Below are 72,089 nucleotides of genomic sequence, written 5' to 3'. Positions count from 1 at the left end.
CGTCCTTTTCTATTTTTTTGGACCAAATTACCCTCATCATCATCATTCTCCTCTTCACCTTCACCACCACCACCACCACCACAAACACAAACACAAACACCACTCCCTCACCCTTCCGGTAACCCCCACCCCCTCACCCTTCACCCTCCACTCCTCAGCGCCTCCCCTCACCGCCTCACCTCACCCCCCACCCCTCACTGCCTCCCCCTCACCCCATCCCCCCCTCACCTCATCCCCCACCCCTCACTGCCTCCCCCTCACCCCCTCACCTCACCCCCCACCCTCACCGTACCCCCTCACTCCCCTCACCGAAACTCCCCCCTCCCACCCCTCACCCCACTCCCTCACCGTAACCCCCCTCCCACCCCTCACCCCCTCACCCCTCACCCCACTCGGTCATCATCATCATCATCATCATCATCATCATCATCATCAACAGATTTCATCAACAACAACAAATTTCATCAAAAATTCAGAAATTCAAATTTCAGCCATAACAAATTTCATCAACAATAACAAATTTCATCAAAAATCTAGTTTACATAAGAAGAAGAAAAAGAATAAGAAGAAGCAGAAAAGCAGGGACGGCGGCGGGTTGGACGCAGGGGCGGCGGCGAACTGGACGCAGGGGAGGCAGGGGCCTGGACGCGAGGCGGCGGGGGGCTGGACGCAGGGGCGCGGGGGGCTGGACGCGGGGTGACGGCGGGCTGGACGCAGGGGCGGCGGCGGCGGGCTGGACGCGGGGCTGCGGCGGGTTGGGGGTGATGGAGTGATGGAGTGAGGGTGGGTGTAGGAGGAAGGAAATTTGGGGGGGGGGAGGGGAGGGGAGGGGAGGGGGACGAAGAAATGGGTGTGGGGGGGGGGAGGGAGAGAGACGAAGAAATGGGTGTTGGGGAAGGGGGTGGGGTTTTTTTTTTAATATTATTTTTAATTTTTATTAATAGTTAAAGGTAATTTGGTCCAAAAAAATAGAAAAGGACGATTTTAAACCGTTTTGTAACATTCAGGATGATTTTAATTAAAAAAAAAGGCTAGGGACGAAATCGATTTTGACCCCAGACCTTGGGGACGAAAAAAGTACTTATCCCTAAACTTAATTAAAACCCCTAAACGCGCCCTTTCGCATTCATCCTTTTCCCCTTGCTAAAACTGTCTCACCAGTCACCACAACTCGTTTTCTACCTATTTCCCTACCTCCAAACTTCTACATACAGAAACGGTGGTTACGTTCGCTTACTTTCGAATGGGCGTGACAAACATCTAGACTTCAGCAGTGGCAAGTCCAAATGTAGTAGTATCATCTGTGATGCATGGTTCCATTTTCCCAAACAGACACTGAGCGAAGATCGTTAGGACTATCCCTGTTGGATCTAGTAATTAGAGCGGTTCTCCCAGCACATGACTATTTGGCTACATTTTCATTCGGTAATTCAATAGAGAGGAATTAGGGTTTGTATCTGTTTGTCTTTTGTTAGAATCGATTCGATTAGGAATTCCTTCTAAGGGTAGGATTGGTTGGTGTCTAACTTAGAGGAATGTGTAAGTAATCTTCTTTATATATAAAAGGAGAGCAGTAGATAGTTCTTTACTCGACAAGTGTTTAACCTGTCTGAACGACACATGGCACACTAAAGAGTAAGGGTATCAAAGTAAATATATATCTAGAATGACAAAATTTGGATATTTAGCGTCAACTTTTTTCATAAGTTACTGCATTTCAAAATTCAAAAACTCATATCTCTCTCCATCGTTCTCTTTGCCTGCCGGTACGAAAGCTCAGCACCGTCACCGGAATAAACGCAAAAACTTTGCTCGCAATGCAAACAGAGGAACCACCGTTAGAGACTTTTCATCTGTTTTCGAAAACCGAGGCTCGATCCCTTCGCAGTTACTTATAGGGGTGTTCGTGGATCGGATCGGATATGGCCGAAAATTCGATCCGATCCGCACAATTTCCATCAGATCGGATCGGATATGATATCTGCACTTTTTAGTGCCGGATCCGATCCGCACATTTTGCGGATCGGATCGGATCGGATTTCGGATATATCCGCATAATTAAACCTTTTTTTTTAATCATATTTCTATGTAAAAAAATTCGATAAAAATATTTTTTTCATACTTTTAAACTTATTTATTCCTAAAATATTTTTAATCAAACTCTCTCTAAATGACAAAAATAAAATAATACAATATATGAATAATAATTACTAACTAAAACATACAAACAAGTAAATATAATACCAAACATATATATTTATTTACTTTTTAATTATTATAGTGCGGATTTGCAGATCCGCGGATCGGATACGCGGATGTAGAGCAGATATCCGCGATTCGATCCGATCAATTTGCGGATCGGATCGTATCCGCAATTTTTGGATCGGATGCGGATATTTACCGCGGATCTGCGGATACGATCCGATCCATGGACACCCCTAATTACTTAGCAAAGATGGTTGTCGTGGCTTATGGCCGTCACCGGGGAAACAATCAGCGATTGGGCTCATCACCGTCGAGCAGCAGAGATGAAGAATAACAATCCAGAAGTGATGATGGTTGTTGATGCAGCCACGAGGAAAAAGAACAGCGGTAACGGCGAGTGGTGTTCCTGCCAACAGTGAAGAAGGAGTAGCTAGAAGCAAGTTGATGACACGGTGAAGAGAATAAGAGCTCTGAGATCCTACCATCGACGGTGTTGCGGAGGTAATTTTTTTAAATAGAAATTTATTTTATATTTTCTTAACCCGATGTGATTTCACAGATCTGACTTTTACTATCGTTAGCTTTGTATAATGTCTTTTAATTTTTTTTTAATTGATGCGCTCTTTCTAATGATAGAAGCTAAGAGCAACTCCAATGGTAATCCTCCTGAGTTCCTTCTCTGACATAATGGCACTTTTGCCCGTTGTATACATATATATTATATAACTGTGGCATATTATATATAAATGAATTAAAAGATACGTTACATACTTACATATAAATAAATTAAAATATACATTACATACATATTATATGTATGTTAATTAATTTTGTAAATTAGTTTAATTATATTTTTTTATATTAAATAATTTTATAAATTAGTTTAATTAATTAATAATTATAATAATTAATTAGACAGCAGTATAGACAGTTAAAAGAGAATTTGACTGAACACATATGACAATTTCACAATGTTTGTCGTCAACTATAAAGCTTAGTTATGTTTTTTTTTGTATTAAGTAATTTTACAAATTAATGTAATCTCAAATTATATATTGTGCATTATTGTTATATATAATTTTTTAATAATAATATTTTTAATAGTAAATTATTTTTGAATTTATAAATTTAAATAATATATTATTGAAAAAAATAATAGCTACATTAATTTTAATTATTTATTAATTTTAATTATTTTAATTAATTAATTAAGTGAGACCACAATAGGGACTAAAGTTAGTTCCTCCTATTGGAGAAAAGAGGTGTTTTGAGTTCCTATTTACTGTTTATAACGCAAAAACTGACGTAGAATTATTTTTTATGACAGGTGGGCCATAAATAAAAATTGGGATGAGTTCTCTACTGAAGATGGTCTAAGGAGAGCTAATAAGGAAAATTGGAATCCAGCAGAGTAGATGTAAATGTTGAATGGTTTTAATTTGCTTTGATTTGGTGACTCAATGTTGCTGCATACTCTTTTATTTATCTGACAGAATGAATTCATGGAGGGTTTTGTTTTCTTCTACTAAATGGAACTGAAATTTTGAGTAATTAATCATTAAATTCTGCTGCATGTGCAGCTTGCAACTGAACACTGTGCCAATCCGAAGACATGCTTCTTTCATGTTCTCTTCAAGGTTTGGTTTATCTGATTATGATCTCTTTTCATATCCTCCTATGAGGTTATGAGCCATATTTATTTCCTAAATTCTTCAATAGTATATTTTGTTAAAAAATATTTCGACAGCTATGTTTGTATTTTTTAAGATACCTAAACAGGGTACTTATTGTTGTTATAAATTTTCAACAGGCGTGCATAAAAGGGTTTCATTTAAATGAATATTGGCCAAACTATTGGAATGCTTCTGAAATTTGTGAACCATAGCAGTGCATACAGTAACGATTTGTACATTGTCTCATATAAAATGTGTAATTCTCTTCTTCTTAAGGTAAGTCATTCTAATTTAAGTGGACTTTGAAGGGTTCCTTTGTTGGATGGCAAACATTAATATTTAACTAAGTTTATATGTATTATTGTCTAACTAATTTTGTTCTTTCTCTGGCCATTGTAGATGCATTCTTCAATAGATGTTTCATAAATTGATGCTGATGGCAAACCGGCAAAGTAAGTAAACATTATTATTAAGTTTATTGGAACCTGTATATATTATGTAGTTCTTATTTTTTTTAAATTTAGATGGTTAGTGATTTTATTAATTCACACCTTATCATATGAGAACAGCAAATCTGTAGAAGCTTAGCATGGTGAGTTATCAAATCTTATGCCTTATTAATTTGTCTCTTTTCATTTGTTGTTTTTAGTGTTATTTTTACCCTTAAGAAATTTGTGCTGTATATGTTTAAATTTTTTTGGATTCCTAATTTTATTTATTTAATATATATCAATTTCTAAATTATTTTATTTTATCACTCTTGAAAAACAAAATACGGGGCAGGTGGTAATTTTTTTTTTTAATTTTTCTTGCTTATTATGGAAAAAATGTGAATAAAATAATAGCATTTACAATGCTTGGCAAGATATTTAGCAATCAATAAATTTGGTTATAACATGCTATTTTAAATGCTATTCTACTACATCAATTGTGTTTTTTTTTATTTGTTTGAGTTTATATGACCCAACAGGCTCAAATTGACAAGTTTATGGTACAACAGCTTGATCAAACTATTAATGAGAAGGGTTGGTGCAAGTAGAGTGTATCACTACTTGATTCCTTTGGCTTTCTAAGTTAAAATGGCTGCATTTTTATTTGTGTTTGTACTCCATGCATTTTATGTTAGATGACAGGAGGAACGGGCTGCGCTCGCAGATTGATGCAAGATTGATTGCGGCTGCAGCAAGGGGCAAGGACTTGGAAAGTTTCATTTATTGTTGAGATTTGTCTTTTTAACTATTATCAATGCTTAATGTGTTTAGATAATAATATTCAAGGTATAAGTACTCACATTCAATTTGGAGCTAAGGCATGTGACAAAAAAAAAATATTTTCATGTCTTTTTAACATATGGTTCTATTTGTTGTTTAGAAAGATTGTGACATTTGGAGCAAATGATAAAGGAATTGAAAGAATGAAATAAGAATGGGTTAGATATTGAGACATGAGGTTCATGTTCAATTGCCAATGATCTTTGAATCAAGGGTTAAGGGTGCCTTTGGTTTAAATATATGTCAAAGTTTAAAATAAAAATACTTTTGTCTTTGTGAGTTTACTTTTGTTGGTTTTGTTTGATTGATAAGCAAGAAATAGGACTTTTAATCAAATAAAAAAATGGTTATTTTTTGTGTGCTATGGTTGACTACGTATATTTGTTATACCATTATTTGAAAGTAATAGTGATAATACAGAACTAGGTCTATATATATATATATATGTGGTTTTGCTGTTTAGTGATTTTGTATCTGTTTTAAAATTAGAGTGTCGATTTAATATGTTTTTAATTATGGGTCAAGTTTGAGAAATATCTGTAAGTGTACACTTAGTTTTAGGAATGCTATAGGATCAAATTTTATATGTTTATTTTTTTAATGAGATTAAACATCAATATTATAAAAAAAAATGAATTAATCAATCTATTTATATACTAAATAAATTAACTCCTCATAAATATGTATTAATTTTTTTATAAACAAAAAATATATAAATACAATAAAATAGATTACGTACACAATCCGCGCAACGAGCAGGATTCACACTAGTATATATGTATATGTTTTGTCTAATGCCGCTAAGCACTAACTCATGCGCCTCTCTTTTTGTCTCTCTCCCCCTTCTCTCTGGTTATGTTCTCACAATCAAATATAGAAGGAACGAAGATTCTTTAAAACCTTCTAAAAAGGTATAAACCAGGAGTTTTACAAATCTGAGTCGTCTCTAAAGGAAGGATCGCATAGATTAATTATGAAAATTAAAGATTTTTGAGAGTGAATGCACAAATTAAGAATAAATAACAAATAAATCACTGACTTTTTATTTCTAAAATAAATAAGTCTCTGACTAATGAAATATATAAAAATGTCTCTTATTTTTTAAAATGTGAGACATTTAAATCCTTTTTGAGAATCGATTTGTCTTTATATATTTTAGACAAAAGAATTTAAATGTCTCGTATTTTAAAAGGTAAAGAACAACTTTATATTTTTAATTGAGAAATTCTCCACATACAAGCATTTTTCCATACAAGTCATACAAGTCATTTATTTCTTCTTCTTTTTCTTTCTCCATGCCTCCTCTTTTTCTTCTCCTTCTTCTTCTTTTTCCGTGCCTCTTCCTCTTCGTTTTTGAAGTGTTTCATCTTCATCGTCGTGTTTCTCCTCGTTCTTCTTTTGATTTTGCAACATTATATATTTTTTTCTTCTTTATTTGATTTTTTCCTCCCAAAAAGAATTATGAGAATATGAAATAAAAAAATGAAGAAGAAGAAGAAGCAGCAGAAGATGAGGAAGAGAAAGAGGAAGAGTTCTGAATTATGCATAAGGTGTACTTCAACGAATTTTGGGTGTATTTTTTAAATTCTTTGGGTGTATTTTTGTAATCCTTTGGGTGTATTTCTGTAATCCTTTGGGTGTATTTCTATAATCGTTTGGGTGAATTCCTGTAACTGTTTGGGTGTATTTCTGTAACCGTTTGGGTGTATTTCTATAATCGTTTGGGTGTATTTCTAAAGTTTCGTTATCTTCAAAACGATTTCAAAGCTTGATTTCAGAAACCATGAAAATTAAAAAAAAAACGAAGCAAGAATACCAGTGTGATAAACGCAGATAAAACAACGAATGAAAAGGCAAAGAGAGAACGCACAAAGGAGATCAAATTTGGCAAGAAACTCGTTTTCATGGAGGAAGAAGAAGAAGAGTAGGAGAAGAAGAAGGAGAAGAAGAAGGAAGAGGAGGAGGAGAAGGAGGAACGCGAAGCACGCCATGGAAATCGTATATGGGTCAACGTGCTTTTTGTTAAGTTTCTCCCAACTTGTATGACTTATAAACCAAATGACTTGTATCTGTAGCACTCCTCTTTTCAATTAGTCAAAGACTTATATCTTTTTAAATAAAAAATTAAAAAAATTTTTGTCCTTTTTTATTAAGTAAATTTGGCAATGAAATTAAAGATGCACAACTATGACAATTAGACAACAAAGTAAAGGAAATTAACTAGGCTTGACTTAGGTATACTCCCTAGGATCATCTCCATTGTTTCTTTACCTAAGCGTAAAGTGAATTGTCCCCAATAAGTCAATCATGGTATGCTGGTAGCAACTATTAGAACTCTTTAATTAAATTTACAAAGTAAAATGATCTACAAGTTGATTGGGGTCATGCGAATATAGTTCACTCAACCCAGTCAAACATATATACAATTATAGTGAAGATGTCCTAGTAGTTTAACCTACATTGACAAGAATTGAACTATTTTTGATATATTTGAGGGCTGTTGTTAAGTTTGAATATTGAGAAAATTGATGAAATTTGGTGGTTGAAAGATTAAATTAAAAGTTATGAAAAATCGGTAATCGAAAAACTCGAAAATAGATTAAAACACAAGTAATATTTTGAAAGAAAAAGGCTAAGGATTTTGGTTTTGGTATAAGAGAAAGATTAGTATTTAAACTTTATTTTTGAAGGGTAACATTGTATTTATAAATAAAGATTGAGGTACAATTTGTAATTATATAAGTTTTGGGTATTTTGGATAATAAATAAAATATGAAGGTAAAAATAGGTATTTTATAAAAGTTCGGGTTACTTTTATAAATACTAAGATAAGTGAAGTTTCAAATATAATTTTGTAAAAATATTGAGTTAAAAATAAAATATCTAAAAATTTGAAGTTTAAAACATAGATAACAAGAGTTTAAGAATAAAAAGATTTACGAAGCTAAGTTTTTAAGAACAGATATAAATATTATTTATTTACCATTTCAAATATCTTATTTATATTATTGTTATTATTATTTTATTAAGAATATTATCTAGTAAAGATATTATTAATATTATTATAAGTTAGAGAAGGGCAAATTGAGTGATCTTAAAAGTTTTAAAGAACATAGATGGTGCACGAAATTGTGATCTCTGGTAATGGCTCCAAAAACTTGGTGCTCTAATCTCAATTCATAATTTGTCACAACTTCGATACAACTAACCAGCAAGTGCACTGGGTCGTCCAAGTAATAAACCTTACGTGAGTAAGGGTCGATCCTACGGAGATTGTTGGTATGAAGCAAGCTATGGTCACCTTGTAAATCTCAGTCAGGCGGATATAAAATAGTTATGGAGTTTTCGAATAGATAGAAAATAAGGATGGAAACACTTATGTAATTCATTGGTGAGAATTTCAGATAAGCGCATAGAGATGCTTTCGTTCCTCTGAACCTCTGCTTTCCTGCTGTCTTCATCCAATCAGTCCTACTCCTTTTCATGGCTGGCTTTATGTAAGGGCATCACCGTTGTCAATGGCTACATCCCATCCTCTTGTGAAAATGGTCCAAATGCTCTGTCACAGCACGGCTAATCATCTGAGGTTCTCAATCATGCTGGAATAGGATTCACCCTCCTTTTGCGTCTGTCACTACGCCCAGCACTCGCGAGTTTGAAGCTCGTCACAGTCATTCAATCCCAGAGTCCTACTCGGAATACCACAGACAAGGTTTAGACTTTCCGGACTCTCATGAATGCCGCCATCAATCTAGCTTATACCACGAAGATTCTGATTAAGAGATCCAAGAGATAATCATTCAATCGAAGGTAGAACGGAAGTGGTTGTCAGGCACGCATTCATAGGGAATGATGATGATTGTCACGTTCATCACATTCAGGTTGAAGTGCGAATGAATATCTTAGAAGCGGAATAAGTTGAGTTGAATAGAAAAACAGTAGTACGTTGCATTAATCTTTGAGGAACAGCAGAGCTCCACACCTTAATCTATGGAGTGTAGAAACTCTACCGTTAAAAATACATAAGTGAAAGGTCCAGGCATGGCCGAATGACCAGCCCCCTAAAACGTGATCACAGGATCAGAATACAATCCAGGATATCAAATACAATAGTAAAAAGTCCTATTTATAATAAACTAGCTACTAGGGTTTACAGAAGTAAGTAATTGATGCATAAATCCACTTCCGGGGCCCACTTGGTGTGTGCTTGGGCTGAGCTTGAAGTCTACACGTGGAGAGGTCATTCTTGGAGTTGAACGCCAACTTTTGTGCCATTTTGGGCGTTGAACTCCACTTTGCAACTTGTTTCTGGCGCTGGACGCCAGAATTGGGCAGAGAGCTGGCGTTGAACGCCAATTTACGTCGTCTAAACTTGGGCAAAGTATGGACTATTATATATTGCTGGAAAGCCCTGGATGTCTACTTTCCAACGCAATTAGAAGCGCGCCATTTTTAGTTCTGTAGCTCCAAAAAATCCATTTTGAGTGCAGGGAGGTCAGAATCCAACAGCATCAGCAGTCCTTCTTCAACCTCTGAATCTGATTTTTGCTCAAGTCCCTCAATTTCAGCCAGAAAATACCTGAAATCACAGAAAAACACACAAACTCATAGTAAAGTCCAGAAATGTAAATTTAACATAAAAACTAATGAAAACATCCCTAAAAGTAACTAGATTCTACTAAAAACATATTAAAAACAATGCCAAAAAGCGTATAAATTATCCGCTCATCAATAGACTTAATCAAAGTACTTTACAATTGTTTTTCATAAGACACTTGGGGAAAGGCAAGTGAATAATGCAAAGATAATTTATATTATGAAATGATAGGAAAGAAAAGAAGAGAGAAAGAAAAGAAGTAAGAAAATAAAAGAGAAAGATGAGAAAGAAAAGAAAAGAAAAAGGAACAAAAAGCGAAGGATGTATTAAGTAAAAAGGATCTCTGCCACAGAAGAGTAAAGAGCAGTGATTGAAAAGATTATAATGAACGTCTGTATAGTAGAGTAGATAGAAAAGAAGGTATTAATTAAAGGGATCTCTGCCGCAGTAAAGTAGAGAGCAAAGATTAAAGAGAAATTGAGTGCTATTTGGGCCTTAGTGCCAAGTGTCTAATAGGGACAACGATGCGTAACGCTCACTGGAGACCGAAAGGAAAGTTCTCCCATGAGGACGGGGATGCATAACGCTCATGGAGGCGATGTTGGTTAAGATAGGGACGGCGATACGAAACATTTATCTCAGAACTAGTGTTGGAAATTGGGCAACAAACCGACACATGAGCACATCACATGGCCTGTATATGACTAAACATGCATCATACTTGTTTGTGCATATCTCTATATTGTGAAACCGAGAATGTGTCTGTGTGTTTTTTGGTTAATCGATTTTAGAGTGAATTACTTGTCATGCTTTGTTAAAATTTGTCTGTGTTCTGTGGTGTGTTGCTATTGACTAAGGAATAAAATAAAATGAACTTAACTTCTAACCCTGACCCTACTAAGAACTCCCCAATTCTTACCCCTTATTTTCACTTCTTTCAACTTCAGATGTGAAAGTTTAGTGCGGAGCTACAGAAACATAAAAGATTATTTTCACGAGTTGAGTTGTTAGCATTTATTTTCTCCCCGTCTTTATTATTTTAGTTTTTAGAGGGGTAGGACTTGTAATTGAAATTCTTTGAATATGTCTATGTATAAAGCTGTGACTATATATATATATATATCACAACTAAAAAATGGATTAATACAGACAGATTTAGTCTTTATTACAGACGGATTTTTGGTTATCGACGAAATTACCGACGAATTTTATCCCTCTGTAAAAGCCTCGTCGGAAATTATTTACCGACAGATTTTTTCGTCGGAAAATTACCTACGGATTTCTACCAGTTACCGACGGATTTTTCGTCGGTAATTACAGACAGATTTTCTGACAGATTTTCTGTCGGTAATTACAGACAAATTTTTTGATGAATTTTCCGTCTATAAATTATAAACAGATTTTTTGACAAATTTTCTGTCAGTAATTACAGACAGATTTTTCGACGAATTTTTCGTCTGTAATTTGAACCTTGGAAAATCATCTCATATTCTGAATACAGACAAAAAATCCGTCTGTAAATCTATCAGTAAGGAAAAATAGAATTTTTTTTTAAATTTTTTATTACAAAATAAATGCTTTAGATTTGTTTTCTAAATTTACTCCATCAAACACTATAAATTGAAAAAAAGAAAGCCAAAAATGACATAGATAAAACATAATATTCATTACATGATACCTATAAAATTGGATGTTATTTTTCAACACCATTGTCTCAATAAAAAGATACCCCAAAATTTCTTATAAACTACAACAGAAAAGGGAAGGACTTTCAGCCTAAATTTTAAAACTATTTCCTCATGCTCTCTTTAAAGTTTAAACCCTCCAATCTAATCTGAGTTACATGATTCTTCACTCCATGGTAGACTCTTGTGTGGCTGAAACTTGAAAGTATTTGTCCATCTACTTCTTTGATTTGTTTACATTGGACTGAGCATATGCAGTTCCCTGGTGTCAAAAAATAGAACATGGACAGATTTCAGAAGCCTAACAATGTTTTATAGGATTAAGAAAAAGTGAAGGAGGATAACAAAAATACAACTTTAAAACAGAACTGCAAGAGAGAGAGAGAGAGAGAGAGAGATGCTTGCATGCTCTTGAAGCACATTTAATTTGTTCTACAGGAACACTCACAGCCACTGATTTCTAATTTTTTATGTAACTTCTAGAAAATGTTATAAATGAAAAAAAAAAAGTGGCTATAAATTTTCCTAGAGCATGCATTAAAAATGCTGCAGGAGACATGGAATCCGATATTGTTGTATACGGCATTCATATACAATTATAGGCATGATGATCAAATGAACATCTAATTTGAACTCAAACCCTCTTCTGTAGATAATCGAGGTTAGTAACCATCGCAACCAACATTTGACCATTTCAAAATTTAAATATATTTTCAGCTCTAGATTCATCAGAAACATGAGAAGGTATAATACAAGATTTCAGCATAGAAGTTTCAGGAATTAGTATTCTATCAATAGAAAAGAGAAAATATGTGAATACATACATAGTGAAGGAACTTACTGATTAAACATTGTCAATCTCATTTTCAACTCTCCATTGTAAACAATCGATTATCTGTAAAACTTTAAGTCGTCAGCAAAGTATACACATTGAAAGAACACAACTCAAAGTAATTCTAAGAACAACCAAACAACCGAACCAGCTAAAGACCTTAAGCATAAAAAGATCTAACTAACCATTTTATGGGCTTTGGCAACATTCCAGTCCCTTGCTTTGAGAAATTTGGCTAGTGTTTCAGTTGGATATCCCTGATGCATGTTCTAAAATATAAAGTAAAATATTTTAGGGGAAAAAAAGAGGGATTTATTAAAATAAGAGTAAAAAACAAGAAAAGGCACTTATTGGTTTAATATCACTAAAATTTAGGATGATGATTCTTGAAGAGTGTTGAACAAACATTGAAAAGAACAATTATTCATTAAAAAGTACATTACTTGAATTCAAATCTTGAATTCTTAATCCCTTCAAATGTATATTATAACCACCAATAAAAACACTCCTTAGCAAATGCGAGGCAACAAAAGTGATCCAGGTCAATTTAACCAAAAAAAAAAACTGATGCTTATCAAATCATTTGATTCTCTTAATTTGAAATTTCAAACAAACAAACAAAAAGAAAAGCTTTTTTCTTTCGTCTCCTTTACCAAATCAAGTTGCAGATCATGAATCATAAGTTAAATTGTTTCTTTTTCCCTTAAATCTTTTCTCAATATACAAGATCAAACATATAAGAATCTAAGCAAATTAACTAAAAGAAAAAAAAAGGCAAACCTGGAATGTAATCTTCTGCTGCTTATTCACTGGAATGAGACAAAAAAAAGAAGGAATCTTTATCAATTAGAGATCATGGAAGTAAAACAAGAATACGAGATGAGACTGATTTATTTATTTATTTTGAAGGTTGTGAAGAACACACCATTTTCTATCATGGATTGCAACTGCTTGATTGCATCCTGGTTGCAAATACCCATCTTCAACTGAAACAAGGACAAATCTGCAACTGGGTTCTTGAAAAAGTGTGACCTTTAACACTAGCACAGGAAGATTCCACCCATTAAAGAAAGAGAAACTAAATTTGATTGATTCAGGTTCCCCAATGGGTTAGAGAAGAAGGTGAGGGTTGCTAATGCTTCTCCACCATGAAAAGATTCAAACTTTGTTTTGTTCAAGTCATGTGAAAGCATGGAAGGGAAAGGGTGGTGGTGTTGTTTTTGGCCTATGTAGCAAAGAACAAACAAACAAAAGTCCAACGATAAATCAGGACCAAGGGAAACTCTGAAGCTACTGTGACTGGGATTAGCAATCCATTTAATATTGGATTACTTTTGAAAAAGTAGAGAGATTGTTAATACCTTAGATAGGTGTTGTATTTGACCATGAATCCATAGCCCCATGAGCAGAATTACTATTACATCTTGCACTATTTTTCGAAAAAACACATATGGTATCAACTTCAGGAGCAGCAGGGAAGGTCGTCGCATCACCAAAATCTTGGACATTATCAGCAACGATGCCAATATCATTTGACATTTGATTCTTCAGTGGTAGTGTCCACAGCTTCATCTGAATCTGAATAAGACTGGCACCTAGCAACTAGCAAAGAAGAAAAGAACTAACTTCAATCATGGTCATGCACAGAATGCATAAAAACAAACATGCATACAAGTTATTTGTCAGACTGAGTGAGATCCAATTCGTAGGGAATGAGAGCAAATAAACCAAAAGATTAATTAGGGTAACCAAAATGCCATCGCAGAAGCTTCACCAAAGCTTCCTTGCCGCACAGAGCCTTCATCTTGTTCGCATTGCCGCTTTTTGTGTCCCTCAACGGCAATGCTGCTTTTCTCTGCATTTCAATTTTTTTAAAGTTACTCATCTGCATCAGAAGAAAAAAAAAAAACAATCAAAGAAAAACCCTCAAACTTGCTCAAAACTATTATCAAATCAAACTATTAAGTATTAGAACCTGCTTTATATCTTCATCATAATCGCTGACGTTGAAATTGATATCTGCATCAATGCTACGGAACTTGATCGCAGCTCGATCATATGCCCTGAAAATTAAATCAAACTTACACACTAAAATTCAAATCCATGAAATATTTTTCATTAGCCAAAAAGAAAAAAAAAAGAACCGATAACAAAATTACCTAGCTGCAGCATGTGCTGTCAAATCCACCTATTAAAATATATAAATAAATAAATTCATAAACAAACAGAAAAGCAATATACATCATTTAAAAAGAGAAAAAAGTTTGAATTCAACTACAATCATCGCTGCGTTTTCTCACCCAAGTACACTTGTTTGCTACAATCCCTGCACAGAGCACCAACAATTGCAGCATCTATAGCACCTTGATTCTCAGTCCTATATGGAAGACCAAGTTAACATGGACACTAGTCTTCAATCGCTGAGAGTGGGGTCACATGGTGCATCTTCCAATTCAAGGTGGACAGAATCAGAAGCTCCATTCTCGGAATAGTCTTTGACTCAAACACATATTTTGCATCTTCAACCTGATGATGATTCATGATCAAATAATCACATTATTAGAAACATCATGATGAGTTTTCTGATATAAAGGAGAAAAAATACGTACTTGAAGGTCCAAGAGAATAGGCACTTGAGTTTTTTCAACTTTAGCAGCCAAAGAGATGCAAGTGACAGAGGCAAGTTGAGTCATCCATGGCTTCTCCCTTTGAAAATGGAAGCTCAAGAGGAACCTATCCAGATAAGTATAAATAGAAAAAAGGATTAGGAAATTCATCAATAAAATATTATAAACTAGAACCATGCACACAAATAAATAGTCCGCCATAATAAAACAAGATCACTGATAAATAACACTTTCCAGCAAAAGAATCAAAGTGCACTTTTGTAAAATAAATACCTATCTTCTTGTAATAGCTTAATTCTTTGTCCCATTTCAGCAGCACTCAATTGTTCCTCCGAAACGACTTTTGCAGCTTCTCCATGCTTGCTAAGGGCAATACCTGCTCAAACAAAGCAGACAACACATTGGAAGGCTATCATGATTATTGCTCAGAGTTTTATATCTTTAATTTGATTTTTGAGATAGCTATCATGAGTCGTAGTTTGTAGTTTTTCGCACTTCAAGTTCAAAGAAACTCTAGCATAGAATGGCATGTTAAAATACACAAATCTATTCATGCGAGAAATGATTCATGACAAACAAAAACACACAAAGATAAACCCATTCATCCAGCAATGGAAAATGTACCTCAAATATAACAGAAATTATGATGATCTGGCGCGAAGTTCTCCGCCATGACCGGTTTCTCCAATTGACCCTGGCCATAACCGCAGCTTCCTTTTTGGAAATATACTGCAGCCTCTTCTCGAAATCATCGCTACATCTTCTGAATATCCCGTTCCACTACATCTTCTGAATATCCCATTCCAAATTCGAGAAATTAACCCCTGCTTCTTACCCTTCTTCTTCTTCTTATTCTTTTCCTCCTCTCCATCACCAACAACAGCAGTGGCACCAACACTTTCCTCTTTCTTCTTCTCACCTTTTCCAACTACCTTATTCTCCTCACCCATTCTTTTTCGCTCTTTCTTCTTCCCTAAAACCTCAAACAAAATAGAAGAAACAACCAATTAGGGTTTTGTTGACTGAATTTCGCTGTTAGCTATGATACGGCACCGTATTGCTTGCGAGTAAGTGAAAGGTCAGCAATTCATTAGGGAAAAGAAGCGACTAAGAATGTGAAGGAAAGTGTGAGTGAGACAAAGAAAGTGGGATTAACGAACTTGGATCTGAGAAGGTTCGAGAATCTTGGGTTGAGGGTTTTGCAGTGTGGTTGGTGGATCTATCTTAGGTGGAGATCGAGGGGAGGGAACATACAGGAATATACAAGTTGCAGGAATATACAAAATTCATACGTTAGAATTTAGAAACTCGGTTCTCTGCAAAAGCAACAGGGAAGGGATAGGGTTAGGGCTAGGGATAATGAAATCCAAATAGAATCACAATGGAAGGGGTTAGGGATATGGATGAGAAAGAGGCGGAGGCCTACCTAAACTAACGGCGATGAGAAGAGATGATGACAAACTTCCGGTGAGGAGAGAAAAAGTAGTGACGAGAGCGGCGGCGGAAGGAGCTCGTAAGACAAGAACACGGCGGAGAGAGCTCATACGACGATGGCAACGAAGGGAGCAAACGCGATGAGGGCTATAGAGGGAGCTCGTGCGACGCGAGCCACGGCGGCGGGGACAACGGAGGACGTCACATCTTCAACGGAGAGAAAAGGTAGGGAGTAATTCAAGGAAAAAGTGAAAAAGTGAAATGAACCATAACTCTTTATTCTAATATTTCTGGCGGAAAATTTTAAATTACAGACGAATTTTTTATTTGTAATAATTTAATAAAATGCAACATTTTTGTCCATTTAATTACAGACAGGTTTTTTGTCTGTAACTATTTTCTACAAAAAAAAATTCCGGTAGAATTATCGATGGATTTTTTTTGTCTGTAATTTATGCTAATTCATTTTTTTTATTTTCCAACAAAAAATCCTTCTGAAATTCTGTTTATATTTTCATGGGATAAAATCCGTCGAAAATATTCGTCTGTAATAACTAGTTTTCTTCCTGTTTTCTTAATTAAAGTTTTGATTTGTATTCGCAAAGGCTCGATATTAATTAAGGATAATAAAAGATAAAAAGGTTTAGAGATAAGTAATGCCTGAACTTTTAGTACGATGATGAAGTGCTAAAAGTTAGGGTGTTACAGACATTAACCCCAGCCTTCTCCCAAAACTGGGGTTAATGTCTCATCCTATCGCAAACCTATTTGTGAACATGAGGCCTATGCCTAATGTATTATTGTTGGCCGAAAAGTGTGATGCACCTGGGTGAGTTTCATGTTATAAAAGACACAAATATTCAAAATAAGTCCTAATACGAAGATTTAGGAAGATAATTAAGAAAGAGAATGGAAGATATGTGAAAAAGTGTATGATTCTAGAAAAAATGTAAGATACACAAACAATGACACTTAGGTAAATTAGATAACTAAGAGAACTAATTATGTAATTAATAAAGTTTAAGGCTAGAAACATGAATATAGAAGTCCTAGGGGTAAAAGTAAAATTTTATAAAATAAATAAGTTAAAGTTGTAATTTAAAAAAATAGTTGAGTCCAAACATATACCTTAGTAAAAGTTAGGGGTAAAAAGATGAACCTATGATAATAATTAAAAAATCTAAAGGAAAGGTAACACATTTGGTTAAAAGGATAAATCGGCATTAACAAAAGATTTAGGGGTAATATGGTAAATAAGAGTGTAACTTGGTAACTTGAGTAATAATTAACACTAGGATAATTAATTATGACACCTAGGGTTAATATGGTCTTTTTAAGAAAAAGTAAGGTTTAAAATGGTTAATTAGTAAGCTTTAGAGGTAAAATGGTCTTTTATAAAAATATAAAGATAAAATAGTATAGTATCACTTCTAAGGATAAATAAAAGCATAAAAGACATATAAAACTGAAGGAAAGGAAGGGTAACATGGTATCAAAGGTCGAAAGACTAAGAGTAAGAGAATCTCTTGAGCTACGAAATGATACCATAGCAGTGTACTGAGTGAACAAGGACAAGAGAGTCCCTTTAGTAAGTCATTACATTGTGCCCCAAAGAGAAACAAAATCCCCCAAGGTGCGAGAAGGCCACATGGTAGAGCGGAGTTCTAGACCGCCTAGTCAGTGACTGTGTGATGTGGGGACGCCCATAGATTTAGAACCATTTTCCAAACGAAAAAACATCTGACATGGTGATTGGATCTTTGTATCTGACATAGCAATCATAAACCTATATTTGACATGGCGATCAAATACATATGTATATCTGTGTGATAATACGCACAGCTAAAAACCCATATTCGAGATTTGTGTCCGGGTAATGTCAGGAGCGGGTAGGCAACTGACACATGAGTTCAAGGCTTGCGATAGGATGAGACATGTATCATACTTGATTGGCCATTTTCTTGTAATTAAATTATATGCTTGTGAATGCTACCTGTGTTCTGTTATTTGATCTACTGCTTGTATGTGTGATTACCCTAAAATGTAGACTTAGCACTCAAATCCCATGAAAATATAGGCTTAGCACGAAAACCTCTCTGTTCTTTGTTATTGCCTTGCTGGGAACCATTAGTTCTCACTCCCTTGTTCTCCCACTCTACAAATGGTATCAGAAGTCATATTCTTTAAGGTTCCTGCGTCGAACTACTACTGGGATCTCATATGGGGCAGGACAATCATATGTGGCGATATCCAGACCCACATGTATGTCTTTCCTGAGCGACCCTTCTTTAATCTATCAGTACCTTATTTAGTCTATGACAACCTTATTGTATGAAACTCAGCCTTCGGGCATACCTATGTGAATATATCTATTTGTGCTTTCCGCTTTTATTATGAATATGTTATGTGCTTACTATTGAAAATAACAATATAACTTTATTAATTCACAATTATAATGCACGTTACAGGCTCATATTAATATAAATAATATATAGTCTAGAGTCTCTAGGTTTAACTAGATGGTAACACTTGACGATTGGCATTAGACATGACATACTAGCCGGTTCAATCGGTTTACCAATTAATTGCCGGTTTGACTAGTTTGCGCCAAATTTTTGCTTCAATTGAACCGATTAAAAGATTGGTTTTCGATTAACCCAATTGAACCAATCAGTTTGGTTTGATTTTTGAAACCATAATTTTTATATATGACAAACTATTTGTAGAACTTTAAAAAGTTAAGAGTAAGGACAATTTGAAAGTTTTACTCATAAATTAGAAATGTTTGCAAATTTAACTATTAATTTTATTTACAGAGAAGACTTTAGAAAAATAAAATCCTAATATTAATAAATGATTATTCCACTTTGAAGAAGTGTAAAACGATAATTACTCGTTATGCTCAAGTTAAAGTATGATTTTGGTTGTGACTTGTAAACATTTTAGGATAATAATTTACTTTGTGTATTTTTCTTAAAATATTAAAAAATATAAATACTTTTTTTATAAGTTTTTCCTGTGTAGGAGGGCACAAATACACACAGGTTGTATGCATAATATAAACTAAAATTTGATCTTTAGATTTTTGTATTTTAATTTTTTTTGGATATTATTAAAGAAAATTTCAAAAAAAAATTTATTTATTTTAAATCTAGTCTATCTAACTTTTTTGAAGATATATTGTTGAGTTTGAAAAACTAATATTCAATTAAAATGATGAACAAACATTATTAAAAAATTATTAAATGTTTATATGATTGTGTTATGGTTTAGTGTGCACGAAAGCAAATTAAGTTTCATGTTAGCCCAATCAAGTAAGTCCATTTTGATCAATAAACAAATTTAGCCTTATACTAAAATGATCCAAAAACTAGTGGCTGAATAAAGAAAACAAAAGGCCCAAAGAAAAGGATCCTAGCCTATTCAGTGAAGTAGCCTAAACCTTACTTCAAGTCACTTAAACTCCAATTAATTTTTTTGAAACTTCCATCGAAAGTCAAAAATTTTTTCTTCTCTCTTCTCTCTCATTCAACTTGGTCACGTCATTCAAAGAAGAAGAAAAAAGAAAATCAAAACTTCAGAAATCAGATAATGAAAAAAGACAAAAAAAAATTTTTTTCCAAATCAAAACAAGAAGAAAAGACTACAAAGTAGCTAGTCTCTCTCGACCAAAAGCACATTAAGAAGATTCTTCCCTCATCTGAGCAACGCCGAGGAACCAAGTAGAAAGTCACAAGGTCACAAGTATGGAATAAGCAACAATGGAGAATGTGAAGTCAACTTGGTTCAGAAGCTCATCAACGCTCAAAATCAAAACTTGGAGCCAAAGTCAAGCTCAACGATCAAGATTGAAGAAGTTTGAAGAGAAATGATGAGAGAGAATAAGTGAATTGCATGCAATAGATTCAGATTTCTCTCTCTTCTCTAATGAAACCGTTGCTAGTCTCTGATTTTGGAGAAGGAGACAATGTTAGGGTTGAACGAGATTCAACCTTGGAAGCTTCACTCTTCTATATTAAGGGTGAACGACCAAGGGTTGAAGGTAAGGAGAGTAAGTAAAAAAGCACAGAATTCACTCTCATAGCTATCCAAGCTGTTAGAGTTCTTCTCCTTCATGTAGTTCATTTAGTATTTTCTTTTTCTCAATTTAATCTATCTGAGTCTCATTGTAAAAGACAAACATGGTGATGTTTGTAAGAAAAAACCAATGAGAGGTAAAAGACAATGAGTTAAACTAGGAGAAAAAGCCAGAAGATGTCCCAGGTTTTCTTTGTACATCTTTCTGTTTTGTTTCATGATCCTGTGGGAATTCTTTTGCAAGTTGGGTTAGTACTGTGCTGTTGAAAGCTAGATTGAGGTCTAGTCAAATTCAGACTGGGTTAGAATCTATATTTGTCCCAAATAGGATTGGGTAGATTCTAGAAAAATTTGGTGAATGTAATCTTGTTGAAAGATAGTGAAATTCCGTCACTGTTGTGATGGAGACTGGATGTAGGCTACATTACACTAAGTAGCTGAACCAGGATACATCTGGGTATTACTCTTTCTTCTCTACTTCACTTCTGTTTCTGTTACTCAGGAGACAAAATGAAAATGTCTCTCAACTCGATATGAGAGAAAAGTAAAAAACTTGGTCAAATATTTACAGCAACATCAAATAAACCTCAATTAACACACAAATGAACCGAAATTAGTTCAGTTTTGAATAAGTAGTAAAAAAGACTCAATCATCAACAAAAAAAATATTCAAATCATTTATGGATCCAAATGAACCTCAATTAAACCTAGAAATGAACCGAAATTACTTAACGAATAACAAATTTGGTCAATATTTATGAGCAGCATCAGATGAACCTCAATTAACATACAAATGAACCGAAATTAGTTCAGTTTTGAACAAACGGTCAAAATGATTCAATTATCAACAAAAACACATTGAATTCATTTTTGGATCCAAATGAACCTCAATTAAAAGGAAGAAAAGAAAAAATGCAGCAACAACCGCATCAATAAAAGAACGGCGATTGTGAAAAAACATGCGAAGAAGAAGAAGAAAGAATGCGAAAATGAAGAAGGAAGAATGCAAAAAAGAAGAATGAATAACGCGAAGAAGAAGAAGGAACACGAAGACAAAAAAAGATATGTAACGTTAGTGAAGCGCGTGCGTAATGAAAGTGGTTTTTATTGAGTTTGAGCCAACTTAACTGGACTTGTTACCAAAAAGACTTGGATGTATAACTGGACTGATATATTAAACAATTGAATATTCATATCTTGATTTGAAATATTTAAAAAAGATTTTTATCGTTAACAAATTTAAAAAACACATTTATTAGCAATTTGATTATTTGAGATTTTTTTTTGTTTACTATTAATTTTTATTTATTTAAAGAGTAAATTACCAATTATGCCCCTGAATTTGTAAAACGCTGACATAAATACCCCTAATATTTGTTAACGACAATCATACCCTTGAGAAATTTAAAAACGGAACAAATCTACCCAACTGTGAGGAGAACCCTTCTCCGTTAAACGGAGCTTGGTGATGTGGCAAACGGAAGTCCAACGTGGCATCCGTATTAGGCTCTCAATCCCGTTTTGTCCATGTATCCCCAATTCAACAAACCCTAATTGCCCAATTCAGATGAAATGACGAAATTAACCTTAAGTGAAACACCATATTTAACAAAGACTATGTTGGACGCGCGAAACTGAAGAGTTTGTGGGTGGTCGTCTCTGTTTCTCTTCGTCTGTTGTCGCTTTATATTCGTTTTTTGGATTTGGCAACGTCACATGCAGTATCACGTTTGGCGTTGATACGAAGTGAAGAAGTCGCTGTCGATCAACCAAGGTTTTGGTAAGCATTTTATATTTGCATTGTTGTTATTATCAGTCGTTTGGGGTTTGCAATGGAGGTATGATGATGGTGTTTTCATGTGTTGTGTTAGCTGATTATGACTTTTTTGATGATTTTTGTCAGATGGCTACGCACATCACATTTGTTTATCACCATCGGGGTTGGTTAGAGAAGGATGCAGATGGTGTGCTGAAGTATAATGGTGGTTTAGTGAGTATCATCGAGAGGGTGCATGTTGATACTTGTAATCTATTCCTTGTTGAAGGCTTGTTTCTAGATTTATGTTATACTAGGTTTAATGAAGTTTATTGGTTGGAGCCAGGGATGGATTTAGCTAACGGGTTACGGGTGCTTAGAAGGGATGCCGATGTGGTTAAGATGTGTGATGCTGCACTGAGGAATGAAAACAGGGTCCACTTGTATTTTGAGCATCCAGTTGATGCAGATCCAGAGTATGTTGATGAGGCTGAGGTTTTGGCTAACGAAGATGTTGACATGCCTCCTTTAGAAGACCAGCAAAATCATGACCAGGAACCCCAACAAAATGAAGAGGAGAAAGGATCTGAACATACAGAAGTAGAGGGAGCTCCTTTATTAAATAAAGCAAATGAACAAGACGATCCCCCACAGCATGAGGAGCAACAACAAGAAGAGGATGAACCAACGTTGAACAACGGGGGGTATGATGAAGCATTACCAGAGGAGGCTGGTACTGAAAACCTTTCTAATCAAACTGAGGCTGTAACAATTGAAAATGAGGCCCCAAATTTAGGAGACAATCAGCAGACACATGTTGAAGACCATGAGAGGCTATCTAATCCTGAAGAAGTTGATGGCAGGGGAAGAAAACGCAGGAAGAAACATGCGAGGCTCCCACCATCTGGTAGAGATCAACCTGCACCACAAAACAATAGTGATGCACATGCTGGTTAGTATATGAATTGTAGATCCTAGTAGTAATGTTGTTTTTTTTTGGATTGTAAATGTATTTGCCATAAACTGTCCGCTAATTAATAACCTTAAACTATGAATGCGTAATGTTGTTGAATTAGATGAAGATGCCTCTTGTGGGGTTCAAGGTCGGAGGATTCATCGAAGACCCCGTCCATCCGGCCAGAGGATTCTGCCACCTAGGGAAGAGAATCAGGCCCCAAGGGTGGTTGTTCCTAACCCAAATGATCATGATGAAGAGCCTACTCAATATCAGTATCATTCTGAAGAACTACACACCCCACCAGGTTCTGATTCAGAGGATGAAAATCCAGTATTCCCTCAGCATAATCCTGATACAAGTTTGGCAAAATTAGACTGGAGTTAGGGATGGAGTTTGGCACGATGCAGCAGTTTAAGGATGCAGTAAGGAAGTATAGTATTCAGATGGGCAGAGAAGCATTTTTTCTCAAGGTTGAACCACATAGGTGCAGGGTCATCTGTTACAATGAAACTTGTCCATGGGAAGTTTACTGTGCAAGGAGAAACCAGCCACCTAGTTACCAAATAAAAACATTGGTCGATGAGCATACATGTCCTAGGAGTAATAAAAGTAGGTCAGTCACTTGTAAATAGGTGGCCGAGGAGTTGATTAGCAAGATTAGGGTATGTCCTAACTTGTCCCATAGAGAGGCTCGAGATATATTCAAAGTTGAGTTTGATATCTGTGTCGGAGAGAGGATGATGTTTAGGGCAATGGAGAAGGCTAAGGATGTCATCGAGGGCACAGAAAAGGAACAATATTTGAAGTTAAGGACTTACTTGACTGAGCTGCGTAAGGCCAATCCAGGATCCACTTACCGTATGAGCACAACCCCACAACAAGAGGGGCTGCCTAAGTTTAGAAGTCTATACATCTGTCTAGATGCCTGCAAAAGGGGATTCAAGCAAGGATGTAGGCTTTTCCTATGCATTGATGGAGCATTTTTGAAGGGTTATTTTGGGGGGCAGCTGCTTACAGCCGTTGCTCAGGACGCCAACAATCATCTATTCCCAGTTGCATATGGAGTAGTTGATGCAAAAACAAAGACCAATTGGAAATAATTCCTAGAGTATTTGTTGGAAGATATCGGGGATCATAGGCAATTCGACTGGCACTTCATGTCTGACAAATAGAAGGTTAGTCCTTAAATTGTGTGTACAATTATTTTATAGTATATTATGTCTAACTTAGTTATTTACAGGGGCTAATACCTGCTCTACAAGAAGTTATGCCAGGGGTTAAACACAGGTTCTGTACTATGCATATGTGGAGGAATTTTAACAAGCGTTGGAAAGACCTAGAACTTAAACAGTTGCTATTTCAATGTGCAAGGGCACTGACTGATCAGGAATTTAATGAAGGTATGGATGCCATCAAGAGAATTAATACTTCTGCTTGGGAATATCTGTCTAAGTATGAGCAAGAAACTTGGTCAAGATCAAGATTCTCCACTTGACCTAAAGTGGATAACATAACGAACAACAATGCGGAGTCACTTAATGCAACCATGGTGGGGCTAAGAGGCAAGAGCATCGTAACCATGCTAGAGGAGATTAGATATTACCTCATGAAGACTATGGCTACGCACAAAGATGCACTCATGGCCTACACGGGTAAACTGGCGCCTATCCAAACCAGCAGATTGGAGAAGGAAAAGAAGGAAGGAAATTACTAGGAAGCTCAATGGGTGGGAGACGATGAACACAATGTCTTTGAAGTTAGAAGGCATGGTCGAACAGTTCAGGTCAACACTCACGAAAGGACTTGCACTTGTAGAAAGTGGCAACTGACAGGTCTATCTTGCTGTCATGGAGTTGCTGCAATTCAAAGAAAAAATCAACGACCAGAAGATTACGCCCACCATTGGCTGACTATGGAATCATACAATAGAACATACCAATTTCACATCAACACTGTCCCTAGTCAAGAATATTTGACTGATGCAAAAGGGCTGCCGTGTCTCCCTCCACCTTATAAGAGGCCAATAGGAAGGCCTACAAAGAAGAGAGCACGACATGAATCAGAGAGATAGAGTGGGAGCCAGTACAAAATCAATAGGAGCTATGGAAAAACAAGTTGTAAATTTTGCAAGAAGGTAAATAAAAACTCACTTGTTCAATGCCTCTTGCTATTGACTGTTCTCATCTGTTGATGCTTTGAATGATGTTGTCTTCGTAGGTGGGACATAATTCCAGGACATGTCCTGATAAGAAGACTCATGTTGCAGCTGAGGAAGATGAAGATGCACAACAAGCACCTCAAGCAGGTCAGCCGGCAACAGGAGGAATTGTGCCACCCAGGGGCTTACAAGACATGTCAGACTCAGAGCAGGAGATGTTTTGGGAAGAAACCATGGATGCAGTTGAAGAGGAGCTCACCCAAGGCCACCTACAGTCTGAAGCTGATGAAGAGGTAGTTCATTTCTCAATAATTGCTGTTTACAGTAAATTCACATGTACTAATTAGACTTAATTTCTTGTAGGCCAATATGAACACATCCAGGGCAACAACTCATGGTGAAGGAGGGAGAGCTGCTAGATCTAACCCTGCAAGGAGAGCACCAAGATCTAAAACTCCCTCCAATGCTGCTGCGGCTGCTGCTGCATCTACTAGCAAGGAAAGATCAAGGGTAAAGATGCCTATTAGGAGACACCCCTTAGCCCAACCAAGTATGAGGCCCACATCTACAGCTCCAACAACCCAACCCAATGTTAGGCCCATAGCTCCAGGTCCACCAGCCACTCCAAGGCCCAACACCATTTAGGCCCCCACAGATAAGGCCCGTTGCACCTTCTACAAATGCTGCTGCTGGTTCAGGAGTTTCAAACTCCACAAGGACTCCACTTGTGTCAAATGAAACCATGAATGGTGCATCTAAAGCAACCACTTCTAGGTTCTCAAAATTCATACCAAATCAGTCAACTTGAGGAAAACTTTAGTGCATAATTAGTTGATCTTTTGGGTTATAAGTTGATATTTAGTTGCAGTGGTTTATGTAGTTTTTGGGTTGTATGTTTATATTTAGTATGGTTGATATTTTGATATCTGGTATTAAGACTGATTAGCCAGTATCTAGTATTTTGGATGGAACAATTAGTTCTAATGCTTAATGTTATGCATACCAATTACTTAATCTTGTGCCTTTACCAATTTTTATTTCTTAGGTCTATTTGAAATTAGTTAACATATCTCAGTTACCTTTTTAGTTAGATTCACTTCACTCAATTCATGCTTCTATTAGTGATGCAATCGAATTCAAGACACAGATCCAATTGCTCAACAAGTGACTAAATAGCCACAACAATGTCAACATAACTTCTAAGCAACAATAACAATTAACATTCATTAATAAACCCTGTCCTACAGTCATCCCTTGTCCTATCTAACCAAACAAATCAAACTCATACATAAACTCAGTACAACTCCACCCAAAATGAAACACACAAGCAATTCAACTCTCTTCATCTGCTCTATCAACATCTTTCCATTTATGTGTGTCGTCTCAGTCTCAATACTGGTAAACCTCCCTTTTAAGACTCCACATGTATTGCATACTACTGTGCCATTATTGGAGGATTCTTCCACCCCAGCAGATTCCTCAATAGTTTCATCCATCCACTGAAAATAACGGCACCCAGTGTTCTTCGTCTGCCCAACACAGATACAGTTCATCAAGCTCAATTCTCAACCGCCGGGGGAGGGGGGACAAATGAAGCAGAAAAATCATACATACCTTCCACAGAGGACACCTGAAAAACCATCTTCCTGGGTTTCTCCTCATCTTCGACTTCAAGACCACCACCTGAAGACGGCAGAAGCATGTCCCATCATATGGCTTGCTCACATGTTCTTCGAGCCCTTCAGAGCTACAATTTTCCATACACTGTGTCCTTCAATTATAATTTGACATGACTCTGCTTCCACCATGCATGGCTCTGGTTAGGGTTTTGCTTGCTGCTCAAATTGGGGAAAACGTTCTCACCTAACACTATATAAGGGAGAGAAGGGATTGAGAGCCTAATACGGATGCTACGTTGGACTTCCGTTTGCCACATCACCAAGCTCCGTTTAATGGAGAAGGGTTCTCCTCACAGTTGGGCAGATTTATTCCATTTTTAAATTTTTCAAGGGTATGATTGTCGTTAACAAATATTAGGAGTATTTATGTCAGCGTTTTATAAATTTGGGGGCATAATTGGTAATTTACTCTTATTTAAATAAAAAAAATCCACATTTGCATCGCTTTCCCGCCAAAAACAATCCCGTTCCCGCGCCGCTATTTTGACGTAAAAAGTCCCAATCGGATCATCGGCCTCCTCTTATTGCTGAACACCGAAAGTCAGAAACATCTTTGACATCTTTCTGATTATCATCTTCCAAAAGGAGATGAACACGGACATGGACATACCCCTTCCTGAAGAGCTTGAACTTCTCGAGCTCGAAAGGGACTACCCAGATTTTGACATCCCCGAACCCGAACAGGAACAGGAATTGCAACCGCAAAAGCAACCGCAAACGCACCCGCAACCAGAATCGCCAGATCTGGTGGTTCTTCCAGAACCCCAATCCAATGGCCACAAGCGGTCGCGCTCCGACGATCCTTCTCCAGTCAGGTCGCTTTCCGAGGAGAAGCGGGTTAGGGTTGGCGATTCTGCTGCCTCTGAGGTTGATGCAGTTTCCAATGACGATGAGGACTGGCTTCAATACTCACCTCCTCCTAGAGGCGTTCGAATGGAAGAAGAAGTTAGGTTTGTGAAGGAGAAGGAGCTGTCAAGGTACGCTTGGGAGATCCACGGGGAGTGTATGCCGGTTACTGCGCCTAGCGGCGATAGAGTTTACGCAAAACTGAACCGCATTGAAGGGATGGAACTCGCAAGGAAGTTGGACTGGAGAGCCAGTTCTGCTGGTAAGGTTTCATATGGGCGTAGTTTTGTGCAACCTTTCATTTTTTTATTGCTTTAGCAATGGAATAGAGAAGAAAAAAAGTGATTAATTTTCTACCATTTTACGTTGTCAAACAAATAGGATTTTAAGGAATTGTCAAATCCTCATTGGGAAATTACTTGAGGTTATCAGTTTCATGAAGTTACGGTTTAAATTAACTTTGCTATGTTTGTTAATACAGATTCACGAAACACCTTGCATAAAAAAAAATCCAGCATTATTTAAACGAGGTTGGAAAGGATGGAGTGGGATACAATTATAGTAAATAACTTGAATATCCTATTTTTCCGTTACCTTCCATTATATTGTATTTCCGTACAATTTAGTTAAAAATTTTCTGGAATTTGGAATGTGAATGATATTTAAGAACTATAGTTAATATGCTGATCTGATTATGGTTTTGTGTCTTGTTAGATTCAGTGCTTACTTCAACCTGAAAGACAATAGTGATAAAAATAATAGAGTAGAGGCATTATTTGGCAAAACCCTTAGAAACAGAGAATTGCGTGTGATAATTATTTTATTAAGAAATATAGAGTCATGCATTACAGCTCCCTGATTTCTAGGAAAACAAAGGGAAAACACAGGGCTATGGGAGTTTAGCCAGGCATAACTGTTGGATCATGGTTGGGGTTGTGGTTGTTATCATTCTAGTTGTAGAGAGTACAGTGGAAGGCATCATGGTTTGGCAGATTTTAGAGTATAAAGGGTTGTTAGAGGAGGGAAATTTGATGAAGTGAATGGTTTGCAGTAGCTAGCATTGTGGGTATTTCATGCTAAAATACCTTTGTAAGTTCTAATACTTAAAGAGAAAATTTTGCAAATTAGGGATTTTAATTCGAAAGTTCTCTAAAATTTTGAAGTTGACTGATTTACCATCAATTTCTGAATGTCCATCATAAGGTTTTGTAGATAATTCCGCAATAGTTGTTTTCTGTTCACTTGTATTATAAAATGATTTGGAAATTCATATGCAGATAACAATTCAAATTGAATGACCGTTCTTTCAGTTTGGTGCATCTTGATGCGATTTTGTAGTAAAAGTGTGGTACATATCCTTGTATTCTAGCAAATTAGGTTGATGTGTTTTCCAGAAGTCTGGTTCTTTTGGTTCCAACTTCATTTAGGTATCTCTATCTAAATAATGAATATATGATTAGTTTGTCACTAGTTCGGTTTTCACTTGATATTGACTAGTCATCTATAACTGGCAGCTTGATTTAGTTCCATGCTTTATGGATAGATGAATCTAGGCCTATTAATATATTTGGAAACTTCAAATGTCATGCTTTGTGTAACTGGGAATTTTATTTGCTTGCAGATCTAACTTTAGAACCTATTAATGCACTCTTCGAAAGATTGGAGCAAGAGGCTATCGCTAAGGTTTGGACTCAAATTCACATCTTCTGATATTGAAGTGGCTAAACCTTATAAAATTTTCAGGATTTTACATTATGATAGGTATACTTGGAGAAAATTCAAAATTGTTTATCATAGATTTAAGGTTTCCTAATGATTATTCTTTTTTAAAAGACCATGGAAGCTAGTTTGGAGGGCCAAAACTATCTAGATGTTCCTGCAACACAAATGGTGCATGAGCAACTTTGGGTAGATAAATATGCACCAAAGTCATTTACTGAGCTTCTTAGTGATGAACAAACAAATCGCGAGGTACATCTCTAGTATGAAATTTAGGTCTGGAAATAATTACTTACAAGAGCTATAGTTGGAAGATATAAACATTTTTTTCTACTTTTTTCTTTAATTTTTTTAAAAATTTTCTTTTGTACCCATTAATTGATTTGTTTATTGTCTAAGACAGGTACTCTTATGGTTGAAACAATGGGACTCTGTGGTTTTTGGATCTGAAATTCGAAGTACATCAGATGATGTTTTGTTTGCTTTGAAGCGACATTCTTCTGTTGCCCAAAATCAGCGACCTTTCAATTCAAAGTTTTCAAGGACAAACAGAGGAGCCAAATGGAGTAGTGGGAGGTATAAAAATTCAAGAAGTATGGATGAGAGTAGTAATTCACAGGGCATTGAGGATATACTGAATACAAGGACAACCAATGTTGGTCCACCAGAACAGAAGGTATTTAATATTTTTTTCGTGCTTGAGCTGCATTGTGTTTAGCAGTAATGAGCTTGTTCAAAATACATGTGTGTGTGCGCTAAGATATAACACTCACGTTTGATATGCGAAAGAAACAAAAGGGGTTAAGAGTGGGTTGTAAAAGACCACTAGATATACCTTTGGGTCAAATAATCCAGTTCATACCAAAGTCTGATAATTGAGTCAAATACCCCTAATTTCAACGCTAATACAGTGTTCAGAATCCAAATAGTTAGAGTGGAACTCAATGTCTGAATTTCCAATAGAGCTTTGTAGCCTAGTCATCATTCTCATCTTATGTGATTATAATGGGCTTATTTTCTTTTCTTTTAATTTGAAGATTTTTTTCAAGAAATATCGCATTAAAATGTTTTCTTCATATCCTTCTCAAACAATTCACACCATGCATTTCCACTTTAGTCATTGTTTGGACCTTACATGATAATATGCTACTTCCATTTGATTTATACCGATGCCTTCAATCAAGTTGTGAGATGGTCATGTTGAATCCCATTCGTAACTGTTTTTATTAGTACTGCAGATTCTTCTGCTCTGTGGATCACCTGGTCTTGGAAAAACAACAATTGCCCATGTAGCTGCCAGGCACTGTGGATATCATGTGGTGGAGGTATATTTTCCACTCTTTATTCAAAATCAGGGCATTCAAGCTATAATATATACTCATTTCCTTTTTGACTGTTCAGGTGGTAAAATTTAATATTCTTGCTAGTGATTTATGAATGTAATATCAGTTGATTGGATGAATTTGTTAGCGATTACAATTTTTTGTCACAGGACCTAATTTTGCTTCGTTTTGTGTATTCTTTTTGGTTGAAAGGTTTTTTGCCAAGATTCAATCAGTTGTTTGATTCATGTGGCCAACTTGATCTAATGAATAAAATAAAATAAAATAACATTATTGTTGTTGTCCATGTTATTACATATGGCAAAGGGTATATGCTTCATGACGTTCAACTGTATTTCATATTTTCTCATGTTATCAACTCTTATTGACTAAGTTTGTTTGATTTTGTTTTTCTCTCTCCTCTATTGCTTCTTCGTGTTTCTGTGCCTCTTGTTAGAGATGCTTTAATATAATATACTGATCAGGACAATAATGTTGTAGGTTAATGCTAGTGATGATCGTTCTACATCAACTATTGAATCCAAAATCCTTGATGTTGTTCAAATGAACTCTGTCTTGTCTGATTCAAGGCCAAAGTGTCTGGTACTTTATTTTATTTTATTTTATTTTTACTGTTATTCTTATTCTCAGTATCTTTCATTTGCTTCTTACCATCAATACTTACAACAAAAATGGTTTTCTATTGACTTCACTTTCCAGGTGGTGGATGAAATTGATGGAGCCCTTGGTGAAGGCAAGGGTGCTGTGGAGGTTCTTTTGAAGATGGTTAGTCAGGATTCTTTTCCACATAGTAATATTTCTTATTTTCATCAAAGATGTTTGTATACTGCTTTTGATTGTTGTTATTTCACTTATTTATTGGTTTAGTTCAGCTGTTTTGATTTCATGCTCCTATTACTAGGAAGAGAATGCACAAATGTGTCACTGTTTTCAAAATTTATTACCAAAATGTCACTCTTTTGAAACTAATTTCCTAGAAGCCACTCTTCCTATATTATTATAAACAATCATAATTAAAAATGAAATAGTAAATCAGTTGTCACTATGATAAAAAGATGACATATGAGTAATTAGTTACAAAAAATGTGGCATTTGATAAGTTTCGAAAAGGGGGCACATGCCTAAAAATGTCGGTAGAATGGGCTTGAACTTATTGTAACTGAATGTTGTTCTTCAGTTCGTTTCTGTCTTTTGAAGACCAGGGTTTATGCTTTTAATGTTCCCTGGGTGTAACATTTGTACAGTATTATTCAAGCTGAATTGATTTAAGGGGCCAGAGTTGTATATTTCAGCTGAGCAGCATGACTTTCTTAAATATTTTCATATATCTTGTTCCCATAAAAGTGTAATTATTTCCATAAATTTTCCGAATAGACATATACCTTGTTTGATGGCTCACCTTTCCGCAAAGTAATTTTTTTATTGGAAAAGAAAACTTGTAATGCACACGTGTTCACTTTAAATTGTATTTCAGTGATATGGCCATTCCACAACTCGGTGCATGAGTCCAATTTTGTTCTGAAAAAATTGCAAACTTTATAATATTGAAATTGGACCATCTGATTTTACTTTTTAAACAATTAAAAAATTTAAAATATTGAAACTGGACCCTCTAATTTCTATTTTAGAAAATTTAAAAATTGAAATCGGACCTACCGATTTGTGTGGTGTTCGGAAAAAAATTTGCATGCACTGAAATCGGACTCTCCGATTTCATACTCCTCTTCGTCCTTCAACAAATCTGACCGTCCCGATTTCTTTAATAATAATTTTAAAAAAATTAACACCATACTAAAGAAAAACACCAATCATTCCAATAATATGCATAACACACCATTTCCATCCATATTAAAAAAAAAAAAAATTAGCCTCACCTTTCCACCAATTTATCAAGAATCCATTTATTAATATAATGCTAGTATATCAGCAACTATTGGTTTTTCTTGAGAAGTATTAGTATTAACTATAAGGGATTTAAAATCAAGTTGCTATTAAGAACATTCATGAAACTTGGTTTATTTTAACAATGCAGGTTTCTGCTGAAACAAAGTCTGATGCTGGAAGGAAATCGTCAAAGAAGGGGTGGAAAACAGCAACATTATCAAGACCTGTGAGTTTCAATCCTTCTATTGTCATGTGTTTACTAGAATAGTTAAGTGATAAATCAGTTGCTGTCTATTATATCGGTGATGGTATTGGTTGTTGATACAGGTGATTTGCATTTGTAATGATTTATATGCACCTGCCTTAAGACCGTTACGTCAGATAGCCAAGTAAGTTTCTTAGTCTTTTAAACGATGATTTAGAACGTCTTCACTCCTTTCTTGAGCTGTCATAACTTGGCGTCAAACCTGTCATTTTCTTCTTGTTATTTAATCTCTGGCAAACATTGATTACAAATAGGCAACCATAACAGGGAGGCAGTGTCCTATTAATTTTTGTTCATTGTTGGTGTGGGCATGGACTGCTGTGTTCCGAAAAATAGCTATATTAGGTTTAAGGATGACAAGAAACGGAATGGCCAAATGTAACTAAAATGTGTTTTGGAGTGATTTAAAAGCAGCAATGGGAGTTTTGTATGACGTAACTTTTGGCGGAAGTTTCTGTCGTCCCTTCATTTAAAAAGAAAACAAGCTATATTAGCCATTTCCTTTCCATTTTCTTTAAATGGACAGTGGGATATCTCCAAAACTAGTTGTTCTAATAGTTATTCTGGAAAAGGAACTGTGTCCAAGCAAGATAAAAGTGCATTTGTTTTGTTTCTAGAATCTCGGCATGCATTTTGTAGGTTAGTGGCACAGGTTACTCGTTGCAACTTAGTAAGCTATATTTCTTTTTGTTTTTATTTCTTTGTTTTGTCCTGAGAAAAAATGGGGAAAGCCATAATGGTATTACATATATTTGATCATTTCAGCGTAATTTTTGTAAGGTTTTTAGGATTGGTTTGGTAAAGTTTTTATTTTTCGAAAGGAGTTTATTGAAGCTGGTTTTTGAAAGATGGTTTTTTAAAAGGGGTAGCACTTATGTTTAGTAAATCCAACTAAACATGCCTTTTAATAAGCACAAGCAATAACAATTGAGTTTGATAAAATAATTTTTAAAATTTAAAAAGATTATAATAGACAAATATAACAGTTAGATATTTATTAACATATGGAGTTATATCAAACTTTTAATTTTAAGAGTAATTATCCAAATCAGTCCCTAAGAATTTTAAAGGTGGATATTTTAGTCTCTAAAAAAAATTAATACACAGATCAATTCCAACGTTTTTTTTTCATCAGACATAACAGTTTTCTGTCTATTTTCCGGGCATAACTCACTAAATTTTTCAAGTATTTATTAAAAAAAGAATATTTGTAGATATAATCAAATTAACTTTTAAGGTTAAGTTAAACCTATTTGATTTCTAATATGGTATTTATTATGAAGTAGAAATTTAGTTAGCTTTTTGAGTTAATTGATAATTTGATGATCAAATTGAGATTTAAGTGAAAACAGAAGAATAACTTTGATTATATTTAATTCCTAGCTATCACACCAAGCTAAGTTATATTAAATACAAAACTATCAAATAGTTTCAATAGAGTTTTTTGTGGAATAATCTCTAATAACTTTATTGAACATTATTATTATTATTAAGTGACTATATATATATATATATATATATATATATATATATATATATATATACTTTTTATGCAAAAACTCTTTTTATATTATAAATACATACATAAGAATCTAATGAATAAATTTATCATTACTTTTGCCCAAAAACTTGCAAAAAATGCCTATTAATTTTTTTAGGGACTACTATGTCTGTTTTTAAAATTTTTGGAGACTGATTTGGGTAATTACTCTGTCGAAAAAGAATTGGAGACTGATTTGTCTGTCAGAGTAAAACTTTGGAGATGTTTTTGTATATTAATTTTTTGGGACTAAAATGTCTGCTTTTAAACCCTTTGGACTGATTTTGGTAATAACTCTAATTTTAATAAGTACAAATTAACTTTGAAAAGTACTTTTTTAGGTACTTTCAAAAATATTGGTAACTTTTAAAAGTTGCAAGCAAAAACAAATGATCATTTTGTTTACTAAATATAAAATGAGATGCTCTCTATAAAACTTTAGTAAACCAAGTATAGAAAGGGAGTTTCAAAAGTCTAAACCATAAGAAAGTATTATGGACTACTGATTCACCAAATTACTTTGGACCATTGTAACATTCATGAAGTATATTAAATCAAGAAGAGTGTTAGGGGGCCAGCAAGTTTTGTGATTTGTAGCCATCATTTAGCCATTATTGATGTTTTTAATTGTGTGAGATTTTATCCATTGATATGAGATTACTCATTTTTCTTTTTGCTGGTTAAGTGCTGGCCAGATTTTAATAAAAGTGCTGGCTTCCTAAACTTTCTCTTTAGGTTAAATGCACTTTTGGTCGTTATAGTTCCTACTATGGTCCTTAATGGGAAAAAATGTTTTTCTAATTTGTCATGGTGGCTACCATATATTGATGTTAAACTAACCATGAACTTGACATAAAGTTACCGTGAAGAATCAAATTGAAATTATTTGTTATGTCTGGGATCTTTGTTGAAAACGGGTATTATGCCTAGGGACAAGATAATACGAATTTTCGAACCAATATATGTGTTCTGTTTGTAATTTGCTGTGCACACATTAGTGTTATAATTCTAATAGATGGTGTTAATACGAGCACAAACCATAGGGACTTTAACCAAACTGTATTTGCACACACAACGCCGGTAAAATAGAAACTTTTAGGAGTCAAATTAAAATAAGATATTATGGCAACAATATATTTTAATATTTAATTATTTATTTCTTCCAAGCTAGTTTTCCTTCCCTTTCATGTCTGCATTCTACCATCTGTTCTGTTATATGTATATTTCAATTTATATACAATTTGATTTATTGACAAAAGATCTTTACATTGGCAGGGTTCATATGTTTGTTCAGCCAACAGTTGGTCGTGTGGTAAGCAGGTGATGGTCTTGTTATCTTAAACTATTTCTGCTTTTATATAAAAGAATACAAAGTTACAGCTTAGTTATAACCATTGATACCTCATAATTCAGTTCCACTTATAATGGGGGCAAGGCTTTGGTACAATCCACTATATCCGAGATTTACTATAGATGTCACTTCAGCCAAACCAAATTTGACATATAAAAGCTCATAATTGTTCCTAAATTTTTATTTGTGATTTAAATTTGTCTGCCGAATTTTCAGTGAACTCAATTTGGATCCACCAAATTTAAGCTTGTGATTCACGATAATCTCTTGGGTGTTTTCCGTCACAGAGACTCCATTTGCATTTTTAACTCAGGCTCCAAAACAGTGGCTTTTTCTTTGCTGAGCCTGTCATCCATCATTCATCATCTTCATGATCTCCATGCTTTTCCTCTGCTATTATTCATCATCTTCATGCTCTTTCTGTCCTCACATCACTGCTGCTTCCTCTTTCATTATTTCCATCTCAAATTACCGCCAAACTTCATCACCTCAAATATAGCAAAGCTATAATTAAGCCCAATTCATTAAGCCAGAGAGGGCTGCTTCTTGAAATCTTAAACCATTCACCTCTGGCTTCCTTCATTTTTCCAACGTCAGTTTGGCAGATGTACACAATGCTGAATTTTCATCAGACACCTGGCACCTTTATATTGGCATTCTAACAACTGATTTGATTCGGGTTAATGAGTCACGTTGTCAAAATCCTTATGAGGGACTTCTTTTGTAAAATACCGGTTGTTAGAATCATACTGGTAATTGACTCGGTCATATGACTGGGTCATTGGGTCACTGGCTCAATCGGTGGATTACTAATTTATCTGGTTGATTTGGTTATAATTAAATAAAAATGTAAAATTATAAAAATAAATTAAAATCAAAAGTTAAAATTTAAAATGTATGTCCTCACAAGTATATTAACAACGCTACGTCACTAAAAGTAATTATCTTATATATTAATTGCATAAATAGTTATTCAAAAGAACAGATGTAATAGAATAATTGTGTAAAATATTTTACAATGTCAATGTATCAAAATTAAATTATAAAAATAAATACACTATTATTATTGAAGAATAAAAATAATATTTTACATTATTTAAATTTCATTGCTTTAATATAAAATATATAATTGCTTTAATATGATATATATAATTAATTAGTTTTTTTATTATATAAAAATTGATACCAACTCTTTATACATTAGATTTAAGTCACAATCATCAATTTTGATTACTTGACAAAACTTAGAAATTAACCGTCAACTTTTAGTAAAATATTTAAAAAAAAAAAATTAAAACCATAACTCTCACAATTGATTAATTTATTACATATTATTATTTAATAGAAATTAAAGTATTAATTAAATATAATAAATATTTACATTAAAAGTGTCATAATAATATTATTATAACAAATTTTAAGTTATAAACTATTCAAATTCCATACTATTTGATATACTTATATATCATACATAAGACTTGTACTGTTATACTTTGCTATTACTTTTACTATTTATATTTTTTTCATTATTTTGTAATACTTTACATATAAGTATATTTTAAGATCCTTATAATTATACTTATTTCAATATGTTATTTAAATCAAAGAATTAATTTTGACCATTTTTAACACTATTTTGAGTTTGGATCACTTGAGATATTGTTTGACAACACAACAACAACAAAGCCTTGTCCCACTAGGTGAGGTCGGCTACATGAATTAAGCGCTGCCATTGAGCTCTATCATGTATCATGTCTATAGAGAGACCGTTTACATGTAGATCTCGTTTGACCACCTCATGGATGGTCTTTTTAGGTCTTTTTCTGCCTTTCACCCTTTGTCCATCTTCTATCTCATCCACCTTACTGACTGAGTGTTCTGTTGGTCTTCTTCTCACATGTTCGAACCACCTGAGATATTGTTTGACAAAGTTAAAAAAATAACATATTTTTACTTTATGCTATTTAAATTATTTTTATTAAAAATAACTTGGTGAATATATATATATATATATATATATATATATACACAAAAGAAATAAATATTTTAAAAATTTTTATTCTTACTATTATATATGTCATTGAAAAACTATATGCACTAGAAGAAGAATAAGTAAATGTCAAAGGAAAATCTACAAAAAATAAAAAAAAATGAAGTTTTTATGCTACAACATAAAAAATTATTAACAAATATTTTTACTCTATGCTATTTAAATTATTCTTATTAAAAATAACTTATTCAATATATATACACACACAATAAATAATCTAAAAAATTTTATTCTTACTATTATAGATGTTTTTAAAAAATTGTATGCACTATGAGAAGAAGAATAAGTATATGTCAAAGGAAAACCACAAAAAATACAAAAATGGAAGTTTTTGTGCTACAACATAAAAAATTATTACAGATTCAAGTTATAAAAAATTTCATCAAATTATACTTATCATAAAAAATTCTATCAAATTATAAATTACTAACTCAATAATTATTCTAGATTAAAAGTTAAATTAAAGATTTTATATCAAAGTGCCACAACAATTTCTGTTCTATTTGATAGAGAAGCAAAACAAATTATTAGGAACAACTATCTTAAATCTAATTATACTCCAAGACAGCAATGATATTGAAACATCATTCCAATTGAAAAATTTATATAACCTCACACTTATATTTGAAGTCAAAGTAAATAATTTTAACTATGCTCTCAACAATATACTATTACCAAGACATTTGTTCCGACAAAAAATACTGAAACTTAACCCTTATTACAACAAATAAAACAAGTAATACAACAAAAATTTTATTTATTCAAAACATCATTTTTATTACTCATTTATATTTTTTATTGATTATAGGAACCAACTTTACTGAGACCTAGATGACATATAAATTATGAGATTAAGGAGAAAGAAAAAGTAAATGAATCTAAGACACATCTTCAGATGAAGAACATATATACAGAGATGGAATTAAAAAAGGACAATAGATCAGAAAAGGTATACAAGTCAACAGTTCAGAAACATCATGTCTCCACAAGAATATGTGACAGGAAGAAGAAAGAAATAACTCCAACAACAACCAAAAATAGAAAAGGAGGACAAACACCATATAAAGAGACTAGGTCCGTCAATTATAATAAATGCGAAAATAAAAACAACTGAAGATGTAACTTTGTACAACTTCAATATCAAAAACTTTTGTATTACAAAATATTTTAAACAAAAACACATCAAATTTAATATTAGTTTATATATATTTTAATTAATTTCTAAATAATATAATACTTATTAAAATATACTATATGCTATAATTAATTTACCACTCTGCACATCGCACGGATCTCACTCTAGTATTTTTTAATAATTCAAGAGAGGAAAGTATTCTAACAAGTTATTAGTTAGAGGACACGTGTAAATTGTACCTGTGAAAAAAAAGCAAACATTAATCCTATGATTCAAACCCCAAAATAAAGAGAATTACCAAGAATAGTGAACTGTTATATTTTCCTGTCAAAGTTCAAGTTGTAAACAGTATTTGTCCTAAACATAGCCCATCTCCACGTGCCATTTCATAATGGTGAAATTAGTAGCACATAATAATCAGCTAACAATATCGGAAGTTAACTTAGTGAAGTAGTTGAATAAGTTGCTTAAGTTGCTAGCTACATACATAAAATATGGGTAATTGAGCTTGTACTTTTAATTTTGAACTCTGCTAGTATCAATTATCACCAGATTACATTTTATTATTTCACTGTTCTTTAGTATAGTAGAGCCTTTTCTGTCCATTGAGTTTTGTCAGTTCCATTTTTAACCTAAATTAACTTTTTAGGCTTAAATATATATGTAACAAGGAGGGAATGAAAGCTAGCGCTATTGCGCTCACTGCTCTAGCAAATTACACAGGTTGGTTCTCTAATCTTATTCTAGTGAGTTTTAACTTTCTTATCAATTCATTATGCAAATATATGTATGCACTATATAGGATCAACTGTTGAAAGCCATGGTAGCCATGGAAGGGGGAGCCCTATCTTGGTTTCATCTTGGGACCAATAAAAAGTTTCAAATGTGGCTTTTCTAGGTGTAGCTCTACCTTTAGTTAGTGGTGGATCACCCTCTACTTTAATCTACACACTATTATTGGGTATTCGTTTTCTTTGTCAGACTTTTTTCGTCGGATGTTTACTCCTTTGTACTATATGGTCAAAATTGCTTTAGCTGTAATTTTTATCTATAAAACACCTGAAGTCCTCTTCTACTTAAAAGCATTGTTAGAACTTGTAATCGGACACAGGAACTGAAAAGAAATTGTTTATTGATATAGGATTGATGACAATTTGTCAATAACCTGGAATGTGATTGATATGAGGAAGATTTAGAGCTACTAAACTCTCCAACAGTTGCTAAAAAAAAATGCCCAGTCACCTTATTAATTCCCTTCTCCCCTTATGTGTATTCTCTATACAAGAGAACCATCTCTTAACTAATAGATTTCTAACTCTACTTCCCCACAAATGACCCATCTTGTCCTCAAGGTTGAGAGATAAAGACCTATTAGCAGACAAATAAAATTAATGTTGAACCAGATCCCACTGCTTTATGAAAAGCTGTACTATCATTAGCCTTTTGATCCAATCTATTGCCTGCAAAGATTTATCCTCCTACAATGGGTAGGACATGACTTTTGAAATTAAAGGATAATCACCTCTCGAACTAGGATTGGCCATTAAGAACCTGAAATAGCATCTTTTACTCGATTATATTCTAGGGAGAACTACACCACAAAATCTAACTATTCTAATTGAAGAGCTCAAGGACTTATAAGCCTCGCATCGGAATGCTATGGTTTTCGATTTTTGACTCAAGTCATACCTTGTTTTCAAGTGATTCTTAACATCCCACCATGCTCTGCAGCCTTGGCACGCACAGGCTATATCTGGGAACCATTCCTCTGACTAGTCTTTGACGAACATAGCATTGTTGTTATTAGCACCTATATTATATCACTTTATTGTAGCAGAGCAACAGGGTGGAAGGTCCTGATACCACTTTATATAATCATGAGGAGCTGAAAATCTTCCTCATATTAATCCTGGGAGTGACCTAGATAAGTTGAATCATACATTGCAATTGATTCTTGTACCTTGTGTTTTAGTATTAACTATTGAGTTATTGACTCCAATTTTCACATCTAGGTTAGAATTTATGTCTTGCTAAACTTACAATCAATATCTTTGTTCTTATGTGAAACTTGTAAACTATGTTCTTCCAAAACTTATTTCTTCAAGGGTAGCCTTCAATTCTTCTCTTTATATGGATAAACAACATTTCGAAACCTATGTTTATATGCAAAAGATGATTATTTCATACCTGTAATTATTTCTCCACTTATTAATTGATTATATAAAATAAAACAAATTATTTGAATAAGAAAATATTGAAATAAGCTTAATCTTTGGTCTTTTCTAACATACCCTAAGTAATAATGTGTGAAACACATCTCCTTGAAGAGTTTTGCTTTAAGCAAATACACCATATTCTAGCTTAGATTACTTGTTGATAATTTGTTTTATTTGACCTCTCACATTTCAGAATGTGATATACGCTCATGCTTGAATACTCTGCAATTTCTCTCCAAGAAAAAGGAAACCCTCAATATGGTAAGACTAAATGTGAACCAGAAATTTAGAAGAACATTTTTGTCTCGTTTATTACAGATTGATTCAGTTGTTACCATTTCTTACTCTTTTGAGCTTATGACTTTGCTACTTTTGAATATTACTTTTTAATTCTTAATATCTCTGCATAATGGTTGCGAATCTTTTACCTCTTAAGAGAAAGATATATGAAAGAGATTAAGTTCTCGAGGGAGCTCCTGCGATAACTCAACACTATTATGCTCTTTGTTGCTTGTGGTTGTAATTTTTGTACTTAGGGTAAAGACAAGTGACCACCATTGGCTTGTTCTTTCGAATTTTGCATAATATATCAAAGTTCGTGGTAAAAAGTTTCGTGTTATACTTTCTAAATGTTGAGATATGTTTGTAGTTACCAGTTTTAGTATTGTATTTATTGAAAGTAGTAAAGTATGTGTTGCTGTGTTTACTTTCCTAATCCACCTAGTAGTTGTGTTTATAGGTAAGTGTTTACAGTGAATAAATGTAGAATCATACAAATAGTTCAAGAATTCTCTCCTTTCTAAGTTTCTTCTCCTTCAGCAAGGTATCTAGAACCTAAAGAGAAAACTCAGTATGTGCAACCTAGAGGGGAGAGAGAGAGCCCTGGCATTTTCAGATTTGTTGGAGGGAAGACATATTCTAGACTTGTCTTTTCTTGACTCTTGAATTGTTGAATTACTATCATGGTGGAAATTTTCTTAGTTTTTATATTACGTAGAGGTCCAATTATTATATATCACTTACATTTTTTTGTGGGTTTATGTATTCAAAAGTTTAAGTGGACTTTTTTGTTGAGTGAAGACCACTCTTTTGTTTATTACATGCTGGATTTAATAATCACATGGCTTGTTGGCTTTCAGTTTGATTTAGCTTCTCAAGTAGTTGGCCAGAAGGACGTGTCAAAGAATGTTATAGACATCTGGAAGGAGGTAATGTGAATTAACCTTTTGAGTTTGTCTATTTATTTCATACTAAATAAGATTAGCAGTATCTTTACAATATTTTTATTTGATGCTCTGCTTCTCTTAGATTTTCCATAGGAAAAGAAAGAAGTTGGAAAGAAATTCACCTAAAAGCAAGTCTTTTGAATTTGATTCCTTGTACTCCCTGATATCAAACCGGTAGGCCATACATTATTGTTCCTCTACATTATCCTGTTACTTTGAAATATTTGTATGTCCTTGGTAAAACTGGCCATTTAATTTTGCAGAGGTGATAGTGACTTGATTTCGGATGGAATTCATGAAAATATTTTGCGTCTCAATTATCATGATCCCGTGATGCAAAAAACTGTAAGCATTATTGACCACTACAGAGTTACGCTGGGTAATTTGCTGATTCTATTTGAAACATTGACATTTGTTTTCAAATTTGATTAAAGGTCAAGTGCTTCAATATTCTTGGAGTTTTTGATCTATTGCATAAATTCATATGGCGTACACAACAAATGCCCCTTCATGGTAAGAAGAGAAATAATTTCAATAGATATTGTTGCAAAACATATTTCATTCACATTTCTGTTCTGTCTCCATTAGTATATTTGCCGCCCATAGCAATTGGTGTACATCATATAGTAGCTCAAGTTCAGAAGCCAAGCATTGAGTGGCCAAAGTCTTATCAAAGGTATTAAATTGTTCTTGTAGGACTTAGCATAAATCTTTAAATATGGCATTCTTACAAAATATTTTTCATAATGCTATAAATGTCCAGGTATCGAACAATGATGTCTGAGAAGATTGACATTTTGAATACTTGGCATTACAAAGTCCCACCACATATTGCAAGGCACCTATCAGTTAGTTGCATTGTTGAAGATATAATTTCTCCATTGTTGCATATTCTGTCTCCACCAACGATAAGACCGGTGATGTGCTAATTCTACTTTGAAATACTTAAAACTAGGATTTGATTTGATTTATAACTTAAATCTTATACAGGACTAGTGATTTGGGCCAAGTTAAGTGCATTGAGTATAAAGATGAGATTTTGGTCATAGAAGAGAGTATTAACTAAAGATGGAAGAACTATTCTAATAAATTTCTCAATGAGAAACATGAGACTCTTTTGTGCTTGGATAAACTACACACAAGAAATGAGGACCAAAACTTTAATTACTTCTAAGAATTCGAGAGTTTGAAGTTAAAGAGGTCCTAAACCGAATGGTAGATAGTGGGTCTGGACAATATACCAGTTGAAATTTGGAAAGATTTATGTGGAAAAGGTGTTTAGAAACAATCTGTGAAGTACATGATATATGCATAAGTTGTATTAAGAGGGAGTACATGAAGCATAACATAGGAAGCGAGAACTCTAATTTAGAAGTGAAAATTGAAGAAAACATAATCCAACGGGCCAAGATATTTAAGTATCTTGGTTGAATATTCAACACAATGGAGGAATGGAGGATGGTGTAAAATATGGGATTCAAGTTGGCTGGTCAATGTGGAGGAGTGCTTTGGGTTTTATATGTGATAAAAAAGAACTTTAGAAACTTAAAGGTAAATTTTATTGCCCTGTCTTTCGACTAGTGATGTTATCTGGATAGAGTGTTTGGCCTTAAAGGATGAAGACAAATAAAGTCTTGGTTTGGCCGAAATGAGGATGATTAGACAGATGAGTGGCCATGACAAAATAAGAAACGGGGACATGAGAGAGAAAGTCAAAGTGGCTTGGATGGCTTGGACATGTGAAGGGAATTCCAGTAGATCATCCTGTCAAGAGGGTATATTAAATTGATGATAAACCAGAGGTTAGTGGCAGTGCAGAGGGAGACCCAAAAAGACTATGAATGGGGTGATCAAAAGAGATTTGAGCCTAAATGAGCCTACAGCAAACATGATACTTGAGGGATGAGGGGGCATAATGACATTATTTCATCCATGTATCTGATCCATGTAGTGGGAAGTGGGATAAGGTTTTGTTGTTGACCAAAACCAAAATTGATAATATTTTCAAGGGAACAAATAACTTATTTAAGTCTTTTCTAGATATTTTACATAGCTTTTAATAGTAGAGCTTGTCAAGTGTTGGACTACTGTTCCTACTTTAACCTTAGGGTTAACTCTAGAGGAACTCTTCCCACCGAAAAGTGTGGTGCGTTTCATTAGCTATGATACCTAGAAATCCTAATAGTGAGTCCTGGACCACTCTTTTAAACTCTACTCCATTTTCTTCAGAAATTCCAACCTCCCAAGGCTTGTTGTTTGTTGAAGACAAGCTAAAATCTGATTTGATCAAAATCTTGCTCCAGTGTTGCTAGAACCTGTAAACCCACATTACCAATAATGACTCATTGTAACAGACCTGGAATGTTTTGTTGAGAATGTGGGATTCAGATAGGTAAAAAAGATAAAGGACTAAAATAATATAGATGCAATAAAGTAGACATTATACTAATCCCTATTTTGAATAGTAGACTTATAATCCTAATTAAATAAGGAGAGAATCATGAAATTCAAAGTAAATATCAATCTTCTTTATATCAAAAACTCCCCTACGACATACATCTTACTATGCTTTAATGTTGTTGCAATTGGATGCTTAATATTTTAAAAAATCTGTATAAAAAATTAGCAAGACAACAAAACTAAAAGATAAACACAAGGTAGCTAGAATGACCATCTTCTTGATCAAGCTAATTGAGAAATATTTTCTGTCATCTATAAAGTTTGGTACATGATTAAGACCTATGTAGCTTCATTTTGAGGCTTGCTTGTGAAGTGACTTTAGTCTGATCTCCAAGTTGAGCCTTCATTGCCTTTACCTTCACTCAGCTCAGCTTGCACTTTATTGGTTTTCCACTTTTTCTGATGGTTTTTCTTTACTTTTAGGTGGCATTACATCTCCTAGCTGAAAAGGAGAAGAACGATTTTTCTCAGCTAGTTAGTACAATGGTCTCTTACTCTATAACATACAAGACTACAAAGTCAGAAATGCTGCCTAATCACCTAAGGCATGAAGTAGCAAATGACATGGCTGTGTCTCTTGTTCCCCCAATCAATGACTTCATAAACTTTAAGGTTTCAATCACTTCTCTGCCAGAAATATATGAAATTAAGTCAGATTTTAATTTCTCTATTCTATACATTTGTGCAGGAATATGCCTCCAATCATCACACCCTTTCATTACCTATGAAGAAGGTTTTGCTCCATGAAGTAAGGCTTCTTAAACTACAATGCTTTTGTTGTTTGATTCCTATCGCATCAATAGCTCTGGATGGCATTCTAACTTCAACCTCTGTATTCCCTTTTTAATTCTAACAAATCAGGGAAGAGAGTGTTTGTGTGCCAATAACAGACTTTAGACTGTCGTACTTTGTATTAGCCACATGAATTGATTTTGATTTTTATTCTATAATTGAAAGGCACAATTACCTTCGTGTAACTTCATTGCTCTCAGTCTTGCACTCCTGTTCCAACAATTGGGTTTCAGGTTGAAAAACAGAGAATCTTGCAAGTTACAAAGGGAGATGAAGTTTTTGCTAGTGGAACTATCAATGCTCAATCAACCAAAGCCAACCATGGAGCTGCAGCTGATAAGAAAACCACTGAAACAAATACTAACATTTTAGCGAGGCAGTTAAATGCAAATCCCAAATCAGATTCACCAAACTTGAATCTTAATAAAGTTCCATGTGTTTTAGACAACGCAAAACTGCCAAACACGGGAAACAAGAAAAGGCCATCTAATGGGTTTTCAAGTTTCTTTGACAGGTGATTCTTCTTGAATGTTGTTTTTTATTTCATATATCCACTATTTGAATACAATTTACAATAATAGATCACTATTTTATCTTAGAAGCTCACGTATTAGAACTTGAAAAAACACTTGAAAAGTATGTTAAAACTGGAATATATAACTGGAAATTGTTTCCTGGCACTAGTTTCCTAAAAATGCTACTGATCACAGGTAGTAATCTCTCATATTAAATAGAATTGAACCTAAAAATGGTACTAAACTCCCTGTTAACTGGTGAACCTATATATCAGATAATCGTGTTCATTCTTCTGAAATCTTAAGTTCTTGCATACAATTTCTTGAAATCATTTTATGGTATGCCTTTAGTTAATATATTGGCCAGCCGGAGCCTAGAAAAAAACTGTGTGCTGCGGATATTAACCGCTGTCTAAATTTTCCTTGAATAAGTATACTTAGTTTGGTCCTGCTGAGCTGGATTAGCCGGAATACTGATTGTAGATTTGTTGGCACTACTTCAATTGAGCTTGATATTTTATGTCATAGCTCGAAACTTCTCCACCCTTGATCCAGTAATTACATTTTGCTTCTTACTTTTCCAATTCTCTAACTTATCTGCTGGATACTGTAATAACCTGATGTTGATCTTGTCAACAAGAGAACCAATGTCTAACTTGGATCATGCATGAATTGACATACTTTCATTGTGGTCTATATTTCATTTTGTTGTGAATGAAAACAAAACTCTTGAATAAAAACTTACCCATGTACTATGCTTCTAACATGGTAAAAGTTTGATTTTTTCAAAAGCAGCGATGTCAAATCTGCCACATTGACACTAGGGATTTCTCTCTATTTTTAAATTACAAATTGATGACTTAAAATAGCACCAAACTGTATAACAAGATCAGGTGTAAAGATTGATTAATGTAATGATCCCACTTATATGTTTGGTATTTTAAAAGATGAGGAGCTAATTCATCAATTTCATTTATTTAGGGACAAATTTGTCTAAGGCAAATTCATTAAGGACTATTTAGGGGGTTTACTCATTATCATCATCTATATCAGCATTGATGAATAGGAAGTATGCCTTGGTGAATAATCATCATTATATTCATTGTTTACGGCTACCTATCTTTTTTGAAGTGCAGGTTTAAAAAGCCAGGTGAGAAAGGCCTCAAAAGCAATGATGGCTCTCTGCAGAAAGAAGAAACTTTGAAGAAAGACCCATTCCCTTTACTATTCAAGTTTAATGAGGTATGCTGCTTTATTTTATGATTTAATGCAAATGCTTGTTTGACGATGAAATGAGGCATGAATTCTATTAAATAGTTACCATAAATTTAAGGGTTGAGACAATTCAGAGGGCCATCGGTATGTTTTTGCTCGTACGATATTATAAACATTACGTATAACGTTATTAGAAAGATAAAATCGAAATTCATAGACCTGGAATTAGAGATAGAAATTTATTATTTTAGTGATAGCAATGTGCAAAATAATTCGGGAAAGATTACACTGATTTCACTAAGAGTTACAACTTCTCAACTCTCTAACACTTACTAAATGCTTGGGTTTTGTGTTTGAGAAAGATATCGACAGATATGTTCTGTCTCCAATTTTAAGAACTCCAGAAAAACTGTTTCTGTTCCTATCTCCTCAATCAAAATGAGTTTTTGTGTTTACTGTTTGAAGTCCAGGATTCTTCTTATTCCTGTCTCCAACTTGTTTTTCTTTTAATATCTACATGTTGAACTACAATCGTCACAGATTTTTTTTTTATTTAAATATTTGCATGTTTAAATTTGCAAACATGCTCCGTTTTTTCATTCCTTTTTTTTCCTTTTTTTTTTCATAACAGTCCCTGAGATTATGACTTTTACAAACAGAATGTTAAACTAGTTTTGACTTTCCACGCTAGATATATAATTGACGTCTTTTCGTTTTAGGTCTTAAATAAGACAAAAACGAGGTTGTTTGGAGACAATGATTTGCACATCATAAAACTCTTCTTCCTCTTCTCGATTGTGCCTTGTTTAAGTGTGAAAAGGAAACGATGCTATTTAGTTTTGTGCCTTGTTTAAGTGTGAAAAGGAAACGACGCTATTTAGTCCTATGTCTAGCGTGATAAGTCAGAACTAACCCAGCATTTAGTTTGCTGATTCAGTATTAGAAAGGATCCAAAAACTAATATGGTGTCCAGAATTATAGTTCAGATACTAGTATAAATAATTTTAAATTTAAAAAACTAAAATGATAAAAGCTGTAAATTTAAAGAAATACTTTAAAAAGTTAGTAATCTTTTGGATACACAATGAATACTTCACTCTTTTGCAGGGCTTTACGAATGCGGTGAAAAGACCTGTCCGGATACGTGAATTTCTATGTTGATATTCTCTCTTTTTTTTTTTTCCACTATTTCTATTTTCATAATGCCAGTCATATATCTATTCTTATTTATCTCTATAATATACTAGCGGTTTAACCCCGTTTCTATTCAGCTGTTTTTTTATTGTTCTATAGTTAGGCATTTTAAAAGGTTTTTGAAGGTTTTATATTCGATCGCAATAATAACAGAAATTACAGAATAGTTAATGCCAATTATTAAAATAATAAAAAGAAAATAATAGTTTTTCGTATTATATATTCAAACAGCACATAAACATATATCTTCTATTTAAAAACAATAAGACTCTAGAAAGTAGTCGTCACAATTGACATAGTTTATGTTCCAACAAACGATTGTTTATCTTGAAACAATCAATTCTGAGCCTTGGAATCAAATTCTTGCTTTACAGAATCAAAATTCTCATTTTTTGTTCTAGATATCGTTTCATTACTCCTGCAATTGATTGTAGCACTCAACGATCGATTGTAGGCATGTGCCAATCGATTGCAAATCTTCTATACATTAAAATACACCACAATTCCAGAGACATTAGTTTAAATTGCTATCAAATTTGATACTACTAGATCACATTAGCAATTATTTATCTTGTCTAGGGGAAAGAATGACTAATTCTACTTTATTTCTAATAGATCCCAAATATATATATATGGAATGTATCTTATGAGAATAAAATTTTTGGGGTAAAATACAAATAAAATAAAAGCAGTTCAATATTACATAATTGTCTTAAATGAAGAATGATTACATGTATGTTCAAATTCAGATTCAATTCTCTCTAAATAGTAAATCGAATTAACATGATTCGATTTGTTAATATACTATAAGAAATTTATTTTTATTTGAATAAAAAAAATCTAATTATTTTAATTTATTTATTGGGTATATTTTAATAGAAATTAAAAACAATGCCTATAAATGTAACAGTTATAAATGCATTCACATGAATTTAATTACTATAATAAATGCATTATATTTAACCTTCACCATATATATATATATATATATATTCCTTTTTCAACAATCAATTTACCAACAAATTTTAAGCCTTTAAGAAGAAATCAATGCCCAACATTCACACATTAAACAAGCCTAGATTGAGTCTGCTTAATCACATAATTGTGAGAACCTGTTTGAGAGATGAGTAGTGAGTAGTATTTTTAAGTTTGAGAGAGAAGCGATAGTTAGTGAATAGTCTACTTCTTCCGGTACATGATTGGCATTATCAAACGTAACTCCCTTGCAAGAAAATTTGGATAGAGTAATTAAAAAAGCTAATGTAAAACTTTATGGAATTAAATTTTTCTTTTAAAATAAACTATTTTTTTAGATGCTTTAACAAAACATATATAAATTTCATAGTAATTTGAGGAAGGATTTTGCCGGTTTAAATTGATGTAAGAAAATTTTGGAAATCCCTCTTGATTATATTTTTTGATGTCTTAATTTAATACTATTTCCAGTTAGTTATTTATTATCAGTCCTTAATTGCTTTCAATTAACTTATGAAGGCAATGTAATTATGTTATGCAAACAAAAAGATTTATAAATGCAAGCAATACAATTTTTGTATCGGAAAAAAAGTGAAACAAAAGAAATTGTATTAAAGCATTCAAATTATGACGAAATTTAATCTTCATTCCATTCATGGTAATCTGGCTTTACTCTATAGCACACACCTTTTTAGCAGATCTATCAATGGCACATGAAGAAGCAATACAATTCTAACACGGTTTTGGTTTTAGTCAATCGTATAACTTTGTGTGTAAGTCCAGTCCTAAAGTAGTTCTTTGTATTGGTAGCTTATACTACTCAATTTTATCTGTTGTCCTTGAGATAGGCAAAAATGTATCATATTATTAGTTTCTTAACTTTTTTTCTTCAAGTGATTTATCACATTATTATAAACTAATATGGTGTACTTTTGTGGATTTCAGAAATATAATTGATGTGATTGGTCATTTTTGTCAATTTTTGATGTGGTTCCCTATTATTTTAATGCACAACGACCAATTTCAAGTATTACTTTATTACTCAACTTTGTGTGCGTGAATGTACACATCTAAATTAGTATTTTGGTATAGTTAAATTTTGCTCCTTTATATGTTTTGCTTTTCTTCTCTCCCTTTGAAATTTGACTTACTCTTCGAGACATTAACATTTCCGATTTGAACAATCACTAAATTCCAATTTCAACAAGTAACAACTCCGGGGTGACAGAAGCAGCAATAGATGGCTCTTCCAAAATTGGTTTTGGTGATTTGTCTATCCGTTCTTGATTTATGAAACTACACAAGATTTCTAAAAAATAACTTATATTCTGCAAAAGAATAATTTAATTCTAAATGGGGTTTAATTTCAACATCAACTTTATCATCTATAAACTCACAAATGTACCAAGGATAGAAAAGTGTATGCAGTGGCAGAACTTGAAGGGAAATTATTGGAGGACACATAAATTTTAACATAAAAGTTACATAACGGTATCTATATTAAAATAAAATTTATAAATATAATTATTTTTAAGAATCGCCAATAAGATGATAATAAAATTAATGTTTATACAGATAAAGATTATAAAATACTTTAGAATAGTACTTTTCGAATTTTGAGTGATTTAAAATTTTTAATAATTAAATCAAAATTAAACCTTTCAACAAATTTTTTTTTCAATAAACTAAACTATTCATGAGAAAGTTGTCTTCTATCTTATTTTTTAACTTTGTCTTCATTATGTTCATTGATAAAAACGATTATTCTATAAAAGCTATAAAAAACTAAAAGAGTTAATATCAAACGAATAAACTGATCAATCAAGTAATATACATTTTACTTTTTTGTTTCTACTAAACATCTACACAATCCATAAATGGTTGATAGATTCTTCAATTATTGAAAGGAAAATTAATCTTTTACTTGTTTAGTGAAGCCTTCGAGATATAACACTACTAGATAAATTCATTTTACTGACTGACAGTTTTACCGACGGCGAAGTATCAATAAATATCAGTCAAACAAGTCATCATTGGTAGTTAACTTTCATTGATGACCTCGTAATAGGGACGGAAGTAAGTCAAGTCAGCTCGAACTCGACTCGTTAATAGCTCGATAAGCTAAACCTGTGAGCTGGTGAGCTAATTTTGAGCCTGGAATTAAGCTCATAAATTAAATGAGTCGAGGTTGAACTTGGATAAGCTCAGCTCATTACCTCGTGAGCTATTATATATATATATATATATTTAATGTAGGACAAAAATAAAAAAATTATAATTTATTGATAGATAAATAATATATAAAATTGATATTTTTAAATATTTTTTAAAATATATAAGTTATAATTTATTGATATAGAATTATAGATTATATTCCTATTATTTGAGTCAGCTCGTGAGCTTTCGGTGAGCCGAGCTTGAACTTAAGAAATAGGCTCAATTGTTAATGAGTTGAGTGATGAGCCACTATTTTATAGTTTATTTTGTACTGAATTGATTGGATTTTGTCAACTATTCTCACACTTATTCATGTAAATTGCATGTTTTTAAGTTTCCTTCCTAATTTCGTGCTATGATTGAAAACATGTTTCTTTGGCTTTAAAATTGCTAATTTTTAATCATCTCTTATTACCAATCGATGTCGTAATATGTTTGTTAAGTGTTTTCAGGGTTTATAGGGCAGGAATGGCTTAAAGGATGGACAGGAAGCATGCAAAAGTGGAAGGAACACAAGAAATTGAGAATTTCAGAAGCTGGTAGCGACGCGAACACGTGACCAGGAATTCGTTCAGCAACGCGTACGCGTGACGAGCGTCACGTGCCTCAGTAAAGCGTGTTCGCTGAGGGCAATTTCTGGGCTACTTTTGACCTAGTTTCAGGCCCGAAAATACAGATTGGAGGCTGTAGAGTGAAGCTGGAAGGGGGAATTAATCACTATTCATTCATTCACACTTTAGGTTTTAGAGGTAGATTTCTAGAGAGAGAGAGATGATCTCTCCTCTCTCTATGTTTTAGGGTTTTTAGTCTTATTTCTTCTTAGATTTAGATTTTCACATTGCTTTAATTTAGTTTTCCTTTACTCTTGTTTGTTCTAGCATCTTACTTCTTTTAGTTTCTTTGTTATTGCTTCCGTTTGTTTACTTCATTGTTGATGCACTCTTGCTCCCTTTGATTTAGATTAATGCAATTCATATTTTTATATTATTGTTCTTTCTTTAATTATTGGTTATTGTTGTCTTGCAATTGGGTATCTTAGATTTTATTATCTCTTATTAATTCTCTATGCTTTTATTTTGTGCCTTCCAAGTGTTTGATAAAATGCTTGGGTGGATTTTAATTTAGATTTTTATGTTCTTGACTTGGATTGATTATTTAGAGACTCTTGAGTTATCAAAAGTCTTTTGTTGAATGGTAATTGAAGATTGCCGATTAGCTTGAACTTCACCAAAGCTAGTCTCTCACTATGAGTTGACTAGGACTTGTGAACTCAAGTTGATTGTATGCACTTGACCTTCCTCCATTGGTTAGAGGTTAACTAAGTGAAGGCAATTCACATTTACTATCACAATTGACGATGATAATGAGGATAGGACTTCTAAGTCTCAATCCTTGCTAGGAGCTTTCTTAGTTATTAGTTTATTTTTCTCGCAATCTATATTTTCTTGTTCCTTATTTCAAAAACCCCAAAAATAGACTTTCCCATAACCGATAATAAACTACACTTCCCTGTAATTATTTGAGAGACGACCCGAGGTTTAAATACTTCAGTTAATTTTATTGGCTTTGCTTAAGTGACAAACAATTTAAACATTGACCGAGGATAATTTGCTGGTTTAGAACTATACTTGCAACGTGATATCTTTGTGAAAATCTTTACCGACAATTTTCCTCCGTCAAAATTTTGGCGCTATTGCCGGGGAATTGCAAATGTGTGCCTTTTTATTGGTTATTGTAAATATTGTGAATATGTTTGCCTTTTGCTTTTTTGTTAGTTTGTGCTAGTTTTAGACTTTGTTTACTCATTTCTTATTAGTTCTTGTTTTTATTTTCTCCTTTCATTATGAATTCTCACCCCTTTGACTATGAGTTTGGTTCAAATTTTATTGTAGGGAATGGAAGCTACAATGAGAACATGTATCAAGGTTGGGACAATCAAAGGTGGGAGGAGCCTCAAGCTTATGGACAACCTCCATGGCAACAACCCTCTCCAATGTACTACGAGTAAGGGCCATTCCATGATGCATACCAAGACAATGGATATGGTGGACTTCCTTGTGACTACCAACAACCACCACTGTATGCCTATGAACCCCCTCTTCAACATAGCTTTGAACCACCATACTCACAAGCCCCATACTGCCAAACACCTTCATATGATCCTAACCCTTATCCACCATAAAACCCATCTTACGAGCCATATGAATCATACATAGAACCACCCACATTCCAACACAATTACTCCCAAGAACCACCACCTCAATATACACCACCTCTAATGTATGCAAAATTTCAACCACAAGATGAATTTTTCTTTCCACCACAACCCTCCATAGGGGAATGTCCATATCCATCAATCCAAGAGCAATATGATCCTAATTATGTTAGCCAAGCAGAACAAGAGCCACGGGATCATTATAAGGAAGCAATGGATCGACTTCAAGCAACCATTCATCAAATGGAGCGAGAGGAAGGCCAAAAAGCACATAAAACTCTCATGGCTAACATTGCCAAAACGAGAGCCACTATCGACTCATGGGACTCATGCAACAAACAAAGCATTTTCACGGATGAATGTGGAAAGTCAACCAAAGAGCGGAGCATGAAAGAGATCTTGGAATCTCAACTTGAGAACAAGGGATTATAGTGTGTTGTGCAACAAGTGGAAAAGATGGAGAGTGTTGAACCGCCACATCCTTATCGTGATGAACCACCCTCCTATTATGAACCCCTTCTCCCAACCGATGAACCCTTCCATCCACCCCAACCTCCAATGGATGACACTCTTGATCTTATTTTTCAAGGGCAAAGAGAAATGCTAGGGACGACACTGGAGTTCATAGCTACCTTGACCGAGGTAGTAGATAATTTAGCTTCACTGCGCTTCAACACTCAAAGTACCCCTATGGCTGCATGTGGAGAATCAAATGAGGAACATAGCATGAAGGAGAAATTAGGAATTCCAGTGGAAAGTGAGGAATGTGACTTTGAATTGGAACAATTGGAGGAAGCCGTAATTGTTGAAGGGGAAGAAGGGGTTGAAGACTTAGGAGATGCTGAACCTCCATGGGGATCTAGAGTTATAGAGTATTCCTCCAAGAAGCTTGAAATCATTGTTGAGGAGGCTAGTGCACAACCTCCAAGGCATGTTCCTTATGAAGAATTGGACGGGATAGATCAAGAAGTAAGTTCCCTTGGTGATGATGATCAATAATCAAGCCATCCTAGTTATGAATTTACACCTACAAGTGAACCCCTTGAGTTAGAAGAGCCTTCTCCCGATAACATTGAAAGCAACATTGAGGTATATTCCTCTGATGACAAGTCATCTTATGCTAGTTTCACAAGAATTTTTCATTTGTTTCATTAGGTTTTATGAACTTTCTTGCACAATAAGTAAGTGGTTGGAGTGGAATTTTATGATTATTTGATTCAATCAAACATCATTTATTTTATACAAAATCATGAGATTTATGCAAGAATTAAGTGATTATTATGAATGATGCAAATTCTTATGATTTTAGTGAGACTTTGATTGCTTGTTTGGTTGATTTTAGGTGAGAAAATGAAGAAATGGAGAAGCACTGCAGAATAACGTAGCGTTCAAACAAAGAACGCCACGCTCAGTAAGCGACGCGCACGCGCATGGCACGCTTACACGTCAGGGGCAATTTTCGAAGACCCACGCGTATGTGTGCATGATGCATACGCGTGGAAGTGTTTGGCGCTCGTTTCAAAAGAGAGCGCTACGTTCAGCAAGCCAGCGTTTTCGGGCATGTTCAAATTTGGAGGCAAAATTTTCCAAACGACGCGCACGCGTCGAAGGGTCACATGGGACAAAGCACGCGCACGCGAGGTTGGCGCTGAAGCCTGAATTGAGATTTTGCTACCCACGCGCACGCGTAGAGGATGCGCACGCATGGGCAGCGCTCACTAAGCCAACGTAGCGCTCATTAAGAGAACGCTACCAATGATGTGTACGCGAGATAGGGACGTGCGGGCGTGTTTGGAGCTAGAGATTGATGGTGACGCGTACGCGTACGCGTGGATGAGCAAAAAGTGCAAAAGGACGCGCACGCGTCAGGGACGTATACGCGTGGAAAAGTGAACACTGCGCTCACTATGAGAACGCAACGTTCCCCTGGAAGCTGCAATTTTGATCCACTTCATACAAGGCCAAAAAGCCCACTTCAAGCACGGGAAGCCAGAATTGGAAAGTGTATAAATAGATAGGAATTTGATTTCATAGGGGAGCTCTCTTTTAATTTTCATTTTTTTAAAAATTTTAGAATTGAGATCAGATCTGAATTTTCCTTTCTTTTTTCGTTTTTTCTCTTCTGCAACGTTTTACTTTCTGTTTTGGATCTGAGAACTTGAATTAAAGAATTCTGCTGCATTTATTCATATTGAAGTCATCTTTTACTTTTCCTTTTGTATTTTAAAGAATTGGAGATCTGATCTTAGCTTTCCTTCCACTTTTATTTCACTTGCAATTTCTTGTTTTCTATTTTATTAAGAGAGCAATTGAGATCTTAGTTTTCTTTCTGTTTTGTTATTCTTCTGTAATTTTTCATTCTCTTTTAAGATTTCAGAATAGATATAAGTTTTCATTCTGCTTTGATTCTTCTGTTTTCATTTCTGTTTTGGTACTAAAATCCTAATTGATCTATTTTCTACATTTCTTCATCTGAGAATTTTCTAATTCGTTGCAATTTACTTTTCCAGTTCTGTTTTGATTCCCAACACCCAAATCCCATTATCATTCATGCAATTTAAGTTTTCCAGCAGTTTAGATTCAGCAATTTATATTTCTTGCACTTTAAGTTTCAGCTATTTACTTTTCTTGCAATTTAAGTTTCAGCTCTTTTAATTTCTTGCACTTTAAGTTTCTGTTTCTTCTGCACTCTAAGATTCTGCCAATTTTTATTCTGCATTTTAGTTTACTTTCAATTTAGTTTCTGTAAATCAAATCTCACCAAAATCATCAAATATTCACTTAACTAAATTCATCACCATACTAAAGTTGCTCAATCCATCAATCCCTGTGGGATTGACCTCACTCCTGTGAGTTATTACTACTTGATGTGACCCGGTACACTTACCGGTGAGTTTGTGTCGAATCGTTTTTCCCTCATCGAGTTTTTGGCGCCGTTGCCGGGGATTGATTTAGATTGACAATGGTTAAGTAGGTGATAATCTAGATTAAGCACTTTTTCTTTGTTTTTGTTAAGAATTTTTACTGTTTGAGATTTTGTTTCAACTAACCTTAACAACACTCTAGCAGTAGAGTGTTTTATTTTAGTTTTCTGGTTTTGTTTGTGTTGTATGCCAGGAGGAAGAAGAGGTGCATCCACCTCTTTTGATTCTGAGCCAGAGAGGACATTCTTGAGATTGAGAAGAGAAGCAAGAGGAAAGGGAGTTATAGGAGAAGAAGAATCAGAAGAAGAGGATCAAGAGATGGAGGGTAACATCCCAAATCCACCTGAGGATGTGGCTAACAACAATGGCCAGCCTCAGAGAAGAGTTTTAGCCTTTTACCCTATTCCCAACCCAAGGAATTGTGGGAGCAGTATCCTAACCCCCAATGTCCATGCCAATAACTTCGAACTCAAGCCTCAACTGATTACCCTGGTTCAAAATAATTGTCAATATGGAGGAAGTGCTGCTAAAGACCTAAACCAACACCTCTCTGTGTTTTTGAGAATTTGTGACACTGTCAAAACCAATGGAGTCCATCCTGACATCTACAAACTCTTGTTATTCCCATTTTCACTTAGAGATAAAGCCACACATTGGTTAGAAACCTTCCCTAAAGAAAGCATCACCAATTGGGATGATTTGGTTAGCAAATTTCTAGCCAAATTCTATCCACCTCAATGAGTCATCAAGCTGAAAACTGATGTGCAAACCTTCAGACAGTTAGAAGGAGAATCATTGTATGAAGCACGGGAGAGGTATAAAGCCTTGATCAGAAGGTGTCCAGAAGAAATGTTCAGTGAATGGGTGGAGCTATAGAATTTCTATGAAGGCTTGTCCTTGCCTTCAAGAAAAGCTTTAGATTATTCTTTAGGAGGATCCTTACAAATGATGAAGACTGCTCAAGAGGCACATGATCTTATAGACATGGTGGCCAAAAATGAGTATTTCTACTCTTCTGAAAGGCAAGCAGCTCCAAAGAAAGGTGTATTTAAACTTGAAGGAGTTGATACAATATTAGCTCAGAATAAACTCATGCACCAGCAGCTTCAACAGTAAATTGAGATGATGACAAAGAGGATGGATGGATTATAACTTGCAGCAGTGAGCACAACTAACCAACCACCAGGGGTGTAGGGACAGCAGGAGGAAAGTTATGAAGAATAGCAGCCTGAACAAGTGCAGTAAATGCACAATCAAGGTTCTGGACCAAATGATTTCCATGGAGACACTTACAACTCATCTTGGAGAAACCACCCCAATCTGAAATGGGGAGAGAACCAGAACTAGCAACCTTGGCAAAGGAACTCCAACCAAAATAGTTTCTGCAACACAAACCACCAAAACCATCAAAACACTAACCAAAATCTACCCAGAAAACCACAAAACAATCAACCCCAACCCAACTTCTATCCACCCAATAACCCATCAACTAACCAAAATAACTTTCATCCCGCATCTACATCCCACACTCAGCCACAACCACCCCAAGAATCTCAAAGAATCTCTACCCTGGAGATGATGATGGAGAAAATGATCAAGCATCAAGAATTGGCCAACAAGAACCATGAAGCTTCACTGAGGAATCTGGAAAGACAAATTGGACAGCTGTCCAAGCAAACAGTAGCTGAAAGACCAACCACTGCCTTGCCAAGTGGCATTATTCCCAACCCCAAGGAAGAATGTAAAGCAATTCAACTTAGGAGTGGAAAGACATTGGAGAATAACAAAGAAGCTAACAAAAAGTCAGCAGAGGATGATAAGGCCAACAACAAGGAAGAAGTGACAATCAAAGAAAAGGACCAGAAAGAGCTCAGAAAGAAGGATGAAGAATCACAAACTTCAAAGAAGGGAAAACAAGTCATGATAGAGCCTCCACAAGAACAGAGAAAGGAAGTTAAACACTACATCCCTCCTTTGCCGTACCCTCAAAGATTGCAAAGAGAGCTCAAGGATCAACAGTTTCCCAAATTTCTGGAAGTTTTTAAGAAGCTGGAAATCAATATCCATCTTGCTGAAGTATTGGTGCAAATGCCTCTATATGATAAATTCCTCAAGGAGCTCATCAACAAAAAAAGAAGTTGGAATGAGAAGGAAACTGTGATCTTGACACAAGAATGTAGTGCAGTGATTCAAAAAGGCCTCCCACCAAAACTCAAAGATCCTGGGAGTTTCTTTCTGCCTAGCACTATTGGAAATATAGTAATTGATAAGGCATTGTGTGAGTTAGGATCAAGTATCAATCTGATGCCCTTATCTATGATGAGGAAGTTGTTCATAGAAGAAGTAAAACCTATAAGGATGACCTTGCAACTTGCTGACAGATCAATGGTGATCCCTAATGGAGTGGTTGAGAACCTCTTAATCAAGGTGGATAAATTCATATTTCCAGCAGATTTTGTGATCTTAGATCTGGATGAAGAGGAAAGCGATTCCATCATATTGGAAAGACCTTTCCTAGCCACAGCAAGAGCCATCATTGATGTGGAAAAGGGAGAAATGACTCTGAGAGCACATGATGAGAAGATCACTCTAAATGTCTTTAAGGAAATCCAGCATACTACTGAAGAGAAAAGCTGCATGAGAGTTGAAGAGGAAGACTTGAATTGGAAGGAAAAGCCCAAGGAGGCACTCATCAGACCACCTTTGAAGCAAAAGACCATAGAATCAATCATTGAGAAGAAAATTCCAGACAAAAAAACTGCTGCAAAGAAGGAAGGGTCACTAAAGAAAGAAAAGAAGAGCAAGAAAAAGGTTCCAAAAGGGTGAAAAAACAAGAAAATACCAACTGAGGGATTCTCAGAAGGAGACAAAGTGAAACTGATCTACCAGCAGTTGGAGACAAATCCACAAACTGGTGATTTCTACACTGTCAATAAGATACTCTCGTTGGAGTATATAGAGATTGTTCATCAAGGCACAGGAAGAAAGCTCACAGTGAGAGGGGACAAGCTAAGGCACCACAGTCATCATCCACCCTAACGAGGAGCCAATGTCAAGCTAGTGACAATAAAAGAGTGCTCCATGGGAGGCAGCCCATGATTTAATGTTCTTGCTTTTGTTTTAATTTCAATAATTAATGGTCTTTCTAGCATAAATTTGAACTCTCATGGGTAAATTTAATAACTGCACACATTGTTTCGAAGCATATGTCTAAATCCTAAGTTCGTGTGCTGATGAGCGGATAATTTATACGCTTTTTGGCATTGTTTTTAGTATGTTTTTAGTAGAATCTAGTTACTTTTAGGGATGTTTTCATTAGTTTTCATGTTAAATTCACATTTCTGGACTTTACTATGAGTTTGTGTGTTTTTCTGTGATTTCAGGTATTTTCTGGCTGAAATTGAGGGACTTGAGCAAAAATCAGATTCAGAGGTTGAAGAAGGACTGCTGATGCTGTTGGATTCTGATCTCCCTGCACTCAAAGTGGATTTTCTGGAGCTACAGAACTCAAAATGGCGCACTTCCAATTGCGTTGGAAAGTAGACATCCAAGGCTTTCCAGCAATATATAATAGTCTATACTTTGGCCGAGTTTATACGATGTAAAAGGGCGTTGAACGCCAGTTCTATGCTGCTGTTTGGAGTTAAACACCAGAAACACGTCACAAACTAGAGTTGAACGCCATAAATACGTTACAAACTGGCGTTCAACTCCAAGAATGACCTCTGCACGTGTAACATTCAAGCTCAGCCCAAGCACACACCAAGTGGGCCCTGGAAGTGGATTTATGCATCAATTACTTACTTCTGTAAACCCTAGTAGCTAGTTTATTATAAATAGGACTTTTTATTATTGTATTAGACATCTTTGGATTATCTTTTGATCATTTTGAGATCTCTAGACCTCCATGGGAGGCTGTCCACTCAGCCATGCTTACCCTATATTCACTTATGTATTTTCATACGGTAGAGTTTCTGCACTCCATAGATTAAGGTGTGGAGCTCTGCTGTTACTCAAAGATTAATGCAAAGTACTACTGTTTTTCTATTCAATTCAACTTATTCCGCTTCTAAGATATTCATTCGCACTTCAACCTGAATGTGATGAACGTGACAATCATCATCATTCCCTATGAACGCGTGCCTGACAACCACTTCCGTTCTACCTTAGATTGAATGAGTATCTCTTGGATCTCTTAATCAGAATCTTCGTGGTATAAGCTAGATTGATGGCGGCATTCATGAGAGTCCGGAAAGTCGAAACCTTGTCTGTGGTATTCCGAGTAGGACTCTGGGATTGAATGACTGTGACGAACTTCAAACTCGCGAGTGCTGGGCATAGTGACAGACGCAAAAGGAGGGTGAATCCTATTCCAGTATGATCGAGAACCTCAGATGATTAGCCGTGCTGTGACAGAGCATTTGGACCATTTTCACAAGAGGATGGGATGCAGCCATTGACAAGGGTGATGCCTCCAGACGATTAGCCATGCAGTGATAGCACATCGGACCATTTTCCAGAGAGGATAAAAAGTAGCCATTGACAACGGTGATGTCCTTACATAAAGCCAGCAATGGAAAGGAGTAGGATTGATTGGATGAAGACAGCAGGAAAGCAGAGGTTCAGAGGAACGAAAGCATCTCTACGCGCTTATCTGAAATTCTCACCAATGATTAACATAAGTATTTCTATCCTTATTTTATTATATATTTTCGACAACTCCGTAACCATTTTATATCCGCCTGATTGAGATCTACAAGGTGACCATAGCTTGCTTCATACCAACAATCTCCGTGGGATCGACCCTTACTCACGTAAGGTTTATTACTTGGACGACCCAGTGCACTTGCTGGTTAGTTGTATCGAAGTTGTGAATGAAAAACAATTTATTAAGACGTGCGTACAGAGTTTTTTTTGGCGCCGTTACCTGAGATCACAATTTCGTGCACCAAGTTTTTGGCGCCGTTGCCGGGGATTGTTCGAGTTTGGACAACTGACGGTTCATCTTGTTGCTCAGATTAGGTAATTTTCTTTTTGTTTTATTTTAAAAAATTTTTCAAAAATCTTTCAAAAATTTCTCATCTGTTTTCGAAAAAAAAAAATATAAATCTTTTCAAAAATATATTTTTCTTCAGAATTTTTAAGAATGAATTCTAGTGTTTCATGAAGCATGTTGAAGCATGGCTGGCTATAAAGCCATGTCTAAATTCTTTTGGACTGAGGTTTTGGCCTAAAATTGAATGAATTACTCGCATATTCATGCTAAAGCTTAACTGGCTATTAAGCCATGTCTAACCCTCAGATTGGAGCTTTAGACTAACATGGCAAGATTCCTGGAATTCATATTAAAAATTTTGGAATCCTTATTTTTCTTTTTCAATCAATTTTCGAAAAATACCAAAAAAATTAGAAAATCATAAAAATCAAAAATATTTTTTGTGTTTCTTGTTTGAGTCATGTGTCATGTTATAAGTTTGGTGTCAATTGCATTTTTTCTAAAAATTCTTTGCATTTTTCGAAAAATTCATGCATTCATGGTGTTCTTCATGATCTTCAAGTTGTTCTTGGTAAGTCTTCTTGTTTGATCTTGATGTTTTCTTGTTTTGCATCTTTTCTTGTTTTACATGTGCATTTTTGCATTCATAGTGTCTGAACATGAAAGATTTCTAAGTTTGGTGTCTTGCATATTTTCTTTGCATTAAAAATTTTTCAAAAAAGTTCTTGATGTTCATCTTGACATTCAAAGTGTTCTTGGTGTTCATCTTGACATTCATAGCATTCTTGCATGCATTCATTGTTTTGATCCAAAATTTTCATGCATTGCATCATTTTCATGTTTTTCTCTTTTATCATTAAAAATTCAAAAATAAAAAAAAATCTTTCCCTTTTTCCCTCTTAAAATTTCGAAAATTAGATTTGAATTTTTCAAAAATTTTTAAAATCTAGTTGTTTTTATGAGTCAAATCAAATTTTCAATTTAAAAATCTTATCTTTTTCAAAATCTTTTTCAAAAATCAAATCTTTTTCATTTTTCTTAGTTATTTTCGAAAATTATAAAAATATTTTTCAAAAATATTTTTCTTAATTTTATCTCATAATTTTCGAAAATAACATCATCAATTAATGTTTTGATTCAAAAATTTCAAGTTTGTTACTTGCTTGCTAAGAAAGATTCAAACTTTAAGTTCTAGAATCATATCTTGTGATTTCTTGTGAATCAAGTCATTAATTGTGATTCTAAAATTCAAATCTTTTTCAAAAACTAATTTCAATCATATCTTTTTAAAAATATCTTCTTATCTTATCTTTTTCAAAAATTTGATTTTAAAATATCTTTTCTAACTTCTTATCTTCTTATCTTTTCAAAAATTGATTTTCAAAATTTGTTTCAACTAACTAACTAATTTTTTGTTTGTTTCTTATCTTTTTCAAAACTACCTAACCAACTCTCTCTCTCTAATTTTCGAAAATATCTCCCTCTTTTTCAAAAATTATTTTTAATTAACTAATTATTTTAATTTTTGATTTTAATTTTCGAAAATTACTAACCTTTTTCAAAAATAATTTTCGAAAATCACTAACTCTTTTTCAAAAATAATTTTCGAAAATTCTCTCTCTCTCATCTCACATCTCTGCTCTCCTCACCCTTGTGTTTCTTTCCTTACATTACATTCTTTTCTTCTTCTTTTCTTCTACTCACACAGGGACCTCTATACTGTGGTAAAAAGGATCCCTATTATTATTATTTTTTTGTTCCCTCTTTTTCATATGAGCAGGAGCAAAGACAAGAATATTCTTGTTGAAGCAGATCCAGAACCTGAAAGGACTCTGAAGAGGAAACTAAGAGAAGCTCAATTACAACAATCCAGCAAGCACCTTTCAAAAATTTTCGAACAAGAAGAGGAGATGGCAGCCAAAAATAATAATAATGCAAGGAGGATGCTTGGTGACTTTACTGCACCAAATTCCAATTTACATGGAAAAAGCATCTCTATCCCTACCATTGGAGCAAACAATTTTGAGCTGAAACCTCAGCTAGTTTCTCTAATGCAACAAAACTACAAGTTTCATGGACTTCCATCTGAAGATCCTTTTCAGTTCTTAACTGAATTTTTTGCAGATCTGTGATACTGTTAAGACTAATGGAGTAGATCCTGAAGTCTACAGGCTCATGCTTTTCCCTTTTGCTGTAAGAGACAGAGCTAGAATATGGTTGGACTCTCAACCCAAAGATAGCCTGAACTCTTGGGATAAGCTGGTCAAGGCTTTCTTAGCCAAGTTCTTTCCTCCTCAAAAGCTGAGTAAGCTTAGAGTGGATGTTCAGACCTTCAGACAGAAAGAAGGTGAATCCCTCTACGAAGCTTGGGAGAGATACAAAGAACTGACCAAAAAGTGTCCTTCTGACATGCTTTTAGAATGGACCATCCTGGACATATTCTATGATGGTCTGTCTGAATTAACTAAGATGTCATTGGATACTTCTGCAGGTGGATCCATTCACCTAAAGAAAACGCCTACAGAAGCTCAAGAACTCATTGACATGGTTGCTAATAACCAATTCATGTACACTTCTGAGAGGAATCCTGTGAGTAATGGGACGCCTATGAAGAAGGGAGTTCTTGAAATTGATACTCTAAATGCCATATTGGCTCAGAACAAAATATTGACTCAGCAAGTCAATATGATTTCTCAGAGTCTGAATGAAATGCAAGCTGCATCCAACAGTACTCAAGAGGCATCTTCTGAAGAAGAAGCTTATGATCCTGAGAACCCTGCAATAGCAGAGGTAAATTACTTAGGTGAACCTTATGGAAACACCTATAACTCATCAAGGAGAAATCATCCAAATTTCTCATGGAAGGATCAACAAAAGCCTCAACAAGGCTTTAATAATGGTGGAAGAAATAGGTTTAACAATAGTAAACCTTTTCCATCATCCACTCAGCAACAGACAGAGAACTCTGAACAAAATATCTCTAATTTAGCAAACTTAGTCTCTGATCTATCTAAGGCCACTGTAAGTTTCATGAATGAAACAAGGTCCTCCATTAGAAATTTGGAGGCACAAGTGGGCCAGCTGAGTAAAAGGATCACTGAAATCCCTCCTAGTACTCTCCCAAGCAATACAGAAGAAAATCCAAAAGGAGAGTGCAAGGCCATTGACATAGTCAACACGGCCGAACCTAGAGAGGAAGGGGAGGACGTGAATCCCAGTGAGGAAGACCTCCTGGGGACGTCCAGTGATCAATAAGGAGTTTCCCTTTGAGGAACCAAAGGAATCTGAGGCTCATCTAGAGACCATAGAGATTCCACTAAACCTCCTTATGCCATTCATGAGCTCTGATGAGTATTCTTCTTCTGAAGAGAATGAGGATGTTACTGAAGAGCAAGTTACTAAGTACCTTGGTGCAATCATGAAGCTGAATGCCAAATTATTTGGTATTGAGACTTGAGAAGATGAACCTCCCTTGTTCACCAATGAACTAAGTGATCTGGATCAACTGACATTGCCTCAGAAGAAACAGGATCCTGGAAAGTTCCTAATACCTTGTACCGTAGGCACCATGACCTTTGAGAAGGCTCTATGTGACCTTGGGTCAGGGATAAACCTCATTCCCCTCTCTGTAATAGAGAAACTGGGAATCTTTAGGGTGCAAACTGCTAAAATCTCATTAGAGATGGCAGACAATTCAAGAAAACAGGCTTATGGACAAGTAGAGGACGTGCTAGTAAAGGTTGAAGGCCTTTACATCCCTGCTGATTTCATAGTCCTGGATACTGGGAGGGATGAGGATGAATCCATCATCCCTGGAATTCCTAGCCACAGCAAGAGCTGTGATTGATGTTGACAGAGGTGAACTAGTCCTTCAATAGAATGGGGACTCCCTTGTGTTTACAACTCAAGGTTATCCTTCTGTAAACATGGAAAAGAGGCATAGTAAGCTTCTCTTAAAACAGAGTCAACCAGAGCCCCCACAGTCAAACTCTAAGTTTGGTGTTGGGATGCCACAACCAAACTCTAAGTTTGGTGTTGAACTCCCATATCCAAACTCTAAGTTTGGTGTTGGGAAGTCTCAACAATGCTCTGAACATTTGTGAGGCTCCATGAGAGCCCACTGTCAAGCTATTGATATTAAAGAAGCGCTTGTTGGGAGGCAACCCAATTTTTATCTAATTTTATTTTTCTTGTTCTTTCATGTTTTATTAGGTTCATGATCATGTGGAGTCACAAAATAAATATAAAAATTGAAAACGGAATCAAAAACAGCAGAAGAAAAATCACACCCTGGAGGAAGACCTTACTGGCGTTTAAACGCCAGTAAGAAGCATCTGGCTGGCGTTCAACGCCAGAACAGAGCATGGTTCTGGCGCTGAACGCCCAAAATGGGCAGGATCTGGGCATTTGTACGCCAGAATTGCACCCTGGATAAGAGCTGGCGCTGAACGCCCTGGCGTTCAACGCCAGAAATGGGCAACAAGTGGGCGTTCAACGCCCAGAACAAGCACCAATCTGGCGCTGAACGCCCAGAGTTGTGTGCAAAGGTATTTTGCATGCCTAATTTGGTGCAAGGTTGTAAATCCTTGAACACCTCAGGATCTGTGGACCTCACAGGATCCCCACCTACCTCACCCTCTCTCTCTCTCTCCATTCATGGTCATCCCTTCTGTTTTCCATTTACCACTCACATCCATACACCCATCTACCTTCAAAATTCAACATCTCTTCCCCACCCAATCCCACCCATATGGCCGAATACACACATCCCTCCATCTCCTCCATATCTTCTTCTTCTTCTTCTTCTTCTTCTTCTTCTTCTTCTTCTTCTTCTTCTTCTTCTTCTTCTTCTTCTTCTTCTTCTTCTTCTATTCTTTCTTCTTTTGCTCGAGGGCGAGCAACATTCTAAGTTTGGTGTGGTAAAAGCATAGCTTTTTTGTTTTTCCATAACCATTAATGGCACCTAAGGCCAGAGAAACCTCAAGAAAGAGGAAAGGGAAGACAATTGCTTCCACCTCTGAGCCATGGGAGATGGAAAGATTCATCTCCCAAGCCCATCACTAAGAAAAGGATGGAGCAAACAAGAGATCCCACTCATGGAGTTCAAGAAACACATGAGGAAGCTTACCATCAAGAAATCCCTGAGATACCTCAAGGGACGCACTTTCCTCAACAAAACTATTGGGAGCAAATCAACACCTCCCTAGGAGAATTAAGTTCCAACATGGGACAATTAAGGGTGGAACATCAAGAGCACTCCATCATCCTTCATGAAATTAGAGAAGATAAAAAAGCAATGAGGGAGGAGCAACAAAGACAAGGAAGAGACATAGAAGAGCTCAAGGACATCATTGGTTCCTCAAGAAGGAAACGCCACCATCACTAAGGTGGACTCATTCCTTGTTCTTAAATTCTCTGTTTTTCATTTTCTCTATGTTAAGTGCTTATCCATGTTTGTGTCTTCATTACATGATCATTAGTATTTAGTAACATTGTCTTAAAGTTATGAATGTCCTATGAATCCATCACCTCTCTTAAATGAAAAATGTTTTAATTCAAAAGAACAAGAAGTACATGAGTTTCGAATTTATCCTTGAACTTAGTTTAATTATATTGATGTGGTGACAATACTTCTTGTTTTCTGAATGAATGCTTGAACAGTGCATATGTTTTTTAAAGTTGTTGTTTAAGAATGTTAAATATGTTGGCTCTTGAAAGAATGATGACAAGGAAACATGTTATTTGATAATCTGAAAAATCATAAAAATGATTCTAGAAGCAAGAAAAAGCAGCAAAGAACAGAGCTTGCAGAAAAAAAAAAAAAGAAAAAAATAGCGAAAAAAATAGAAAGAAAAAGAAAAAGCCAAAAGCTCTTAAAACCAAGAGGCAAGAGCAAAAAGCCAATAACCCTTAAAACCAAAAGGCAAGGGTAAATAAAAAGAATCCCAAGGCTTTGAGCATCAGTGGATAGGAGGGCCTAAAGGAATAAAATCCCGGCCTAAGCGGATAACCCAAGCTGTCCCTAACCATGTGCTTGTGGCGTGAAGGTGTCAAGTGAAAACTTGAGACTGAGCGGTTAAAGTCAAGCTCCAAAGCAAAAAAAGAGTGTGCTTAAGAACCCTGGACACCTATAATTGGGGACTTTAGCAAAGCTGAGTCACAATCTGAAAAGGTTCACCCAATTATGTGTCTGTGGCATTTATGTATCCGGTGGTAATACTGGAAAACAAAGTGCTTAGGGCCACGACCAAGACTCATAAAGTAGCTGTGTTCAAGAATCATTATACTGAACTAGGAGAATCAATAACACTATCTGAACTCTGAGTTCCTATAGATGCCAATCATTCTGAATTTCAATGGATAGAGTGAGATGCCAAAACTATTCAAGAGGCAAAAAGCTACAAGTCCCGCTCATTTAATTGGAGCTATGTTTCATTGATAGTTTGGAATTTACAATATATTCTCTTCTTTTTATCCTATTTGATTTTCAGTTGCTTGGGGACAAGCAACAATTTAAGTTTGGTGTTGTGATGAGCGGATAATTTATACGCTTTTTGGCATTATTTTTAGTATGTTTTTAGTAGAATCTAGTTACTTTTAGGGATGTTTTCATTAGTTTTCATGTTAATTTCACATTTCTGGACTTTACTATGAGTTTGTGTGTTTTTCTGTGATTTCAGGTATTTTCTGGCTGAAATTGAGGGACTTGAGCAAAAATCAGATTCAGAGGTTGAAGAAGGACTGCTGATGCTGTTGGATTCTGACCTCCCTGCACTCAAAGTAGATTTTCTGGAGCTACAGAACTCAAAATGGTGCGCTTTCAATTGCGTTGGAAAGTAGACATCCAGGGCTTTCCAGCAATTTATAATAGTCCATACTTTGGCTGAGTTTAGACGATGTAAAAGGGCGTTGAACGCCAGTTCTATGCTGCTGTCTGGAGTTAAACGCCAGAAACACGTCACAAACCTGAGTTGAACGCCAGAAATACGTTACAAACTGGCGTTCAACTCCAAGAATGACCACTGCACGTGTAACATTCAAGCTCAGCCCAAGCACACACCAAGTGGGCCCTGGAAGTGGATTTATGTATCAATTACTTACTTCTGTAAACCCTAGTAGCTAGTTTTTTATAAATAGGACTTTTTATTATTGTATTAGACATCTTTGGATTATATTTTGATCATTTTGAGATCTCTAGACCTCCATGGGAGGCTGGCCACTCGGCCATGCTTACCTTATATTCACTTATGTATTTTCATACGGTAGAGTTTCTGTACTTCATAGATTAAGGTGTGGAACTCTGCTGTTCCTCAAAGATTAATGCAAAGTACTACTGTTTTTCTATTCAATTCAACTTATTCCGCTTCTAAGATATTCATTCGCACTTCAAACTGAATGTGATGAACGTGACAATCATCATCATTCCCTATGAACGCGTGCCTGACAACCACTTCCGTTCTACCTTAGATTGAATGAGTATCTCTTGGATCTCTTAATCAGAATCTTTGTGGTATAAGCTAGATTGATGGCGGCATTCATGAGAGCCCGGAAAGTCTAAACCTTGTCTGTGGTATTCCGAGTAGGACTCTGGGATTGAATGACTGTGATGAACCTCAAACTCGCGAGTGCTGGGCGTAGTGACAGACGCAAAAGGAGGGTGAATCCTATTCCAGTATGATCGAGAACCTCAGATGATTAGCCGTGCTGTGACAGAGCATTTGGACCATTTTCACAAGAGGATGGGATGCAGCCATTGACAAGGGTGATGCCTCCAGACGATTAGCCATGCAGTGACAGCGCATCGGACCATTTTCCAGAGAGGATAAAAAGTAGCCATTGACAACGGTGATGTCCTTACATAAAGCCAGCCAAGGAAAGGAGTAGGATTGATTGGATGAAGACAGCAGAAAAGCAGAGGTTCAGAGGAACGAAAGCATCTCTACGCGCTTATCTGAAATTCTCACCAATGATTTACATAAGTATTTCTATCCTTATTTTATTATATATTTTCGAAAACTCCATAACCATTTTATATCCGCCTGACTGAGATCTACAAGGTGACCATAGCTTGCTTCATACCAACAATCTCCGTGGGATCGACCCTTACTCACGTAAGGTTTATTACTTGGACGACCCAGTGCACTTGCTGGTTAGTTGTATCGAAGTTGTGAATGAAAAACAATTTATTAAGACGTGCGTACAGAGTTTTTTTTGGCGCCGTTACCTGAGATCACAATTTCGTGCACCATGTGGCTAAAGGCACTCTAAAATGGTTTTTCAAGCATGCTGATCATATAACCATTTTAGGATATATACTCATTCATTCTATTGAAGTATATAGCCAAACATTAAGTTTGGTGTCTACATATGCTATGAAATTCAGGAAGTCACTTTTGCTCAGAGAGTCAAGTTCATGAAAAGATAAATCATATCTGCATCATTCTTGCGAATTGATTTTATTAAAGTAGAAAATAAAATGTTCCTTGTAACAAATATACTAATTATGACAGACATTCATGGGGTTTCATATGAATCACTTAGCAGGAAACAGGTTTGGTGTTCACCAATATTTTGTTCAATTTTAAGGGGCATAGTTGGTTATTCATAGATAAGGAACATATAGCAAATTTTAATTTTGTTTATGTATATACTTTTCACTTGATAACCACCACCATGCCAAATTCAAATTTTGAGCTCACTATTGCCTTGATTGAAATGGATAGGGATGAAGAAGATCAAAGAAAGGACAAAACCATGTCATATACGATTGTCCCAAGGAGGAAAAGTGAGTCACATGTGCTTGGAAATGGCTCTTTTGGGGAGCACAAATCTGCATGTTTCAGCACCTAGGAAACCGAACCATATGCCCAATGGGGAGGTGGTTCTTGTCCTTATTCAACTCAACATGCGGACCACACATTCCCACATTCTCAAGATCATCCTCACCATCTATTTTCAACAATGTCACTATAAAAAGGTCCTACAGTACAATCGTGATGCCTATCCCCAACCACACTTATGCTTGCACCCAAAAGTTTAGTTCTTACATTCCTTAATATGCTAAGCTAGCAACGTGTTGTATTTGTTCCCAAACCATACTTGCTTTCTTTGAATTCATACCCTTGCTTCACCTTTAAGCCAAACTTTCACTCAATGCCAACTTCTCAGTCTACAAGCCACATAAATCCTATATCCCTCTCCATTATTCATTTCTCAACTCGGCCTCCTCCTTCCCTAATTAAATGGCTTCATCAAGTTCTAGAAGAAGGAAAGGGAAGCAACCAGTCGAAAATGAACCACCAACTTATGATGACAGAAGATTTAAATCTCAATTTCATGAGTCACGATATCATAGGTTGATGGAATCAAAAGAAGTCATTCCAGAGATTGGCTTCAGATTGAAAGAAGGAGAATACCCCATCATGAGAAGGATAATCGAACAGAGAAGATGAGAACTCCTATGCGAACCTCTCACAGACATAAGTGCAACCATGATAAGGGAGTTCTATGCAAATGATGTGAGGCCAAGCAAAACCAGCCCTCCTTACAAGAGCTATGTTAGGGGGTTGATGTGGATTTCAGCCCAGTATCCATCATGAGGGTCTTACAAATAAGAGTGATCCCTTTTGGTGAACCTAGCTTTGATGAAAGAATGAAGGGTGAGAATGATCCTGATGAGCTACTAAATGGCTTATGCTTGGAAGGAAAAGACTGGAAAAGGGATTCAGATGGGGATCTGAGCTACTTGAAGAGAATTGATCTCATACCTGAGGCCAAAAGTTGGTATGAAATAGTAAGAAGATCTATACACCCTACTGGAAATACATCAGAGGTCACAATAAAGAGAGCCATTCTAATATACTGCATACTCAAAAGTGGAGAAATTAATATCCCACAAATCATAGCAGACAACATCCAAGAGATGGCTGAGGACAACGGCAAATCAAGCAGACTTGGTCACCCAAGTACTATATTGAGGTTGTGCAACAGAGCAGGGGTACTCTTTGAGGATGCAGATACAGATCGGGTAAAGGGAGGCAGAGGAATCACTAAGCAAAG

General features: G+C 35.1%; 2 protein-coding genes and 1 non-coding gene across 9 annotated transcripts; 1 reads left to right on the top strand and 2 right to left on the bottom strand.

Moving 5' to 3' along the window:
• Positions 1-11,366: 11,366 nt before the first annotated feature.
• On the bottom strand, positions 11,367-16,601 carry LOC112727466 (uncharacterized). Of its 7 annotated transcripts, none has more exons than XM_072209295.1 (14): positions 16,317-16,583; positions 15,515-16,206; positions 15,164-15,266; positions 14,873-14,996; positions 14,564-14,789; positions 14,423-14,451; positions 14,239-14,326; positions 14,038-14,148; positions 13,625-13,865; positions 13,189-13,488; positions 13,044-13,072; positions 12,449-12,532; positions 12,273-12,326; positions 11,367-11,693 (listed from the first exon to the last, which is right to left on the bottom strand). In XM_072209295.1, exons 5-9 carry the CDS (start codon positions 14,615-14,617, stop codon positions 13,626-13,628), a joined length of 522 nt encoding a protein of 173 aa, XP_072065396.1. In that variant the 5' UTR covers positions 14,618-14,789; positions 14,873-14,996; positions 15,164-15,266; positions 15,515-16,206; positions 16,317-16,583; the 3' UTR covers positions 11,367-11,693; positions 12,273-12,326; positions 12,449-12,532; positions 13,044-13,072; positions 13,189-13,488; position 13,625. The 7 variants fall into 7 exon arrangements, with proteins under 7 accessions (XP_072065396.1, XP_072065399.1, XP_072065397.1 ...); XM_072209298.1 differs by having other exon boundaries at positions 14,013-14,148; positions 15,515-15,863; positions 16,317-16,582; XM_072209296.1 differs by having other exon boundaries at positions 15,515-15,863; positions 16,317-16,582.
• A 10,826-nt stretch (positions 16,602-27,427) lies between these two features.
• LOC112727464 (uncharacterized) lies at positions 27,428-48,834 on the top strand. The gene is made up of 23 exons (XM_025777203.3): positions 27,428-28,060; positions 29,420-29,481; positions 29,632-29,769; positions 29,921-30,193; positions 30,756-30,842; positions 31,341-31,442; positions 31,560-31,625; positions 32,893-32,970; positions 33,072-33,133; positions 35,825-35,869; positions 39,735-39,808; positions 41,495-41,562; positions 42,441-42,509; positions 42,610-42,701; positions 42,791-42,872; positions 42,962-43,040; positions 43,116-43,203; positions 43,291-43,444; positions 45,411-45,599; positions 45,676-45,735; positions 46,013-46,293; positions 47,431-47,536; positions 48,617-48,834. Exons 1-23 carry the CDS (start codon positions 27,541-27,543, stop codon positions 48,668-48,670), a joined length of 2,829 nt encoding a protein of 942 aa, XP_025632988.1. The 5' UTR covers positions 27,428-27,540; the 3' UTR covers positions 48,671-48,834.
• Positions 48,835-64,337: 15,503 nt separating this feature from the next.
• Positions 64,338-64,445, bottom strand: LOC112731064 (small nucleolar RNA R71). The gene has a single exon (XR_003166859.1). It is a non-coding gene; the product is annotated as a small nucleolar RNA R71 (small nucleolar RNA).
• Between the last annotated feature and the right edge of the window lie 7,644 nt (positions 64,446-72,089).

The sequence above is a fragment of the Arachis hypogaea genome, chromosome 12 (genome assembly GCF_003086295.3).
Source record: "Arachis hypogaea cultivar Tifrunner chromosome 12, arahy.Tifrunner.gnm2.J5K5, whole genome shotgun sequence".
Classification (NCBI taxonomy): Eukaryota; Viridiplantae; Streptophyta; class Magnoliopsida; order Fabales; family Fabaceae; genus Arachis; species Arachis hypogaea.
Note: the sequence above shows the minus strand (reverse complement) of the source record. Positions and strands in the feature narration are given on the sequence as shown.

Excerpts from the sequence above, each read along its gene's own strand:
- LOC112727464 (XM_025777203.3), top strand. The coding sequence starts at position 27,541 with ATGAACACGGACATGGACATACCCCTTCCTGAAGAGCTTGAACTTCTC. Across the intron at positions 29,482-29,631 it reads AGCAAGAGGCTATCGCTAAG|ACCATGGAAGCTAGTTTGGA; the intron begins GTTTGGACTCAA and ends CTTTTTTAAAAG. Across the intron at positions 43,445-45,410 it reads CTCCACCAACGATAAGACCG|GTGGCATTACATCTCCTAGC; the intron begins GTGATGTGCTAA and ends CTTTACTTTTAG.
- LOC112727466 (XM_072209295.1), bottom strand. The coding sequence starts at position 14,617 with ATGCTGCAATTGTTGGTGCTCTGTGCAGGGATTGTAGCAAACAAGTGT. Across the intron at positions 14,327-14,422 it reads ACAGCACATGCTGCAGCTAG|GGCATATGATCGAGCTGCGA; the intron begins GTAATTTTGTTA and ends TTTAATTTTCAG. Across the intron at positions 13,866-14,037 it reads TGTGCGGCAAGGAAGCTTTG|TTGCTAGGTGCCAGTCTTAT; the intron begins GTGAAGCTTCTG and ends CTTCTTTGCTAG.